Source organism: Fusarium tjaetaba (genome assembly GCF_013396195.1).
Source record: "Fusarium tjaetaba strain NRRL 66243 chromosome Unknown NRRL66243_c0000347, whole genome shotgun sequence".
Lineage (NCBI taxonomy): Eukaryota > Fungi > Ascomycota > Sordariomycetes > Hypocreales > Nectriaceae > Fusarium > Fusarium tjaetaba.
In genome coordinates this window covers 1-68,111 of record NW_023501543.1, presented here as the reverse complement: position 1 = coordinate 68,111, position 68,111 = coordinate 1, and the positions used below count along the sequence as shown (strand labels likewise).

Sequence of the window (68,111 nt, the reverse complement as noted above, 5' to 3'; positions counted from 1 at the left end):
GGAGCTTGGAGGGCAGCCGAGGGACGGGGCAGAGGATCCAGGCAAATAATGCACTGCTCCGCTTCAGACATGATGTCGAAATTGATAACACAGATCGTATCTTGATGAAAACATGTAAAATAAGATCGAGTGAATTAAAGTCGATTCGAGCCGTCGATTCGAGTAGGCGGTGATGGTGGTAAAAGGGAATGGGATGGGATGGGTGGATGGAGAGGTCCCGTCGTGATCGATTAGGCGGGATGGCTCGTTTTTGGGGGGGCAAAGTACCGCTGTAACTTAGCAGGCTGGCTTAGGTTGACACCCGAATGGTGATGCATTAGTGGACAGGAGCCCTGCAGGCAAAGGTAGAGGAAAATAAGAGAAAGAGATCCAGCTCTAGTGGAATGGGTGTTTTCAAGGAACCTAGAAGCCTGGCAGGGACGTGATCGGGGCCAATGAGCGCTCTCCCGTCTTGGATCAGCGCCACGCCTGGAAGAAATAAATGTTATGTTATGTGCCTGCAGAGCAAAAACAAATGCACGGTGGGGAGACCCTGATGACGGATGACTCTTGTTCGCGTCAGGCTTGATCACCGGTACCGTGCCTCAAGGTAGCCATTTTGAACACAGGCGCGTTAGAACGCACAAGGTTTATCAGGGAGTAGGAGGTAGGTAGACAATTCTTAGTACTTTCTGTGAAGGCCTTTTTATCCTATTCCTGCGCCGTGTAGAAGAACATCACGCCTTCTAATCTTCGACTTCGCCTCATCTGTTTCCCGAGTCCCGGACTCGATACCGTCCGTCCTTGGTCATTCGGCGCAGCAAATGGTGTCGGGTCTTTTTTACTACAAGCTGGCGCGACCGACTGTGGGCGCATGGCCTAAGTTAGATAGATAGTCTAGGGGAGGAAAGAAAACTCAGGACTTTGACCCTAAGTGATGAAAATATTAGGTAAATCTAGCCTAAGCTTAGGGTACTCTTTGCTAAGTTTATTTTGATACCTTGTATCGAGGTTCGGTGTTTTCTTGCCCCCTCAGGATAGTCAATGGTTCTACTTACATGGGACAGGGGTAGGTATGCACAAGATCATAGGTAGCCAGCATCCTCTATCAGATATATTATTTTGAAACGTTAATATTGAAGAAGGCAGCTCATAAATATCAAGAAGAAGAAAAAAGGGCAAGAAGTGCTTTAATTGCAGCTAAGTATAGCAACCGAGCGACACTGTGTTTCTGCTTGAAGTTGAATTTGAACGCCTGCTAAAATACAACGTAGCTTGAGTCAATATATTAAGAGTGGAAGAACTGACGTGAATTTGTCGACGATGTACCCCGTAGAAGCTGAACTTAATCGAGAGAGAACGGATTTCAGGAAGGAGCCAAACTGTTCGATACAGACCTACCAGAGGAGAACTTGCCGTGCCCCTCCTGGGACGCGGGTAAATACAGAATAGTGCTTTAGCCCAGGGAGATTCACGAGTGACAGCACAACAGCACAACACGTTTAATGAGCGAAAGATACATATCCATAGATATTGTCAAGGACGACAGTATCCTGAGTCACAACTGAAGGCTATCACTGGTACGGCACGCACCCAAATTTAGTGCAATACAGAAACCTAGAAAGCCATGATGCAAACTTGCCATAACCTACGAAGTCAGAACCCATCTCACAAGCCAAACTTGACCGTCAGATCTCGTGGTAACATACTGTCCATGTTGAGTATTTACGACTTCCGCTTATCATACTGCACCCCACAATACGTTTTGCTAAGCTGCTTCGAAAATGTCACAGTGAATTAACCAGACGTGTTTTATCGTCGAAAACCGCGTATCATATTTGCCCGTAACAACATGTGTCTTTTGCCAACCATGTCTCGTTGAGATTTGAGAAGTTCATACTACAGAAAATAATGGGCCCAATCAAGGTCGTACGAGGTTTAAGGGGGTTTAAATAACTAGGTAGGTAGATTCGAGGCGGGAAGAGACCTCACAGCTCATGTCCCTCGAGGTAAATCGGATCGGGCATAAATGTATGTTGTCGAAATCGGCTCTGATTACTTCATCAGAGAGAATATTCTACCACACTCGTGAGCCCCACTGTACACAGTCGAGAGTGACGAAGGACCTGCTGCGGCGTAAGATAGGGTCCTGGCATGGAACTCATGACTTGGACATTTGAGGGCTGGCCAAGAAGAACGTTAGTGTATTGGCATAGGACCTGTTCGTATCGTCCGGACCAGTTCCTGGAGACAGTAGAATCCTGCGATGGCTGAAAGATGACAATAGTTCTGTTAATTTATAATTGCACGGGGCGGGAGAGTTGTTGAATGGGTCTGAAGCCTGCAATTCTTTTTTGTTCATTGCTAATCGATCGGCTTCTATGTGATCGAATATCGGGTGTTGACGTCCAGATCGTCAACTCGTAGTGTAGGCACGAAATCCATATCCCCCGTACACCATACCGAAAAGCAAAGCCGTTTTCTTCTTCCGCTAGAGTCCATCCTTAAACCTCAGCAATCTCTCGGAGACGTCGCAGAGTCGATCGCATGGCGGCGGCAGCAGGTGTGCTATTCTTGGTTAGTGGTCCATCCTGATATGCATCATTCGAAAGAGTTGGGAGAACGAACGCAACGGTGTAAGCACCACCAGCAACGGTGCGCTTGCAAGACTTGCAATCCCAGATGCCGGTAGCCTGTCGCTTGACGGTGACCTTTCCGCAGAAAGTGCAGGTGTACTTGGCGTGCTGGGTGACTTCCATCTTCTTGACCTGCTTTCGCAGGGAAGCACCGTAACTAGAGACCAAGATGTTAGTATCGGTCGTATCAATATACCCAGCCGCTGCATAACCAAGGTCCCATCCTGCCTCGTGCCGCCCTTGGTCTACTCGTGGAACTTCTGGTCTGTATCTGTGGGCTAGCTTGTGCGAACCCTAGTCCACCGTCTGCCTCTGAAACAGTTGTCGGGACCATAAAGAGAGCCACAAGCAGCGGAGGAGTCGCTACAAACGAGAGCAAGGGAATCGGTGTCGACATGCTTCGGGTATGGGATTTTCGTCGTGAAACTTACCGGGTACCGTATTTACCGCTGCGAACTTGTTAGCTATCGTTGCTCTGATGCTGAGCTGAAGGATAATACATACGTAACACCGACCTTCTTTGTTCGCTTGGTCATCTTGAAGGATATGTGTCGGACGTCTTGGAAGGAATAAAGACGGCGGAGGTGAATGTTGCTCGACTGTTGGAGGCTGACACTGGATGTTGCAGAGGAAACAGAACTTGTGGTCTTTAGGGCAAGCCCATTCAGAAGCGAGTGGGTCCCACTTTCTTGAAATTTTTTGATGCTCGATCGGAAGAACCTCGGCGAAGAGAAACGTGCTTCGATTCGGCGAGACTGAGATATTGTTCGAACATGACTCGTGATCTCTTTAAAAGTTCCATGTGAAGGCCTCTGTTTATACTAGATAGGTACCTACTAAGGTATTACCAGAAACCTAGGGCCTTCAATTTTCGATGTGGAAACAAACCTTCTATAAAATTCCTTGTCAGCTAACTTGAGGAGCATATGCTTTAACAAAGGTGTGAAGCTCTTTTGCTACGCTTCCTCGCCCAAGTTCAAATTCTATCACGTCGACTTAGCCCATGTGAAGACATCATCAAATCTCATTCGTTCGGGACCAAGCTTGCTGATGAATGCCACCTTATTGAGACAAAGATCCTAATGTTAGGAGCGGAATGAACGCTCTCTCTGAGTACCTCTACAAGGGTGCCTGGTCACTGGGCGCCACCAAACTGATCGTCCCTCGGCATCATGATATCAAAGACAGTAACCCCCCAACTTGACCGTCTCGAACACAACCCTCCACAGCATCTCGTCTTTATCGACTCACATTGACTATATAAAAATTTGGTTCTCGTCTATTTCCAATCGACCTCGATATCAAGTTTCATTTAATTATTTCTCGAATTTCAATTGCCGATTGAAAATGCCCCTTGTCAAAGACCATGGCCGTCAATACGACATCGTTGTCCTTGGGGCAACTGGTGAGTTCTTATCTCCAGTTGGGCCATTGAGTAAGGCTATGGCCGAATTCTGACTGTATCCGAAGGTTACACAGGAAAATTAACGGCTGAATATATCTCGATGCATCTTGCAACTGACCTAAAATGGGCGGTGGCTGGCCGAAACAATGGCAAGTTAACGGCTGTGGTTGAAGAGTGCCAGAAGCTCAACTCTGATCGACTGCCACCAGGTACCGCCCAACAACATTCCTTGTTGATCCTTTATAGTCTACAGGCTGATGATTACAATTAGCCATTGAGGTCGTAAACCTGGTCGACGCCGACTTGAGTGTTCTAGCAAAGAAGACGTGTATTATTGTAACCACCATTGGACCATATAGCCTGTATGGTGAACATGCTTATAAGGCTTGTGCCGAGGCCGGAACCCACTACGTAGATGTCACCGGTGAAGCTGCTTGGGTTCATAAGATGATTAAGAAATATGAAGCAACTGCTAAACAGACAGGTGCTATCTTGATCCCACAAGCTGGAATTGAGTCCGCTCCCGCTGATCTCATCACATGGACGATGGCCAAGGCTATTCGTACCAATTTAGGCTCTCAGACGAGAGATGTGGTGGTTTCTCTCCACAAAATCAAGTGAGTACAGCTCTTCAACAAGAAGGCATAGTTCAAACAACTAACTGAGCCATAGCTCGGCACCATCCGGTGGCACACTCGCTACGGCCTTGAGTATCTGGGATGTCTTCTCGCTTCAGGAGATCAAGGAGGCTAGTAGCCCGTATGCCCAGTCACCTGTCAAACATAAGGATCCAACACGGCCCAAGAGCTCAATTCTCCAAATGATTTTTGGCGTTCGGACCGTACCAAATCTTGGGCTCCAGACCACGTCGGTCACGAATTCAACTGATGTTGCAGTTGTTGAACGAACTTGGGGTCTTCTCTCCAGTACGCCCTCCCGCAAAGATGAGTTTTATGGCCCCAATTTCGTTTGGGTAGAACACATGAAAGCCCGCAACTGGCTCCATGGGATCTTTATTCATTGGCTTCTTATTGTCGGCGGGGTCCTACTCGTATCAGTTGCACCGTTGAGGAGCTTTCTCAAAAAGCGTGTATATCAGCCCGGGGAAGGTGCTAAACGTGAGGACACGGCCAAAGATGAAATCGAGTATCGCGGCATCGCATATCCTGATTCGGAGAAGGCCGCAGGCAAAGCAGCTCTCTGCCGTATGTGGTATCATGGTGGCATGTACTTCTGTAAGTTTAAAATGCCGAAAGGTCATAAACTCTTACTGACAATTGTGCCCATAGTGACAGGAATGCTCCTTGCCGAGATTGCCGCAACAATTCTTGAAGACGACATTGAGCTCGATGGCGGATCTTATACACCAGCGTGCCTAGGTCAAGGTTTAGTTGACCGCTTGGACAAGTCTGGATTCAGGACAGACGTCAGGATTATTGATGCTTGAACCTGATTAGCAACGTAAAAACAAGGCGTTTGCACATGATGGGAAAGCAATGACACAACAGGGCTACATCACCTTCGCACAGACGAAGATCATTTGACCCCAAACCAATAAGGAGTATCATCTCCTAGATAAATATGTCGCCAACCGGCAGTTTCATACTCTTACGTCGCTGGCCCTTCATACATTACCTAGGCCTAGCTTGGCTTGCTCCCGACTAGGCATTCAGTGTTATTTAGTGGCAGAGGCTTCATTATATCGAAATTCGAACATCTTTTATTCTAAGAAACCCGTTTTTGGTGATTTGCCAAGCTTAATGCTACTATTGACTTCTTTGTCACTGATATTTGTGCCGTCAAAATGGCATGAAATCTTCCTCTTATATACAATGATAGAAGAAACCTTGGGGACTCGATCTGAGGCGACGAAAACACCTTCGTAGATTGAGAATTTCTCGTATAATGTTAGTGAGTTCTTTAAGCAGCTTTCCTCCTCTTGTACACAGTCAGTCTCGAGTCTTTTGACGTCCAAAAGCTCATCTTATATCAAGATAAGAAAAATATGTAATAAAGTTAGTAGTATGCTGAAAAGAGAAATGCGAGATGCCCCACAAAGAGCTTTCAAGCATGGTGGATCATTAGGTACTTACCTAGGTAGGTAGGTAGGTAGGTAGGTAGGTAGGTAGGTTGCTCTTCGCGTCAGGTCGCGGAAGTTTGGCAGACGTCATTAGCAACAGTAACATCAACTCCGGGAAAGTTCTTCACCTCAACACCCCAACCGCAATCCATCCTTCGTCGTTCAATCCGATCACGCTCTTGGTATCATTTCAATTGATCTTTACGACCCTTAGCGAACTGTGGTGCAGTAATTCACCTGCGCCCTGAAAGGTTCGAATCTACTTATCTTGCCGACTCCATTATTTCAACCTTCACTGGCTTAAACCGAAATGGATCCCCATCGCACTTCATCAGACGCTGTATCTAATGAGTCGTCGCCATTACTCCCTACCACAGAGAACAGACCCAAAGGAACACGATCAGTTACCTTCAGCGACAACCCTGTTACAAAAACCTTTGAACCTACTCGTCAAGAATTCCAACATCGAACCCCCGGGCATCATGCTGCTGGCTCCGTCAGCGGCGCCGCTGGCGGCCCTCCCATGCTCACAGCTTTGAACAATAAGCTCAGGAGACGGAATAGCCAAGGGTCGGTACCTGCAGTTGCTAATCTATCTTTTGGGCCCAAAATTGGACCTCAACGCAGCACGAAGAAGACGGAGAAGCTGAAGCTGCTTCCCAACACTGACTTGGACGACCCTGAGGATGAGGAGAGTGGTAGAGATGTCTATTCTCAGTACACACGTATCAAGGATCCTGCTGCGCGGAGAGATGCAGCGAAACTTGGAAAAGCGGATCGAGACCGACTGCCGCGTGTCACGGCATATTGCACTGCAAACCGATACGAGATGGACGCCCTGATGAGATTTCTAAAGGGAAGAGGAAAAACCCGAAGCGCAAATCCCAAGCTCATCGACGAATGCATATATACGCCGTATAACTATACCTCCAAAAACGCGCGCAGTCGCGATCCAGTTCAGAATTATGAACGCCGGCATTCAACTGGAGGTGACGCCATTGATGTCGCGCAACAGCGGATCGACTTAGCTGACTTACCTTTAGAAGAGGCCGGTTCAGAGGCTCTTGGCCACAATGGCCACGCCCATAACGATGCTAATGGTAACGGTAATGGCTCCCACATTGACAGCGCAGATCTGCTGGGCTCGGCAGTAGAAGATCACGACTCGATAAGCGAGACCAATCCCGATTTTGATACCCAGGTGCATACACCCGAGGTGTTCCTCTTTGATTATGGGGTGGTTGTCATCTGGGGAATGACCGAAGCTCAAGAAGCCCGGTTCTTGAAAGAGATCGCCAAGTTTGAGACAGAGAAGCTTGCCCCAGATGATGTCGAGACTGAGTTGTTCAACTTTTACTACACAAAGGATTATCAGGCCCGTATCTATAATGACTTTATCACTCTCCGCGACAAGAACAACTACATGACGAAATTAGCTATTTCTCATGCATTGGCACAAAGTGTTAAAGTAAGCTAACCTGCTCATAAGGGTTGTATCGGGACGATTTGCTAAGAGCTTGCAGACTTCACTCTTCGAAGAGCTGATTGCATCAACCGTTGACACATGCAAAGATATTCCTACACAAATAGCCACAACGGGGAAAATTGCACTTCGGCGATCACAGATCAACATGCAAATTGGAGAGCTTTTCATTCTTCGCATCAACATACACCTCAACGGCTCGGTACTGGATACACCTGAGCTCTTCTGGGTAGAGCCCCAACTTGAACCCGTGTATCAAGCCGTGAGGAGTTATTTAGAGATGGATCAGCGCGTTGGACTTCTGACAGAACGTCTCGATGTCATAGCAGATTTGTTGGCTGTGCTAAAAGGAGAGCTCAGCCATGGCCATGACGAGAAGCTTGAATGGATCGGTATGCTAAGCGCCGTTCTATGACATACACAGTATGCTAACCACTCACCAGTAATTGTTCTTATTGCGGCGGAAATTCTCGTTGCAGCTGTCAATATTGTAGTAGACTTATATGTCGGCGAATAAGTTCTTGTTCAACCACGGTATCTCACCCATTCCTTCATTGGAGAAGGAAGAAGGAGAAGAAGAAACAACCAATTCGGCTAATGGAGGTTCATCTTGTCAGTCTGTTTTATAGTTTGGTATAAAAACCCACAAACGAAGCGACCGGGAGTACGTGTAAAACTTGCAGATATTAGATAGACGACTCCGCGTCTGGGTCTCAGAGCGATGCGCGCGAAGAAAAAGTGCTCCTTAATCTATTGAGTCCGTTCTCGGAACTTAGTTCTTTATTGTGAAAAGCATCTAATTACTAGTACAAGGGTTGATGTCATGACACGCGAAATCGTATACCCGCCAAAACGCCTCTATGGACATTCAATGGATGTCCTCACTCCTCGACTTTCTCGCCAGCCTGTGTATCTTGATCCTCAGTGTCATCACCCATCTCTATGTCCTCGTCCTGAACGAGTTGCTTTGGCTCAGCAGGCTTATCATCCTTCTTGTCAGATGCGGGGCTTTTCTTCGACTCATCGTTCTTGGCCATCGCAAGCTCGAATTTTGCCTCGTATTCATCTTTCTCACCATCTGAGAGACCCTTCCAGACACGAGAAAGCTCATCCTCAACGTTCACAGGGATCTCGTTGTCCTTTTCCTTGCTCTCGAGGCCAGGCCGTGTTTCCAAGCAAAACAGCTCGAATGCACTGGTGGGCTTCTTAGAATCGCTCGCAGAGATACCGTTGGCATGAGCCGGCTTAGGTTGGCTTTCTGGAGGGTGTGAGAAGGTTTCGGAGGTTGGGGAGCCGGCGGTATTGGTAAAAGATGCAGCAGCTGGTGCCTTCGAGTCGGAATCAGGCATCATCGACTTTCGGTGGCCTCTCTTCGTACGCAAAGGCTTGTCTTTGGGCTTCTGGTGGTTAGCTAACTCACTTGGTATGGTGAATTGGTAGTCCTAATCCAAGCGCAAAAGCATCAACATTGAACCGGGCGCCATAAGTAGTAGAGGCGCGGCAGGCCGGTAGAGGATTGCCAGGCAAAGGGAGAAGAGGGGTGGGAAGAAAATAATAGCATACTGTAGGAGGTGGGCTTGGGCTGCCGTCTGAATCCTCAACATTTGCGCTCGTGCGCTTAGCGAGCTGTTCGAGAAGAAACGCGCGCTCTATTCGCAGCTTTTCAACCTGGCGCTTGATACGAGCAAGACGAAGTCGAGCGGCATCATTGGCGTCTTCGACCTCATTGGTGCGGTTCTTCAGCTGAACACATTTTCGACGATAGGCCTCCTCCACGGAAGGAGGGAGTGTAGAAGGAATCGCTGGTGTGCGAGGAGGTAGGTCAGCTTCTGATGCCTTGCGCTTGAGTGTTATGGGCATCCTGGGCGTTTGATCTGGAGGTGAGGTGATGATGCAGGAGCCGTGAAAACAATACAAGAACGCTCGACAATGAGAAGAGTGCGGTTGTGAAATGCAGGGCAAATGAAGATCGTGTGGTAGATGGCGTAAGGTGTGCCTTGGCCTTGATTTGAGCCGTGAGTTTGAAGGTTGGAGCAACCAACAGAACCCACCGGGCGCGATCATTGACACTGAGCGATTCTGTCACGGGCGTATGACTTACCAGGCATGGTTGGTCTAGCTAAGGTACCTAGGCAGGTATGAATCACAGCTAATAATTTTGTCTCTACGGTTGGTATGTATCTCTCTGAAAAAGGTTCAATTATGAGACGATGAAAGATAATTGCGTCGTCGACTGTCGAAGTTCGCTGTGAGTTTAGGGGTGATTGCTTGACGCGCGTGACGATTCGCTAGGTCACTGAATCACTGGTGGGCGATGTCCACTTGAATCTGTAATTGATGAACCGCTGAAACCGAACAGGCAAAAATACAAAGAAGAAGTTTCGTCACCAAGGCGAGAGAGAGGAGCTAGTACCTATGGCGCTGGTCGTGGGTATCGGAATGGAAAGGTGTTAAAAGTAAGTGTGTCAATCAGCCATCACGAGTCGCAAACCTGGACGGTGTCAGTTTGTTGTTCCCGTCACCCAAGCTTTGCGGGTGTGCTCGTTAGCCACAACGGCATGCAAGGCTGAAAGACTCTTTCGGGGGTGTGGCGGAGACCATATCTGATTGGGCAGCTAGACCCTTGAATCTGCCCCTCAAATTGAGGCTGTTATCAGCAAGAACGCTTATATGTAAGGCACCTAGGCTGCTACCTAGGTTTTCACTACCTGAGATAAAGTTGCTGATCCGGGATTCTCAAGTATAATAATACGAGGAATTCTTGGTTGCCTTCAGAACCCCAAAAACTTAGTAGTCATTCATTCGCAATCAACTGTATTCATCACTGCCCGCCCGTAAGGTACCTAGTATCTAGAGAGGTAGAGTAACGCGCTGGCAGGAGCGAGCTCCCGTCTGAGCCCAGTGCAGGTAGTCGGGTACGTACCTACCACCTCTCTTACCCACTAAATCACCCCGTGGAAGTTTTTCAGACTTGGGGTGGTGGGACATTGAAGCTAGTGGGCGAAATCTATCCATCAACAGGTATCACCTCGACTTTCAAACCAAACACATAGTTGACGACATATCTTATACAGCCACAACCAAGAACATCGCCTCCTGAGCGCTGTGGCCGTCAAAGATGTCACTCAATATCCCCAACGCCCCCAACGCGGGCTTATTCAAGCAAGGTTATAACAAGTGAGTTGCTCCCCTCCTTGTCTTGGGAGCTCCCCGCCTCTTTACTTGCCTCCTTACCAATGCCACTTTCATGATCACAACAATCAGTGAATGACTTTTTTTATGAATCCGACTAACAAATCTATCTCTTTCTCAATAGCTACGACTCCGAAGATGGTGCTGTACTTCGCAATATCGACGCCTGCAGAGCGATTGCGTCCACGGTTCAGACCTCACTTGGCCCCTATGGCCGCAACAAGATTGTCATCAACCATTTGCAAAAAATGATTCTTACATCTGACGCTGCGACCATCCTACGCGAACTCGACGTTGTCCACCCCGCTGCCAAACTCCTCGTCATGGCTAGTCAGCAACAAGAAGCCGAGATGGGCGATGCTACCAACCTTGTTATTGTCCTCGCTGGCGAGCTGCTTCGAAAGGCGGAGGATCTGCTGCGCATGGGCCTCAAGACATCGGATATCGTCATCGGCTACGAGAAGGCCCAGAAGTTTGCTCTTGAGACCCTTGAAGAGCTGGCTGTTGACAAAGTGGAGGATATGCGGGATCAGGAAGAGCTGAGCAAGGCCATCAGCACGGTTATTGCCAGCAAGCAAAACGGAAACGAGGCATTCCTTGCCGATCTTGTTGCCGAGGCTGTTCTCAATGTTCTCCCCAAGAACCCTGCCAACTTCAACGTCGACAATATCCGCGTGGTCAAGATCATGGGTGGAAGCCTGGAGCAGAGCAGGGTTGTCAAGGGCATGGTCTTCCCTAAGGAGCCTGACGGTTCGGTCAAAAAGGCCAGCCGCGCCAAGGTTGGTGTCTTCACCTGTCCGATCGACGCTGGTCAAACCGAGACCAAGGGTACTGTTCTTCTGCACAACGCCAAAGAGATGATGGATTTCACAAAGGGTGAGGAATCTCAACTTGAGACTTCCATCAAGGAACTTTACGACTCTGGCCTCCGGGTTGTTGTTTGCGGTGAACGTGTCGGCGATTTGGCGATGCACTACCTGAACCGATTCGGAATATTGTGCATCCGAATTCTGAGCAAGTTCGAACTTCGAAGAGTCTGCCGTGTTGTCGGTGCCACCCCCCTGGCGAGGTTGGGGGCTCCTATGCCCGACGAGATGGGAAGCATCGATGTTGTTGAGACCCTTGAGATCGGTGGTGACCGAGTTACAGTCTTCCGACAGGAGGATGAGGTTACTCGAACCGCCACCCTTGTGCTTCGAGGAGCAACCCAGAACCATCTTGATGATATTGAGCGCGCCGTCGATGATGGTGTCAACGTCGTCAAAGCCATTACCCGCGACCCGCGGTTGGTTCCTGGTGCCGGTGCTACAGAGGTCGAGTTGGTTGAAAGGATACAAGCTCACGGTGAGAAGACTCCCGGACTTAGCCAGTACGCGATCAAGAAGTATGGCGAGGCTTTTGAGGTTGTTCCTCGCACCATTGCTGAGAGTGCCGGACTTGACGCCACTGAGGTTCTCAGCCGCCTTTACGCTGCCCATGCCAACAGTGACGCTTGGGATATTGGCGTTGATATTGAGGTTCGTTTTGATTCATCCATGGTGGATCCGTCTCTAACCCATGCCACAGAACGATGATAACACTGGTACTATTGATGCCAAGGACGAAGGTATTCTGGATCTTCTCATCTCCAAGCAGTGGGCCATCAAACTTGCTACAGAAGCCGCGCGCACCGTCTTGTCTGTTGACCAGATCATCGTGGCACGACAAGCTGGAGGACCCAAGCCCCCCGGACCCAACCCTGTATGTTCACTTCCCCTTTCCCATAAGAAGCTTTGACTGACTCAAGCCCTACAGAACTGGGACGAGGACTAAATGGATGAAACTAAAAAGGTCAAAATGGGCAATGGATTTGATATGTGACAATCACCTGGTGTCGTGATTGATTAGATATCCTTTCAGATAACAGGGTCAAAGCATGGGCATATATTTATTCAAATTGTCCAGTATCCCGTTGTAAATCCTGCTGTGACTTGGATCACTCGGTTCTGTCTGACTCGGTACCGCGATTATGGACTTCAATTTCGATAGCCAATTCAGACGCTGTAACAAAGTTGTTAAGTATTTTTCATGCATCGACTTCGTTAAGTCCCTTCCCGCTTATGACTATCTATCTATAGGCGCAGATAATCCAGAAACGCAGTATATATAAGGCCGGAAAAGGCTGTCCAGCACATCAATAAACCCCATTATGCAGAAGGATCAGCAGAATATAGGAGCATAACAAGCTGTTTCCAAAATACTCCATAAGTAAATGCGAACCATAGAACGTCAGAATATCGCAGGACAGATAGAGCTGGATTGTACCGATTGCACTGAGTCAGAAAAGTATCTATTAATGCAAGATGATGAAGCAGGTATATACTACGAGCATAAGGTCGAATGTGCGCCAGATAGTTGGTAGATTCCAGGGGTATCGAACAATTCAGATAGGGAGCCGGAAGAGATAATGCATCCCTTCATCGACTGAAGAAAGCAAGTAGCGAGCATAAAGTAGCAATAGCAACAAATGCATGTGTAATAGCGTGGGAAGCATCTGAATGTTTTGGTCATGATCGGTCGTTAGTCAAGCTGAAAATAGAGCCAGAGCGCTATTTCAGCTATGACAGTAAATGAAAAAGAGGAAATCGGCGAAAATCATTATGAAGATCAAGATTCTTCTGTGATTCCGCCCTCACCGCCACCATCCTCACGCCATTCTCGACTCTTCTCCGTGAGCTTCTTGACGCCGCTAACGCGGCAAGCCCACAGCCCCTCGATAGGGGTGCGGTACGTGAAAGCTCGCTGGGAGCTTATTACGCCGATTGCCTGCAGGACGGCCTTTCTGCTGTCGCGACTGAAAACAGCAGGATGGTTGATCCACTCCAGACTACTCTCTAATTCAGCATCAAGGGCTGCGACAGTATTGGCATCAATTCCGGCACCAAGTCCAAGGCCATCGTTGGATCGGCTACGGCCCAATTGCGAGGAAGGGAGACCATTTGCACCAGAGATTGCCGAAGCAGGTGGTGAAGGGCTGCGTTTGCGATCGGGAGTGGTTGATTGGCCCGGCGAAGCGTCGTTCGCGGGATGGGGAGTAGAGGGAGCCGAAGGGGTCGACTTGCTTGGAGGGGGGATGGGGGGAAGTCCACCTTTTCCGAGACCCTTCAGAATTGATCGAGTCTCATTCAACAGCGTATGGGCACGGTCGTGTTGGCCGCGGCTGACCAGAGTGAGCGCACGGGTAAGCATGTCAGAAGTGAGGAGCTCCATGCGGCGCTGAACAATACTTGGGTGAGGAGGAATAGGAGGTGAGTTCTGCCATGTCTTCTTGGATCCTCCACTGACTGGAAGCATGGTGATGGCCAGAAGAGATGGCCGAGGCATATGCGTGACAGTGCCCTCGCGTAGGATATCCCCCCAGCTAAGGTCTGCTTGGATCAATGGAACCTCTTCGACAGAGAGAGTTCTTTCGTTATCGTTGTCCATGGGGCCGCCGAGTGCTTCGAGACCTGAGACAATATTATCCCAGGGATCTTGAGGAAGTTGTTCCTGGGAAGAATTGTCAGGAAGAATGACAAGTTGTACAAGAACATCACGCTTGTCCCCAAATCGAAGATCACCGAGGGATGCTTCCGCATCTCTGCCCGTAGCTCGCTTCGTAATTTGCAGGGCACCACTAATCTTGTGGAATTTGGCAGGAGAACCCTCGGGCAGCTTGAGCTTAAGCTTAACATTCTGATGAGACAGGGTCTGCATGCTCCCTAGACATCCAGCGAGGCATTCTCGAAGCATCATCCAGTCCTTAACATAAGTATAAGAAGCTTTTGTTCTTGTTGACAATTCGATCATGGTGTCCGGCTTGTGTGTCATCCCGAGGCCAAACGAGTGGATGGTGATTTTGGCAGCTTCAGCTCGAGACACGACGAAATCAACGCTATCGGCGTCTGAGGTAGACGCATCGCTTATCAACATGATAGATGCGATAGGGTTGTTGTACTTTCTTTGCATGAGCAGATCCATCGCAACATTCGCGCCCTCCACAACATCAGCGCGATGGCTCTTTTGGCCAACCGGCTTGATGGATGTTAGGATATTACTCCAGCCTGGCCAAGCCTTGGTAGTCATGCCAACGATTGGCACGCCGCCGCCGCCTGAACCAAAAGTGACCAATCCCATACGGTCACGCTCGCCAAGTGTGTTTACCATAAATTTCAAGGCATCTCGGACGAGGTTGATCTTGACGCCCTGCATAGAAGAAGAAATAGGCACCACCACGACGACATCGATGGGTACATGAACCGATTTCGCCATGGCAGGACTTCTGGGGAAATTCGTGTAGTCAGTGGGTGCTGTCGTCGTTGATCTCGCGCCACCCCAGGAGGATGCAACCGAAGAGACTCTCTGTGGGCGCGAACGTTGCCACTCAAGTTCCTCGTCAGTTTCTGACTCGCCGCGATCATATTCGGGGCTGCGTACAGGAGATGTCTCAACGGCATTAAGGTCAAGAAGAGCTTGCTGCCACAACTTCAATTGATTGCGGTTCTCGAAACGAAGATGGAATTGTGGTAATTCAGCAACGGAGAGGCTGAGCGTCAGGATATTCTCGTCGATATTTCCCGTCTCTGACACTTCATTCAGGTGCTTCTTAATAAGAATTGAGCCCTTAAGAGTGCATCGAGTTGTTTTGCGTGGAGCGCCGTTCTCATCCCACTGTTGTGCTTGGGGGATCTTCTTCTCCTTGACGCAAATAAGCATCTCAGCGAAGAGGAAACATTCCAACTCCTGCCATGAGACTTTATCCTTACCCACCCTAAGAGTACCATAGAGCCTCAATTTTCCGAATCTGTAGAAAAATTAGCCTTTTCGTTCATACTGACCATGATCGCCCACTAATGAAAGCCAAGCGCCGCTACTGACCTGCTAAAGTCGAGCCCATGCCAATTATCAACGCGGTTGCGCAGACTATCGGTCATCTCTTCCAAAACCTCCGTAGATTCGTATGGGTAGAAGCGAGGCGCACTACGAGCTGGAGATGGCGGGCGGCCATATGCCTCCTCAGCACGGTTGGTGGTAGCAGGAGGCAGAGGGGCTGCAGCACCCAAATCTTCAGGATCCGGCCTCCAGTTATTATCAGGAACCTCAACAGTAACAAGACATGTAAGTGTCTGTTGTTGTCGCGAGCGGTTCAATGTTGGGAACTCTGAGCGAACAGTGACAATCGGCGCCGGAATAGGGTTGCGTGTCATTGGTCTAGGGCTTGCAGGTGTCGTCTCCATCGCTTGGACATCGTAGTCATGGCGTCTGGCAGGTCCGCTTTGTGTTGTCTCGGGATATCCGCCGGATGAAGCAACTCCTGTGGCTTCACTGTCACTTCGAGCATGCCTCGAGGGGCCATATCGATCTGATAGTGGCGCATCTCGACTATCCCTCATACTACCCCGAGCAACGCTGTCACGGCCTCCGACGTGTTGTTGCTGCATGGGGCGTCTTTGATTACTCTCGACACTGGGAGCTCGAGCTGGCTGGTTGTCCCAAGGGGTTGCGGTTGGTGTTGGGGTCATAGCGGACCTCGAATCAGTACCGACGGAACGCACCATGTTGCTAATCTTCTCTATACACATGTCAGTATGTCGCTCTGATTATACCAGAACAGGTAGCAAACCAATATCTATAACGTTTCCTCCTCGACTTGTGTCCAAGTGGAGGGGTGCGTCACATGTCGGGCAATATTGTGACTCGAATTCGCGAATGAATTCATAGAAGCATGCCTCGTGTGAGACATGAGAGCAAGAAAATTGTAGGATGCGCTCGCCGCGTAGGGTGTGTTCAAGCGGCTCTTCACAAACTGCGCATTCGCTTCCCACAAATGTGCGCTCTCGTCGTGAGCGACTTCTATCAGCGTTGGTAGCCATGACGTTGTTGTCGATACTGCCAACTCGACGGGAAGCGTTGCTACCGCCTGACCTTACTGAGCCAGCGGAGGAGACTGAGTCTTGCCCGCGGAGAGATTTGGTTTTAACGGAATGTCCTTCAGTAAACGGTTTGGAGTCTGTGCCAGTTCGGGGTCTTCGACTGGAGGCGCGTGAGCCAACCAAGCCAAGTTCTCGAAGATTTGTGGCAATTGCCTTGTCGTCGTCCCGTCCTTGACTCGATGAAGTGTTGTGATCCTGATTTTTCCGTAGTCTGCGAAACATTTAAATAAGACACCTTTTCTTCGCGGTGTCTCTAGTTATTGTGTTATAAGACAAGCACTGTTTCGACGGTTCTGGGTGATCGAGCAATTGCTGGTCAAAGGCGCTTGAACTTAGAAGAGTAAGGGGCGGGAATCCATGCGCCGTCAAAAATTTCCAGAACGGAAGATCGAGGTTAAGACTCCGTGATCGTAAGGGGCTATGTGATATGGTCAAGCACGGTTGACTGCAAGAACAAAATCAAAACCAATGAGAAGATGGAGATAACAGGATGTCGGGGCGAAAAGGGTGAAGAGACAATTATGCGGCACCGCTTTTCTGAGGAATAAACGTTTTGACTGTGCGAGGTCGTATGCGACAGGTCGGTTGTGATGTTTCTGACTTTGCTTTTTAGCAATGCGCGATGTGATGCTGACCCTTGGTCATCACTCACTTTGGCTAAGTTGGCCCAGAATCACTTCTCCACAGGCTTAACCAAAAGTCACAATCGTCTCACAACGACTATCTTCGAACAATGCAATTGCTTTTGCTTTCTAGGCGCTCGTAAGCTGGAGAATTTCGTTGAATGAAGAAACAACCAATTCGGCGGGTGGTATCCTGGGTCGTTGAGGCGATAAGGCTCGTCTATCTTGCGCTCGCTCGCTGATAGGCAGATTCGTTTCTTTTTATTACGATAGACGATCCCACTGTCTGTGTGCTTCTAGGAGGTTGACTCCTGATAGATGAAAGGAGAGGAAAGGGCAAGATTTGAGACGAGAAAAGAAAAGAAATTACTAAAGCATCAAGAGCAAGAGCTAAAGTGGAAGGAAGTAACTTAAGATATGGGCGTGGTGGGCTATATGAGAAAGAAATGGAAAAGAGAAATGGATGGATGGATGTTTGATTTGCACCGTACGACCAGGCCATTAACCTTGAGTGGCACCAAATCCAATCCAATCCAGGACTCCTGTGCTTGGTACTAAGATGCTTGGTGCCAGGTACCGCCTATTAAGAGACGGAGGACCTCCCTTTCAGAGCTTGGCCTGTTCTTTAGGACCTTCTTGCAGGGGGCGCCTTGAATGACTTTGCACGGGTCACTAGGTACGCTACCAACCGTCAACTTCCACTCTGTACCCCTTCTCCCGGGACTAGGGTTGCTGATTTTTAGTTTGTCGCTCTCGCGGTGGCCGGACAAGACAGTGGATCTCCCATTGAGCGTGCAGGGGACCTCCCCTGCTCAACCACAAAAAAGGCCCGGGCTTCTGACAGGGGTCCCCAGGGCTCAGAGCCTGGGCTGCGCTCAGAGCCGAACAGTCACCACCACCACAAAGCATGGATGTATCAAGCCAAGCTGGGGGCTTGTATCGATTCCCTGGTGGCCTCCCTCAGGCACCTACCCGGCATTTCATCTCTAACGCTTTCCTGCCCCTGGCTTTTCCAGCTTTCAGGTCCCAGGTCCCATACATACGAAGAAAATAGAGGCTGGGTCTTTTTCGGCACCCAGCTGCCCGGCCTCGAGAAAGGATGGGGGGAAGCCTGCCGATGAGTCGGGCTAGCCATAACTGCTATACAATATGTCCAAGGGTCAAAATTCGTGGAACTGTGAGCTTCAAGGAAAGAAACGAGCTTCCCTTACAGGTCAACTCCACTCGTAGGGTCTCTTGACTCGAGCCTTCAGAGAATTTCGACTCGGTCGGTATCGTATTCCAAAAATCAAGGGCCATCCTCAAAACCGTGAGGGGATGGGATCTGTCGGGGCCTGAGCTCCATCCAAGCGTTTGGTTACCCAGGCTAGCGAGCGACTTGCCCCATCTAGGGAAGCCACCTTCCTATGGGAGCGGAGATCACTGATGTGCCTATCCGCGCTGCTCGACTCTAGCCTGGTGCCACCGCGCAGTCAGTGCACTCTCTGAATCTCTCTGTCTGCCCATACCTGATGGCGTTGGATAGAGCCCCTTTAGGTAGGGACATCAATCGCATCCAGATCTGAAGACACCTTCCACCAGAGCTACCAGGGGCACAACTCAGGGGCCCTGAAAATCAACTCGGGCGGTACTTGATTCACGTGGCTTGGTCAAGCTGATGATCGCCGTTAAACTCACATTCGAATCAGCAAATCTCCAAGTGCAACATCATGGTGTAAGTCAGGAGGGCACGCGCACGAGCATCGGGTCTCTTTGCCAGACCCTAACGTTAGGTCATATGCTGTCTCACTTGCTTCTCCACATGCGAATGTCTTCATCCACAACGTACTGCCATAGACAGGAGATTTACGTGCAGTCAACATCGAGAGCCAGCGTTTACCTCACTGTATCTACATGCACTTGCGTTCACTTCACCGAGGCCGTGTGAGCCGGGATGCAGGTAGCATGGCCTAGCAATATCAGTCTGATTGGCAAGCCAAGCTAGCATGGTCAAATAGGTACAGCATCGCGAAATCACACAGGGCATTCATATGTCAAAATTCTTCGAGTCTGCAGGTATTCGGCCCCGATAGGACATAAGGTAGTCACTCGGCATACAATAATCCATCTGGAACTCAATTTAACACCGGAAACTGGAGTCTCCGCAGCATATGCTGACTCAAGTGAGAGGTTGACAACTGATTCCATGTAGAATGGCAGGGCAGCATGAAACAATTTACTGACAATTTGCGATGAATATAGCATGGCAAACGAACAACACTTGAAACAAACGAGCGACGTGAAACTGGTGAACTACTATGTAGGTTGGCCAAGTTTGGAGAATAAAATACTGAGCAAAGAGTCTGAGAGTCTGCATCAATGGGTATAACTTCGAGGAGACGGGTTCAAGACCAGGGACGTACGTCTGTAGGAAGAGAAACAAATTGATAATCACAATGCACACTGTATGGTAGTCAGTCAAGCAAGGGTATTCGAGAATCATCACAAACCCCTCAGGTTCGTTGAACTTGCACCCCTGCGGGGTTTCGCCAGATTATTCGACTAATTCGGAATGTAGCCACAAGCGATACAGTTTATGACTTGTGTATGTACAATGTATCAAAGACAAGGTAGACGGGAAATTGACTGACGAAATCCGAGTTGGTGCATGTCTACTGAAACAGTCGCACACAACTGCAAGATGGGGCAAACATGACAGAACAAAACGAGGTCATGCCCTGTGTGTTTCAGAATGCCACCATTTCTTGGGAACGGAGAAGTTCGTTTCTATTATGAAACGCACGTATTCCGAGACACACAGGAAACGATCCTCAGCTCTGTTGGTGGCTGCTGGCTGGGCTTCTAGAAGGCCTTGAGCTTCAAACCAGGCCTGCTGGGGCTGTTACATCACCACCACGACGTCACGGAGATAGGCTGAAAGGGACGAAGAAGAGTTTCTTTAGGTTATGTAGGAGATTGCTGCCAGCTGTACGGAGTAAGGTGTTACCATCGTGGCGTTGACGTTGTGGGTTGGAGACAGCGTCCTTCTGTTAACCTTGATAACGTTGTCTTGCATCCCTTGAATGTTGCTTGTCAGGGTTACCCATGCTGGGTCTCAATACAGCCGTTTGATTGGATGGGGATCCCCCGGCAGCTATCCGTGACGGATAAGTGCCTGCAGCATTCTTTCGAGGAATCTCAATCCTGGTGTTGAAGAAAGGCCTAAAACATAGTACAGTATCAGTGAGGGGGTTTGGAATCGTAGGCCTCTGGCCAAGGCGCATTGCATACTACACATGACAAGATGCTACGAGTGCAGAAGCCTCAACATCGACACTCAACCACCTCCTGAATATGGAGTAACGAGTAATAATAGGACAGTAATGCTGCAATGACCGAAAGACAGTGACTGTAGCCCAGTCTCAGAGAAAACGCAATGATGGAAATCCCTTGCTCAAAATACACCAGAACTAAGTTAATAACCCCTACTAACTTTGATCCGCAAAGGGACATGGCGCCATCAATGACAATCCTCCCCGAAAATCTAGATAGGGGAAAGCTTCACTCGACGCTGCGGTCCCTCGTACCTTATCTAGGAAATGCTTCAATAGTGATGATGATATGGCCTTGTTCACCCTGATCATCATCTCGCCTTTATTCAGTGCTGTTTTCCCACGGCTTTGGCTTTAGATCCTACGAGACGCGAGACGTAAATGCGGATTCTTTCCTCAGCTGCCAAGTTTGTGATACCCGGTACGGTTTGATCTCGCCTAACTTAGGTACCCTCTGAGGGCAGATGATCCACAGCATGGGGTTGGCCGCAGGAATATATACATAGTATGTACGGAAATTGATTTTTGTGTTGCTGATCATGCCAACCGCGAAGTCGTCGATTTAGAAACATGTACTGAATGGTTAGGTTATGTACCAAATTACAATGGCGGTCAGGCATGAGATCACAGCATCATATCATACCGTATTAGCTTGCATATAGATGTATCTACAGGTTAGCGCGCTTCGATGGTGCTTCCACCCAATGTTCTATCCGCTAATAAGCTACCTACATACGGAGTAAGGTAAGTTAATTGATGGTGATGGTGGGTTTGCTGGCTGCTGGGATGGGGCGAACCGGTCGGTGCGACAGCCAACTGGAACATGCAGACACGAGCTAATAATTTAGTGAACAAGGACAAGCAGCTTGTCTAGCTTGTCACAGGAAACTTCTGAGGGGTGAGGTAGAAGGGAGGGGATGGGCTGGACCCTGGGGTTGACACATCCCTTACAGAGGACTCCGGCTCAAAGTAACGGTGGATGCTTTTTCAGACAACCGCGATTCAGCTGATTCATTGTGAGATCATCAGCGGCAGCCCGTGTTCCAAGGCCAAGGATGAGTTGCCCTCTTTCATCCCCCATACAGAAGGGCTCATCGTGCAGCCTTCTTCAGCTGGATGAAATACTACAAGCAAATAACAGAAGCCATTCGTGACTCTGCGCACAGGACGAGGCAGTTCATCAACAAAGCCCGTTGAATTATGCGAGCCTAGAATCTGGCGTAAATGGCAATAATTAGCTCACCGTTGATAATGAGATGGATTTCAGGTATCGTGGGTCATCAATGCTCTTATGACGGTAACATATCCATTGTAATATCAACGCAACACAACACAACGGAACCAACTCCGACCTTTCCTAAATGTCTGTACAGTTGCTCACGACAGAAGCCCCTTGCAGAAAATCATCATTCTCGAAGTTTACAAGTCGGGCAACCATATCGCCTGGACCCAACTAAAACGCCACACAGCCCTTCAGATCGTTTTCCAACCTTTAGATAGGTGCTTGGCATTGGTATTGATTTTGGCACGGACCCCTTGCACCTGCGCCCATAGCGGCCTGCCTGCTTGTGGCTTGGTTAGCTCGCAGAGGAACAAATCGCAAATCGTGCTCGGAATGCCCTACAGCTCCCGGCTCCTCTTTCAGCCTGGCATGCTATCTCGTCTGTAGATTCGATTCGCGGGAAGCGTTTGCTTTTGCCGTCACGTACATACATGTACTGTATCCAGTCAAGGGCAACAATGAGGACTTCTCTACTCCGTAAGGACGGCTGATGTCTTCATTCCCCCCCTTTCAACCTGACTTCTTGTTCTGTTATATTTTCCATATCTCTCTCAATTCTACCAATACTCATATGTTTGAACTTGGCCGCTATTATGAATGGTAACTCTCCGTATCAAACCTACCTGCATGTGGGCACCGTAGTCTTCCTACTTACCTACCTACTCCGTATGTACATGACAGTTGCTGTCACGTTTCTCCCACGTGGCCAACTGCCTGCTGTGCTCCCGGTCTGGGGTTAGTCCAGAAACAAACTAGCCAAGATCAGTTGAGCCCTTGACTGGTCGAAGTCCTCTTCCATGGATTTTTGAACTTGACCAACTGGTGTGAAAATGTGCAAATTGCTGGATTTCTGAAGACATGACTCAGGACGCTGAAATAATTCGCGTCGATCTCCCGAACCCAGTCAGCATTTGGTGTCTTGTCAGACCGACCTACTACACGAGAGAACGGGTAGGTAAATCAAGGTCGATGATTTACAGTACATAAAATATTAGCTGCGAATCACTCCTCAGTTTATGCACGACCACAGGGTAAATCCATGCTGGGAAAGCATCACAATCGTATCAAACTTTAATTATGTTCACAATCCTAGCGAGAATCACAAAATATTATGTTTGATGACCCGCCCTGTTTTCACTCGCCTAAGAGGCGAAGGTCACTGTTCTGCGTTGTATTGCAGTCGTCAACGTCGCTTCGTCCAGAACAAGGTGTTGGGGTTAGTCGTGCTGAATGAAGAGGCTATATGTGTCGTATTATGTGATTTAAGTGCAGGGACATTGAAACTATTGCCTCGAACCCATCAGGTGTTTCTTCCACAGCGCACAGTACTCCGTACATCCCCAAGGTTCCTTTGGAAGCGAGTGACCACGTGTAGGACCTGGAGGAGCTGTGATGGGCAACCGGCGAGAAGCAGACATATATGATGCCATATCGCGCAACTTGAAGGTCACTGATTCATATTTCATGTTGTATCGCCTGCGCTCTTTCTCTGCGGTAGCTCATCCTCCCATCATCGCTATCGAAACTCAACGCCTGCATTTACCGCATGTTTCTGACCTTCAACGTTTCATCCCTTCTTCCCCGGTAGGGACGCTACTTGAGCATATCTCCCAATTCCGAAGGAGCAGACATGGACCAGGGCCTTTAAACAAAGTGCCTCGAGCGCTTCGCCGGATGTAGCGTTTCCACTGAAGATGTGCCATTTCACTCCACTCTCGTGCGGAGAGTCAACTCATTTGGACCGCCTGGCTGAGACTTGCTGGACTTGATCGAATCGTCCCCTTCCGTGTCTGCGATGCAGCCCACTCGCCAGGTACTGGGTTCGGATGACAGGACAAGATGCTAAGCTGATTTGTCGAAAGATTCCGATATCGCCCCAATCTGCTTCGGAATGGTCAGTGTCTCAATGCAATCGGCGTGCCTGTATTGAGTTAGTGTCAACGGCACTGCGGCGGGTGCTATAGTTCTTCTCTGTTATACCTTCGTCGAAGGTGTGTTCTATTCAGTGCCGACACCAATGTACCAGTCGTATTGGGTGTCACAAATGTCGCGTACCTCGCATACCCAAAATCTCGCTTGCCGATCCAAATACTTCAGGCAAATCGGGCAGTAACAACTGTGGGTAACTGAGCACGAGCATGCTTAGATATCTCCAACTTAGGTACTCCGTAGGTATGTCGATCTAAACAATACGCCGTTGTCCAGATGTATGTACTTATATTCTGACTGTACATATTAAGCATAGACCTCTTGACCTTGTCGGCCAAGTTCATCAAGTGTCCACATGTTGGTTAGTTACAGTTTAATGAAATATATTACTTCGATGCAGCCCTGGCTTTGTCTTGCAGGTCTCGTATTGGAATTCACACTATGGCCATGGTCCAGGCATTAAGCATTTCGAGGCAAATGGTATCAGACGATGTATGGGGCTCGCCTTGTTACAATGACTGTTAGCGATAGTACGGATACCTGTTTCGCCGAGCAAAGTGATCTTCGAATACATGTAAAACTGTAGATCTCGATGGTATGGCAATCAAAGTCAACAATTCGTTTCAAAACTATGCTTTATGTTATTGATGGACGTGTCGTGACTACTGCCGGTAGAGAACAACTAAACGAATTGCTAGTTCTGAAATAGACAATTGTAGTGTTTTGAGCAGAATGACTCCTGGCTGTGGTATTATGGTATTGAGCTGACGTGACAAAGACTGATACCTGGTTATTCCTCTACCGGACGAAGAAACCAGACCGTTGCTTTGTGACGCTTCTGTTTCTCTTCAGGAGAATATCTTTAGAGCTCTTTGCATGCTTCTTCAACTTAGGTGCCATCCTCTCATCCGTCTTTTTAGCAACGCGGTAGACAGTTGAACCTACCCGCTCATCCCTAGGTCCCCTTTCCTGGCGGGCCAGGCTTCTTTCGACAGTGGCAACACGACGTTTCCTTGGACGTTCCTCTGGTTGATCGTCAATCTCATCGGCCTCATCCTCGCTGGAATCTGCCAAAAACTCGGGGGGTAACAGGTTCACCGCGTTCTCTGCTTTGCTGCGTTGTATGAGTGACTGCGCCGGCCCCTCTTCAACGGACGCTTCTTCATTTGACCCGGCCTTCTCTTGCTCCTCCAGCTTTTTGCGCTCTTCAGCTTGTTGCTTGAATAAATCATCCCGTTCCCGACGCTTGCGCTTCTGTGCAGCAGCTTCCCTGGGCGCAGGTTAGAAAGTCCAGAACATGAAATAATAAGACCGGCGAAACTCACTCATGTGCTGCTTTCTGAGCTGCTTGGTTGGATTTCTTGATATCAGACGCCATTTTAGAAGTTGATACGGCCTCAGGCGCTTCATCGTCACTATCATCTTCCTCATCTTCCTCTACCTGCGCAGCAGGTTTAGGGACTACCACAGGGGGAGGCGCCGGGTTGTCATTGTCGTTATCTCCAAAGACCACCTTGGTACCCTTTGATTCCGTTAAAGTTGGCATTGCAACGTCACTGGAATCACCGTCTTTGGCTCTTACAGGCAGCTTGCGCTTTTCTTCCGGTGTCGGTTTCTCCACAGATGTATCTTTCGTTGTGTTCTGGTTGTAGTTTCTCTTGCGCGTTTGAGGTGCCATCTTCGAGTATTTGTAGCTGACGAACAGCTTGTGGCAAATGCGAAGAAATGTGATTTGGGATGCTGATGCTCTTCAGCTGCAGGAAAATAAAATGTCAAAAATCAAGACAATACGGTATTATGATACTTCAGGCTTTTCAGTCAGAGTATGAAATTAGCACCCTACGCTGAATTTGCTTGTGAAATGTTGTTGATTGAGCTCTTCAAGATGTATGAAAAATTCAGTTCGAGATGGGTTTTTTGACGGGCATTTCACCAATGTAAGATATGATTGGACACTCGCGCCCCACACATCAAGTAGTGGCAGAATCTCACTTCACCTCACCTACTACATGCGACTACTGGCGAAAAGGGTTCTTTTGGTATAATGGGTAGCCAGATTGTCTCTTATTTATTGAGTAACTGACCCAAAACATGTCGACTGCAAAGCTTCATATAAAACCTAGTAATGTCTACCCATTGCTACGTGGTGACTTTACATTACCAGGTGGACTTGTCGCACAGTCATCTCATCATGCTGCCCTGAGCGCCTCGAGCAATTTCATTAGGTATCAGACTCGCTCATATGCTACTCCTAGAGGCGCAAGGAAACCTCTTCGTCCACCCCCTCGGGCGCCCAAGCTTGTTAAAGTTCAGCCAAGCTCCAGCAATCAGACTGATTTTGACCTCAGTCAAATTTCACCTATGGACTTCGAACTGGCTATGCGAGCGTCCGAGAATCAAGTTGGTACTCTCAGACCAGACGAATATTACGAGTATGCATCAAGGTTTTCAAATGCCATAAGAAACGGAGCACTTCCTTCTAGTGCCAACCTCTCTGGCAAGTCCCCCTCGGAAGAGCGTCTAAGGGCCCACTAACAACGTGCAGAGAATCAGATCCCAGTCGAGGTTGCACATGAGATGGCATGCTTATTATGGTTGCTCCGGAGAACGAAAGCCCACAGTTCATTCTCGATGGCATTGTGGGCTTCGGCTTCAGAACTCAACTATACTCCTGCGGTCGTCTCCCTGGCGAGCCAGCTTTTCGCCAGTGGATCTTGGCGGAAAACAACTGCATTCGCAGATGCTGAGAATCGGTTCATGAAGCTTGTAGCTGAAGCGAAGAACTGCAATGCTCTTACAGTCTATGGCGAATACCTGTTCCAAGATGGAAAATATAATCAAGCAGTTGCGATGTTAACCCAGGCCCTCAACGTTGACGATGGAGTCTTTGAGTGGAAGCGGAAGTGTCTGATATGTCTCGCAAAGACTTATGCCAAGCTTGGGAGAGCGCACGAGGCAAAGAAAACACTTGAGTTGCTAGGAGACCCAGAAGCAGACGCTGAGCTTGACCAGTTGCTTCGATCAAGCGATGCTGAGATGACACGTCAACGATTGTACACAGATGCTGTCAAGGGCAAGCATGATTTGTTCTCACAGCTGGCCGAAGTAGAATTTGAGAGAGAAGCCAAGGAGACGGATGTCGAACTGAAGAAGAACCACCATCTATTGGGTTTGGAGTGGTCGAGACTGGCAGACCCAGGTGCAAAGTTTTAATGTCATGGCGTGACTGGAAATACATTAAGGTAAGACACGGAGGTTGCCCCAAGCCTCGTAAATTTCACTATGTTATATTGGAATAACAATTTGAGCGCCCTCTGTAGTGTATGTAAAGGAACTGACGTTACGGTCTCGAACAACCCCCTTCTGTCTTATATAACCTAGACAGTATCGACGCTCATGTCTTCTGCCTTTTTGTGGTATTCTCGATGCTGCGCCGTCTACTGCTCCGTTTACTCATTGCTCGATCCCCATTTTCGATAGACTTTATTCCTTCGCCTTCCTCCTTCGCCTCATTATCTTCACGACCCCCTTCATCGTCTCCATAACCAGCGTGCTCGCTACCATCGCTCTCAATATCGCCTTGAATCTCCCCACGGTCGGTAGGAAATAGTTTGCGCCAGGTTCCATCAAGCGCCTGGCCATCATTCCCATGAAGGCCAACCTGATATGCAGTCTTCACAGCAGAGATGCACACATCACGTCTTTTTGCAAAGTCAAACATTGGTTTTGGATATGTTCCCTCCTCAATACTGTTCAATCCATCGCCTTTTATGCGGACACCTGCCTTCTTCTGATCCGGGAGGGGGGCTTTCCACGGTTCATAGATGTACTTGGAGTCCATATTTTTGAGCTCTGGCACATAACGACGGATGAAATTTCCTTCCTTGTCCCACTTCTGGCCAAAGGCTATCGGGCTATAGCAGCGGAAGTACTGTGAAAAGAAGGCCGTACAAGACAACCACTGCCAGTTGCCAGCATTGCAAGCCGGCTCATGGTCTATGAGCCATTCCTCGAAGACCTCGCAGCCTCGCTCCCAGTCAATATAGCAACCGCCCCTTGTCAGAAAGCAGGCAACCGCATGCCGTCCCAGGTGATGGATCCAGCCTTCGTCTTTTAGCTGTCTCATTAAAGCATCTATCCAGGGGAACCCGGTCATTCCAACTCTCCATCTTCTGAACCAGATATCTGCCTCCTCGGAGTCAATGTGATACTCTCCAGTAATAAGTCCCGTTTCTGAATCTCTCTTGGAGGGCAAGTGCCAGGGAATGAAACGACAATACGGATTGTTCGCCGTCTGCGAGAAGACATAACCCAAAGCAGCTTGAGCGGCGAAGTACATGTCTCTGAAGAGTAGTTGGCCAAGGAGGCTTTCTGGGGGGTTTGAAGCGCCCTTTCCATACGAATCGACGATTTCCCTTACTCGCCAATAGAACAAACGCACAGAAAGCGCCCCGAAGTGCAAATATGGCGAGAGGAGAGTGGTAGCTTGTGGCTCGAATTGAGCTGGATTCGTTTTGGGTTTCTGGAAAGTTGCAGTGTATTTCTCATCTGCAATCAACTTGTTTAGTTCTTTCAACGCCAGTGTTTCTCCTCCACGATGCGGGGTGGTCGCTGGTGGGAAGCCCAATTCCTCCATTGTTTCAATGGCAAAGTCATCGTTTGGCCCTGCTATCCTGGTATAAGATTTATCTCCTTCGGTCCGAAATCCTGCATTGAAATCTGGTTTGGTATTCGGTTCGTCCTGCTCAAAGTTGACAGGCATGTCTCCCGGATCTGGAAGATGTTTGGGAGCAGGAATGGGTTTCCGGATCTCACCAAGCTTGCTCCCGGCGGTTTGAAGCTGCGTGATAGACATTGTTGGCTTTCCGCCATGCTTCTCGACTATCTGGTCACTATCCCATAACGTCCTGCCTGAACGGACAAGGACTTCGACACCGGCATCTTTAGCCGCCTGAACGACAACGCTATCTCTCTCGCGACCATAACTGTCTGTGTCTTTTTCGAAAACCAAGTGGGTGACCTTCCATGCCTTGAAGAGTTTTGGAAACAGAGTCTGTGGTGCTTCTCTGAGAACAAAGAGTTTTGACTTGGGGTTCACCTGTGAAATAGATTGGGAGAGGTCATTCTGGCAATCCAGGCTTTACTTCGTCAGAATAACTTCAAATCAAGGAGCAACTTTTCTCTCTCTCTCTCTCTTTCTTACAGAAACTGCCATCTATTGAGGCCTCCTCTTGCTCGGTATACGTAATGAGGATCCCACGTAAAGATGGGCCAAAGAACAGCTGGATCAAGGTCTAGAGCCGCTTTGAGAGCAGGTGAATCGTGAAGTCGCAAATCTGTTCGGAACCAATAAATCACACGAGGTTTTGCCATCTTCAAAATTTGATGCAATACTGTCGCAATAGGAAGCCGAGATCATTGAGAAGTTTGGCATATCACTTTCAGATGTACTTCTTAGTCGAAAAGTCATGATGTCAACACTTGTCAGACCCCAGCCACCAGCTTTATGGCCAGTCAGGACACTCAGCTGACTGACCTAGTGTTTGGGATAATCAGAAACAGCACATTGATTAGCTACGCATTATGGCAACATTTTCCATCCATGTGTTTAGTTTGCTTACTAACGCAAGTTGTTGTGCTTTATGAACTCCTTCAAAGCAGACACATGTTCCAAATAGAGTCAAATAACTTTGCTGCTCTTGCAGTAACTTAAAAAGGTACGGAGTAATGAGACCAAAGATCAAGAATAAGACATACGTACTCAGGTGAGTTTTGACATGAACCCATGCAGCTTCACGTTAAATGGAAAAACTTTTAATTGCCTACCTGTTTATTGTTTAGCTACTCAAGGGAGAGATCTTCAGCTGTTTTGCCTGCCATTCAATACCCCCTATATTAAGTCTAATGTCTATGCTAAGATTTTAACTGAATTGGCTACGGCAGAGGTTATTGTTTGATTGCATCTTGTCAACCAGGCAGTAATGGAATTGGTAAACAATATCCCGGAATCAGACAACGAGCACATGCAACATCGGCCACTTCACCATTAAACTTAGCATTGGGTAAAGCGCAGTGACTACATAGGCATGATCGGAAAAATGAGACCATGAGACGTACTCTGTACACGGTGAGACATTAGCCAGACCTACAATGACCTTTCCAGTGCAAAGAGTTCGGTTTATCAATAGTCTCGCCAATAGTCTTCCTTCGGTGAGTCCCAAGACCATTCTAGGCGGACAGGGCAAAACATACATTCAGAGATCGTGGCTCTGTAGTAGTCCATTCGCTGAAGAACGAGCCCATCCCTTCTCAAGGGAGTGGTCACGGCAGCCATAATACAGCACGTGGGCGATGTTGTTCTAGTGCTGTTATTGTTCAGTTGCTCCTGTTAAGGAGCTTTCAACTGTAGCTGAGACACAAGTGTCTTATCCCTAAGCCCCAAATCTCACATATGCCGTGTCTCACCTGCAGCACAATCGCCTGAGCATTCGCGTGGCCCAAGTTTCCATTGTTTTCTTCGTTGACAAGTTCAACTCAAGACGACTATGTAATTACACTATTGGCACGTAGCATCTTGATCAGCTGAGTTAGCAACGGATCTAGGAGTGTACCGTATTTACTACATAATATTCATCACGGCTAGCTTAACGGCTAAGCTGTCATAGGTAAGGTAACGTAGCTAATTGAGCAAAACTAAGGCTAATAAATTAAGATAGATAAAGATGCGCTGAAAAGCCTCCTTCTACCTCTATAAAGATTATACGTCTATACAGTATCGTTCTACTGTATCTAAGTGTAAGGCTTGCAGTAGCTTGTAAAAAAGCCAAGCTAGCCGTGATGAATTTTAACAGTAGATACGGTACATCTGCGGGTCTTACACATGCAGTTAATATTTGAATTAGCATTCATTTCCCATAACAGCAAGTATTAGCCCAGTACTGAGTGCTGATGCGGCTCAAGTTCTATGGTATTGGCGTGTCTAAAGAGTGCCCCGTCGACTATTGAGAACGGCGGCAATGGACAATGCAGCCACATGTAAGCGGCATCATTTGCATCCACATGAAAGTCATAGTTCTGTCAAAATGCATGCTGATCATATAAGTCAACTGCAAGTCTCCCCGCAGGTTGAAGGTGGAGACCAAAGTAAACAACAAACCAAACAAACCAAACAAACAATTACAAAAAAAACAAGTAAACACGAGTCCCTGAGCCCTTTTACAGCACACGCCAGTCTAACGTTAAGATCTGCTAATGTTAGTATAGGTCATTGATTCTCCTCGACATCAATACGATTTCCACTGAAGAGAAGACTGTGACGACTCTTTCCTTGAATCAATAAGACTGAAAGAGTTGTGGTTCAATCATCAATGTACTTCGGAGAGCCCATTATTATACGGAATAGGACATGATCAGATTATTCATTCTATTGACAAGAAGCTCTCCATTGGATCCCATCCGACGAATAGTATTAGCAGGTAGGCAGACAGCAGATAAATCTGGTCGAGTTGCAGCCAGTCAACGATGACGTCTACGGAGACAAGACGGGCGCTGCTGTCCTCGTGCCCGACGCCGAGGTATATTGGTGACCTTGGCGAATCATGGCACTGTTCGCGGTTCGGGATGGAAGATTGTGACTGCAAGGACAACGGAAGCATGCCCTGTCAAGTCTAGGAGTATGCTCGGCGGATCCAATCGAAACCCGTGTCGTTTTCCACATTGTGAGAGTATATGACTGTATACGTGTACGATGCTAAAAAGGGCCCGAGACAGTCCAGTTCAATTATACAGATTTAGTACTGATACAATAGACACCCGAGAGGACGCGATGCGGTTATTTGTAAGCCACCACCGGAGCCTACAAACTGACTAACACAAGTCCAGGACAGACGGCTAACCTGGCTTGAATTCATTATAGTCTGCGGGCGTAGTAGTCCAGACCACAATAACAGTTGGAGATGTGGGTGTGGGCGCGGAATCATAAAGCAATATGGGTGGTGATCAAATTTACCTTCGATTCAAGCACTCTGAACAAGAAACAGAAGACAATCTTTTGTTACATAAAATTGGTTTGTGAGGCAAGATGCTTCACTCCCTTACTCCCCTCTCCCCTACCCGAATGAGCGAGTGTGCAAGAGGTTGACGGTACCCTATTATTAGAACTTTTGAATCTCAAATGCAATGCGGGGCTGGAGCAAGCGAGCGAGTGATCGACGACCAGTTACCAGGCCTGCATCATCCATGAACTGGTCTCCATGATGGCTTAGATGCAGAATGAAGGGTTCCCGTATAGGACATCTGGCTGTTATTACTGTTACATTCACAAACTTTAGAATTACATCACAGGACACAGTTCACCGGTAGAAATGGGAAACTCTGATGAACGAATGCCCTGGATGAAAAGAAGAAACAGAATGATCCGCGATCGCCAATCATACATGGCTTTGGCCCTGTTGAGATTTCCCCGGAAATACCGCGACGAGGGTCACCCTGCATCCAGGTTTTCGTCGTACCAGAAACACACCTTGCTTGCGAAATAGTTTGTTCGGTGCACAGATGAAGGGCCATCATGCTAACTAGAGTAACTAGTCGAAAAGACCCAGACACTGAAAATGGCCTTAGCGAAAAGGCTCGGTAAACCCGGAAGATCCTCTAGAAGCAAATTAAGGCTGAGTAACTCACAGTCAAACAAGTCTATGAATGTGTCGCCCAGCAGCTTGGAAAAGCAAGGGCCAGGGATTCAATTTCATCGGCAGTCAGACACGGGTCAGATGGAGATGGGCTATCTGAAGAAAAAAGAAAGAATTAATAAATATGTTCCGAGTGATTTGTATTGAGCGGTTTGATGTTGCAGATAAGCAGGTGAGGTAGTATGACTATGAGCATGGGGACAATAGGTAAGGCTAGGAAAAGTAACATGCCCGACGCGAACTCGAAACTAAGACAAGGGCAGTATTAACACTTAGAAAAAACAGTCTCGTACGGAGTTGTATGAGATGTCTTTCAGCAAACTACCTTAGTGAGGAGGGCCAATGCCAAACAACAAACAATGGGCAGGAGAACAAAGGCATTTTCGTTGAAAAGAGTGTGTGATGACCTCAGCGGGGCATTTCTCAGGGTCTGGTCTATCAGAGACAAAGCAAGGAACCTCTGGAAGCAAGGGAGATAAGAGCATGGAGGTCAAAGTGTCTCATGAGGCGGTTGCGATATAGCAACCAGAGCGAAACGAGCAGAATAATCAGGGCCGCAGCTGGTGATTCCGAGTCACTGAACAGGCCCGTGCTGGGTTCCAACTCTGAGCTTCAATGCCATTTCTTTGTTTTTCCTGCATCACCTTTCAAAACCAAGGCGTCATTTGCTTGTGCTGACATGTATGTATTGCTGTGCATGAGGGAGCCAGCCACAGATGGAGGTAGGGGTCTGTCACTTTGAGATCCATACCTTGGTACTTTACCTGACGTCGAAAAAAAAGAAGGGTGCCGGCAGCGCACCTTAAAGTTACATGTATCTTGACTTCCATATCCTCTGAAATCTCGGTGTAGAAGCCTCACAACTAACAATGAGTGCCAACTTTGTCTGCCACGTTTGTCCCTCCCATGTCGTCGGGGACGAAGAGGGATTTCCCAAATGGTTGACTCAAAAATGTATGGGGAACCAGGATTTAAGCGGAAAGATGAAACAGTAACCGGGATCTGGGATGCTCGTGCTTTCGTGGCATGGGTCCATTGTCGGTATTTGCTGCGAATTCCAAAATATTCAGCTGCTTACTGACCTCCTTCATTTTTAGCCCAGACAGCCAATCTAATTATTGCCATGCTGTCCTGGTCGGTTTGTCAGACTTGGAGAGTCATTCCTTAACCTCAGGACCTATCCCCTGTCTGAGTACGCTTTCATCGATCATGAGTGACCGCTCTGACAAAATTTCACAGTTTACGTTGAGAACACCAGCGTGAATGATTCACCGTTGCTATTTACTCTCGTCAATGCCGACTCTCCACTACAACCTCATGTCAACAAACAACAAACTTGGTCTCACAACTCAAAATTTATCATCTTGGATTAGATCGATGAATCTAACGCCAATAAGGTTAGAGTCAGGTACCCGATCCCAGTGTCCAATGAAGGCGTCAGCAGTTAGATTAAAAGAGGGCTTCTCGGCTCTTAATGGCACCCGCTTTACAGTGTGGTTGCGTGGAGGCAGCGGGGAAGACAGAGGCTTCATTGGCATGACTAGGCCTCAATCATACTAGCCAGAAGAAATAGGGCTTGAGGGCTTGAGTTTTTTGTCCTATGGGCTGGGCGATCGATGCCTATTTGGGAGTTGAGTTTTGGAAACCGTTGGACTTTGCTGGTAGTGGAAGCTGGGAGAAAGACCAGGACATGCCAGAACTACGCAGTACAAGTAAGCTTGTGAGAGTAAGTAGCTAAGGTGATGAAATCACAATGTCATCTCCTTGTGTGTATGGCTCTGGTGAAACACTCTCAGCAAAGGGCACAGCCAAATAATGCTGGTATTGACTTATGTCTGCCAACATACTACCTAGTATTTAGAATAATGCGAGAATTGAAAACTCATCCAGACATCCAACTCCTACAGTATTAACAAAACCAGCTGTTTAACCCACTTTGACCAGCTTCTCCACCCGTCACTCCATCACTAGGCCCAGGGCATTAGATTCGGAGATACTTGGAGTAAAGAAGAAGTGAAAGGAATAATGGGCTTACTGTACAAGGTCAAGGCTGGCTCCATGACTTGCATAAGAGAAGTCAGCCACGTTAGCCAACCTGCGAGCCTCTTCCTCATAATCTCAATCTCACACAGCCTTCGGGCATCGAATCGTGGAGGGGAAGGGTTCCTAGTCAAACTGCCCCCTCCCTCAGGTAAACCTGACCAACGAACATCCAAACAGGGCTCGAAAACGAAAGGTTGTGCGGTGCGATGCTATTCTTGCGGGTGCGCCGTGTCTGAGAGTCGCCAGCTTGTAAGAGAGTTGACGGGGGCTATGGGGGTATGTATAAGACACCCCTGTCTAGGGCCGGCCACTTGCTAACGACACGGAACACAGCCTGTGGTCAGTTAGTAACGTGAATCCACTCAGAGGATCATTCCCGGCTTGCTTTTTCACCAAGTCTCCATCGTGTGAGTGAATGCAGTGCCTCTTCTTAGCGGTGTCCTGTGCTGCTGGCCTGCACTCTCTTCGACTCAGACGGGTCTGCCACACCAGACCAGTCAACGTCGGCATCCACAAGTTCGTTTTACTTTTACTTTTACTTTTATCCTTGGCCTCTGCTCGTTTCTCTTCATTACTTCTTTCCCACCTTCAGGTCTTCACCCGCTCGTTTCAATATCGTCCATCCTTGACTTATACCGACCGAAGCCTCGTGATTGTTGCTTCAATACTCAGGCTAATAATTGCAAAACAAGACAGACTGCAATATATTACCTAGAGTAATACACTCTTTCAGACCCGGTTTTATATCACTTACATTCTTTCACCAACCCGTGGTGTTGGTTCGGTTTACTCGCTTGGGTCGATTCATACCGAGCAAGCTTGGATATCAGCAACGAAATATCCCATAACGAACAAGCACTTACCGAAGTGACTTCGACGCTCCTCTCTCTGGTTCGAAAATTGGTGCCATTCATTATATATACCGCCATCTCTCATCGTTTATCAACAACCATATCATAGTCGCACTGTCGAACCAAGGCGGAAGAAGCATAGCCAAACCAGACTATGCAGTGCCACTCAAAGTTGCGAGCATTCCGAGAAACAAGATTAATCTTCAACAAACTACGGGAAGCAAAGAACGCTTGCTTAGTTCGAGGTTAGCCACCTACCAGCTGTCGTACTAGGGCTTTGCAACTACGCAACATCGTCTTCGCCAACTTTCAGAAACAATGCGGCGCACCCTATCAATCGTTCTGGGCTCATTGGCCCTACTCGTCACAGTGGCCGTGATAGCAGTCCTTATTGTTCTCACTATTCATACACCCAAAGAATCAAGTGGCCGAACACTCTCGAGGGTATCTGTTGCCCTCGAGGTTGTGACTCTTGTTATTCTCTGTTGGTTCGCTTCCACATATCTTTCAACTTCCTTCCGACGATGGTCAACACGATGCCTGGGTGTTGACTTTGGCGCTTGTCTTTTGTCAATACTATTTGCTACTGTTGCAACAGTGGCTACTCTTATTCAATTCAGCAAGTCTAAATTCGAAAATGAGGATGGGTTCACAGGCTTGAGTAAGAGCAGTCTTCTCGTGGGCCTGTCTGCTAGTCTTGGGGTGTGCTTCTTCCTTCAAGCCGGCTTCTTATCTGCTCATTTCTTCCTTACGCGGCAAAGCGACCAGAAGGCATTTTCACTCCACACTCTAGAGGAGGACCGAGGCCTGCCATCATTTCGATCCAAGACGTCTCTGAAGTCGATCCCCTATAGTCACACAGCTTCAGATCATGAGACAGCCCCCAGGATGATGAACTCGATGGACTCTCAAACACCCACCTCATCCATACGCGGACGTTCCAGGTCCGGTACTTCAACTTCAATCAAGGTTCAACTTTCAAATGCCATTCGGTCTGCGACTGTCAGAAGTCACGTGTCGTCAAGTGAGTTTCGACGACCTATATCGACCGACTCGACAATATATCAGTCGAGTGAAGATGTTTTTGACACCTGGGACACATCGTCTGTTGATACAAACAACCGCCAAGTGGTTATGGAAGCTGCAACTCCTCCTCAGCAAACCCAAGGCCATTTTCTCGAGACAATTCCTGGTAGCCCTTCACCAAGCAGAACGTCCACACCGAACAACGATATGCCTCTGGAGCCGCCGAGGATCCGCATGCGAAGCCGAAGCTTCAGTCCAGTAACTATAACACGTGAGCAAATGAGCCCTCAAACGTCGACGATCGATCTCCCTGAGCCGTCCCTGAGTGAATCTCATATCCACCCGCTCTTCCGATCCGACTCGCCTACGCCGCCCCCAATGGCTACGCCTGGCACGGTTGTCTTGGCCTCACCCAATGCTGGACAAGTCATCACGCACCGTCAGAGTGTACGGTCTCTGCGGTCTGCCTCTGTAACAGTGGGCCCAAGCCCTCTCAGCCATCGGGATGAGCATGAGAGCATTAGAGAGGAGCAAGAGTCCGAGACGGACTCCCTGACGACAATTGACCGGCCACTCACCCCTCCAATCCCCGAGTGGGTTATGGGTGCTGGCGCTCGATCAAGTTTGTCGGACTAAACCGCAAGTCAAAAATTGACAATGAAGATGATGGAGAAAGTAAGAAGCAGGAGAAGAACTAACGATGTCACTCTGACTGAGTGACAGTATAATGATAAAATGAGCAGGGGCATGTGAAAACAGCGGGCACTATGATATGGACAGACTCCATTTTCTTATCTTTTTTTATCCTTCCAGACGCCACCGGATGGTGAACTCAAGAGTTCCGTACAGACCTGGTGGAACAGACTGAGAAGGATTAGTTGTATATCAATGAAAATAGCGAGGCGCTTTTATGACTTGACCAATTGCGCTAGAGGCGCCAGGATGGACGACAGAGATGCATTGTAAGGTAGAACAAAAGCTACAAAGCTTAGAAGCAATATCAAACACTTGTTAAAAGACCCAGAGGATATTCATCTTGGATAATGTGAGGAATCCTTCCATGCAGGTATTGGAGTCAAGAGGCAGAGGCAGAACTCTCATAAAGGCTCCAAGCTTTGTTCTTCAAGCCTTTTAAAGCATAACAGGTTTTTACATCTCGAATCACTGGGATGTAGTGCAAGACTGTCTCAAAGAAAATCCCGGTGTTCCTCCACGTGGCGAGGTTATTTGTGTGGGATATCTAATAGAATTCTCCTGTTACGTGTTACAATCTTCCATCACTGGCTCGGTCCCCGAGAAAGCTTTTCCTATAGCAAGGCCTAGACATTAAGTTGGGTGATGTCAAACCCAGAGCATGCACGATAGGTGTATTTCAGGGATGGCCATGTTTTTGACTCTCATGAACAGAATGGCGTTCCAACCTAACTTCAAAATGAAGAACTCTAGGCGTATTTTTGCATACGGGTGTTCCCAGCAGAAACACTCTGCTTCTGTGCCTAGTACTGGCTCTCTCTCTCTCTCTCTCTTTTGCTCACAGTCTACTGACCAACACAGCCCTGGAGCCTCTGATAAATGTAGCTCTTGTTCTCAGGCAGCAGGACGCGCGCCTTCTAGCCATTTCGTAGCCTGGAGTGGCTGACAAAGGTACACTAGGCTGCTTTTGGTGGTGGCTGGCTTGAAAGTAACCCTTCCAACTCAGAGACTCATGCCCCACCTTTTCCCTCAGCCAAACGTCAACTTCGTCCAGGCTGTGAACCACTAAGCTTTCCTCCAACACACTTCTATATCTACGTCGACGATTTTATTTTCTCCTACCCGACCTCTCTCCCACATATTCTCCCCCTCAGAAACAAATCTTCGATCTTGACTCATCGACTCGACTCTACTGCCGCTGCTGCACCGAGCGAGACGACTCTATCTAAATCACCAAGTCGCACTTTGCCTCCCACCTCCCCACCTCAAAGCGACAGAGTCTTCGCCCATCATGAAGGTCACCTTCAAGGTACGTCATGATTCATGCGCCTCTGAATCTGCGTCAATGAGCTCCATTTCTTGTGCTTGTTTTCATTCTCTTGGAAGTTGACTAAAGGTGTTTCAGGATCTCAAGCAACAAAAGTTTACACTCGACGTCGAGCCTTCTGAGCTGGTATGCCTGCCCCGCGTTGGCGCTTGTAGCTATATGCGCAAATCATTCAGCCAGCTGATACACCCGATAGATTTCTGCCGTTAAAGAAAAGATCTCAGCTGAGAAAGGATGGGAGCCCAAGTTGCAGAAGCTGATCTACTCTGGTACTTTGTTACCTCTTCTGTCGCACTACATGGTCGCTGACGTTATGCCAAGGCAAGATTCTGAAGGACGAAGAGACTGTTGGCTCCTACAACATTGAGGAGAAGGGCTTCGTGGTCTGCATGGTGAATAAGGTATGGAATAATGACTCCTTGGTAGGAGCTTACTGACAGCTCGCAATAGCCTAAGCCCAAACCCGAACCCAAGGCGGCCGAATCCAGTGCTCCTCCTGCCACACCCGCACAAGCTGTTGCCAACACACCTGCGGCCCCTGCGGCACCTGCGCAATCTTCGTCTCATCAGGCTGCTGTCCCCGCGACACCTACTCCTCAGCGCTCTGCGGATGCTGGAACTGGTGCTCAAGCTGAGGAGCCTTCTGGCCTTGCTATGGGATCCCAACGCACCGAGGCGATCGCAAACATGGAGGCCATGGGCTTTGAAAGAAGCCAGATCGAAGCGGCCATGCGCGCTGCCTTCAACAACCCTGACCGTGCTGTCGAGTATCTTCTTAATGTTCGTCTTGAATATTCCGGGCTGTCGTGAGCGACGATTGCTTACTTGGTTTATATTAGGGCATTCCCGACAATATCCGACAAGAGCAGCAGCAGCGCGAGGCTGCTTCTGCTGCTCCTGCTTCACAACCAGCTCAACCCGCTGCTTCCGCCCAAGGTGCCTCTGATGAGGGTGGCGTGAATTTGTTCGATCTTGCTGCTCAACGTGGAGGTTCTGGTGGCCGAGGAGGAAGTGGAGGGCACCAGGCGGCGGCTGCCGCAGCGGCTGCAGCAGCAGCTGGACAAGGTGGCGATTTGGGTAACCTCGACTTTCTGCGACACAATGCTCAATTCCAGCAACTCCGCCAAGTTGTTCAGCAACAACCGCAGATGCTCGAGCCAATTCTCCAGCAGCTCGGAGCCGGCAATCCTCAATTGGCCGAGTTGATTGCTACAAATCCAGACCAATTTCTCCAGCTTCTCGGTGAATATGCTGATGATGACACTCCCCTACCCCCTGGGGCTCAGGCCATTTCGGTGACAGAGGAGGAACGAGATGCTATCGAGAGGGTGAGTTTTTTATTTCGATACGGCCCTGAAACTGAATCACTGACATACATTAGTTGTGCCGCCTAGGATTCGATAGAGATCAGGCCATCCAGGCCTATTTTGCCTGCGACAAGAACGAAGAACTGGCTGCTAACTTCCTCTTTGACCAACCGGAGGACGATGAGCCTGCCCCTAACAACAACAACTAAGAGCAGATGAGCGGTGCAGAACAATACGCGTTACGATTATGAACCGAAGGAGAGGGCACAAAACCAGGCATTCTCTGTGGAATAATCATCTGGCGACGGCGACGGCGACGGACCAGGGATAGGACAACAGAAGAGGATCATGAAAAGAATGCAGCCATTGGTCCTAGCTAATAGAGCCGGCATAAGTGGTGGTTTTGATCTTAGAAAGCTCCCATTTTATTACATTGTGAAAATCAACACCTGATGTGAGGTGGGTAGGTAACTGAGGATTGTTCAGCTATCTCTTTCCTTACCGTATCGTGTTTCAGTGATTACCTATGAAATTACCTTGATTGAATAGTATGATGGGACGTCAAACTCAGAGAATACGAATTATGCTGAATCTTACTGCTGTTCATAAGATAGCAACTCAAGCTTCATAGCCTAAATACCAGAATAATTCGAGCCTCTGCACCAAGAGGGGGAGGGATAAATTAGGCCCGGTGATCAAAGGGTATCCTAAGTTTGTTCTATAAGCCTAAAAATATTTTTAAGCATTGATTGGATATCTTTCCAAAACTCAAACCTCAAGTACCTGTCCAGCTATCGTTTCTGAAATGGCACAACTCACAGGCTGTATCACTCATTTCCGTCAAACATTCAAACAATCCGATGAGTGTCAGATGGTATTCCATATCTTGAGTATTGTTGGGGGTAGTTTTATGCACTTGGTACTATAGCATGAGTGATGCGCTCTGGAGCCGCCGTTGCGCAGTCAGTCATCGACATCTAGTCCCAGGCACTAGGAACTCTCATGTCTCTGGCCACACAAGAAGATTCTTTCTCCTTCTTCTGTTTACTTTCTGTGCTTTCCAGCCTTTTAGTTTGCCGTCTAGGTTGCCCTTGTACAGAGATAATCACGAGACTCATTGGCCTCGTACGATCCATGGCCAGAAGTATCTGGCCCCCCTTAGTATTAGTTATTAACATGACTATACCCCTAATCCCGCTAGTCAAGCTCATACATCTTGCTGAAAGAGTCCTGCTGAGATTTTTTATATCCAGTCACTGATCATCCCTTGGAAGTCTGATCACTACTCCTGTTTTCGAATCCCGCAAGTCTGCATATAATTGCCAGTACTCTTGGTGACCCTGCTACCCCTATTTTTGGATCGCCAGCTTTGACTTGACACGACCCACGGTCCTATGTTTACGACCGTTGAAGGTACGAAGCTCCAATCTGTTGAGACGAGAGACAGGCGTCACTTATCATGATGGTATATTTATTAAGCAGGTTTAAGATTTCACATTGTGTACCTTGCCCTAGGAGAATTATTGTTCTGTAGAGACTGCTCTCGAAGCTGATTCCGTGCAACCCTTTCTTTCATTCGTGAGCAAATAAAAAACCCTATGGGTATCATGCCTGTCCCCGTTACGCCGCCCGAATCATGTCCCCGATTTTGGACGTACTCTTGATCCTGATTTCGGCCTGATTTATGTCCTCTCCCAGCTCAAGCCTCTTGAGCAATGGGTTCACCGTTTAGCCCGTAGGTTACTGCCTGCTTCTTTTTCCTCTTCTTTTTCTTCGCGTCACCTTCGTCGTCGTCCTTGAACAGCTCCTCACGTCTCTTGCGCATGATCTCGGCCTGCTCGTCAGCTCGGCGTTTCTCCTCGGCCTCATATTCTTCCTGGATCTTGCGTTGTTCAGCCTCGATGTCTGCCACTGGCTCAAACTCACTACCGGTGAAAGCCTTATACTCTTCGAGATCGATCTTTACCGTCTTCTCGCCGATGAGAGCAGCGTTGACGCGTTGTGGGCAGTGGCGCTCCTCACGATTGAATTTGAGTTTGACATGACGCCGCTGCTTGCCCGGGAACATTTTGGAAATCATTTCAAAGTCCGTACCGAGCATACGCAGACCGCGATAGAAGAGTTCTGTCTCTGCGTCGGTCCAGATATTGGGACCCTTAAGTTTGGAGGTGTTCATGAATGAGTTACTGGTGATGAGGCGCGTGAAGTCGTTTTCTTCGACTGTTTCCATGTCTCCAGCTGCAGCGGCTGCTCGAGCATGTCTGTCCACAGCCAACGAGCTTTGGTCGATCACGATCTGCCCATCAACAATACGGAATTGAGGTCCTGAAGGTGCAACCGGAGCTGAAACTGAAGGAGCTGGCGAGGATGCAGCGGGGCTTCCAAGCTTCCCTCCTTGGCCACCGTCTTCGGGGGTTGCTGAGCTATCACGTTCGCCGTCAACTCCGAGTTTGATCTTCATTCTCGCCCGCCTCTCTCGTTCTCGTAGCTCATCATGTCTGCTGAATTTCTTTCCAATGTGAAGATCCTTGGTTAAATCAGCCATCTTAAGCTTCTGTAAGTCCACCAGTTGAGATTCTGAATCTTCTGGCGTAACTGAGCGCGCACGTCTGTTTTTAGGTGTACTTGTACCGCTCTGTGTTGTCCTGCGTTTTCTGGGCTGTCTGGATGCCGTGCCTTGTTCATCGGTTTTCCTCTGACGTTTCTTCGTTTTGGAGCCTCCCTCTTTCTCAGCCTCATCCAGGGGTGCCTGGTTAACCTGCTTCCTGGTTCGTGGTCTACGCGTTGATTTGGGTACATTCTGCGGTTCTCCTGAGGTCTCTTCGGGTGTATCATTCAAGTCAGTAGCGGGTAGAGATGGTGTATTTGAATTATCAGTTCCACTTGGGCCTTCCGAGTCATCTGGAGTTGGTGTTTGCAAAACAGGAGACGGAACATCATCGGTAATACTTGAGTGAATCTCATTATACTGCGCAGGAGGCTGTTGACTTTGTTCTTGCTCGCTCGAGGTTGTCGCTTGGGCAGCCGTGGTGGGCACTCCGATTGTTTCAGGGTTGCGCTCGGTATTTTGGTTCGAAAGTTCAATTTGCTTTTCTTCTGGAGACTTTTCTTGGGCAGACCCTTCAGTTGCAGCATGTTCGTCCGGCTTTGCAGGCTCTTGGATTGTCGATGGTGGGGTAGAAGATTGGCGACCAAGTTCACGAGAATCTTGCATCTGCGATTCAATCGGTGATCTCACGGGTTCCTTCGCCGATGGTGTTTCTAAAGATTGACGGGGCACATCCTGGGCTTCTGAATCCGTTAAGTTGGGTGGAAGAGAAGCAGTCGGTGGTGCTTTGAGAGGTTGAGAGGGTACTGGTGCCGCGGGGCGTCGAGCGGCGGGGATCTTGGGTTTGAAGGCAGGCCCTCCTTTCTTTTTGAAAATGGAACTCATTGCGCAAGCGTCTAATCATGCATGTAATGTATGCGATATCCGATATTTAATCTGTGTTGACATTTCCGAACGAATTGCGACAAGAGAACGATTCAGAAACTAAAAAGTACTCGTAGCAAGCAGCCTAGAAAAAGGCAGAGAAAATAAAATGCGGGATGGTGGAGATGCAGTGGGCGAGAATTATCCGCCCATGCAAATCGATAAGAAGAGCTCCACTTTCCGAACCAAGTTAGACTGATACTAATCCCCTTTGAGGTGGAGACGCCGCGCTTCTTGCTCTGCGACTACTCAACTTCGAAATTTCAAACTCCTTACCCGAAGAAACGTTCCATCATCATAACACACTTCCCCGCGCCATCACTTGATGATCGCTCGCACGCCTTTGCTCGCCACGGGAATTGGCTTGAAAGCGCTCGCACGACCGACCCGTCGCTTTTCTTTGGGAACGCGTCCGCCTTTTTGCCCTATGCCACGCGACTTCTGATGCCTCTCACAACCACGCCCTCTGCTTCCCCTCGCCCATCCACTGTCTCAAAGATGGAGGATAGGAAACGGCCTGCTATTAGCAGTGCCGATGAAATAGCCCCTCCGAGCAAGCGAGTTGCTGTCAATGGCTCCAAGGCTAAAGATGACTCTTCCGACATGAAGGAGGAGAGTTGGATTGAGGTAAGTCACACGACGACATCTCCTATTGCCAACGCTTGAGTATTCGACCATATGTTCCCCCCCGCACTTTGCCTATCATGCAGACTTCTGTTTCCGGCTTCGTGCCATTCTGTTGGGATGGTCCTGGACGGCATTGCTCACCAAGCCAGTGATGATGCTCGCCTGCTTCTTGCGACAGCGCAACAGTCGGCTCGGAAGTGCATTCGTCATGCACCCCAATGAGAAGCGCCTCCGCACAACCCAAGAAAACATCACGCAACTTGCTCGACGTATGGAGGTGGAAATGTCGCTGACCCAATCATCAGGCCTACACAAAGGGCGCCATCTACCGGCAGATGCAAGAATATAGTCGAAAGGCTTCTACGTACGAGTCGCGCCTCGAGGAACTTCACAAAAGATCTGTCCATCACGACGACCACTTGAGACTTATCGATGCTTGGTGGCGACAGGTTTGTCCCACCCTTCTCCAGTCCCCACTATCTGTGGTATAGCTAAACAAAGAAACAGGTGCTTGAGGAAATGGAGCTTCTTTCAGACTCGGAGATCACTTCTACAACACCATCCGGTATGAGGTCCTTTGTTCTATTTTGTCAGCCGTGCTTTTTCTAACCCTATTCGCAGATCCTCCATATCTGAGTGGCGTGACTTTCAAGGATCTTCATGAATTCCAGAAACATCTATCCGACAAAGGCAAAACGATCAAATCCAGAGCCGAGGCACTCCTCGGACGATTGGCCTCTTCGCGAGGCAAGATTGACCCCGACGCTGCTGTGCTGGAGAATAAGGTTGCAAGTCTGCTGGCAACTCAAAAGGAATACTTGTTCAAATTGGACCGTTTGAAGAGTGAAAAGGACCAGCTCTCTGAACAACTGAATGCTGCGACTTTGCGGTACTTCAAAGCGGAGAAGAAACTAGACCGTGCCAAAAGCTTTCAGGTGCAGAAGCTCGAACAACAAGCATTTGCTAATGCCACCCGCCCTTCTGCATCTGGCGATGGGAGTGCTGAGGCCGATGAAACAAATGGCAATGCGGGTGAACTGTTGCTCAAGTATGAAGAGGCAACTGCAGCTGCTACCAAGCAAAAGGAACAACTCGATGTCATTTTGGCTGAAATCAAGACCCTTCAGGACGAGAACTCGACTCTTAAAGCGAAGAGAGAGACCTTAACCGATGAAGACTTCATTCGGACCGACGTTTTCAAACAGTTCAAAAACCAGAACGAGGATCTCATCAAACGTATCAACACCCTCGAAGCTACAAACAAACAGCTACGGGAAGAAGCCGAAAAACTACAAGCAGAGCGATCGATGTTCAGAACCCAGCTTGAAGCAGACGCGAATCAGGTGACACAAGAACTTGAAGCGGAGATCATTTCCAGAGATCAAGATCTTGCCCGAGTGCGATCGGCGCGCGATGAATTGCTGGCGGAAACTACGCAGCATAAGGCAAGATTAGAACAGGACCGGGCATCAATCGATCAAGTCAAGGCTCTGGCGTCTGCCAAAGAGGACAGAATTACGGCTTTGGAAGCAAAACTTTCACGCCTTCAACCAAGCGAGGACCAGCAAGCTATTCGCCCGGATATCGAGGCATTGACAATTGATGAACTTCGTCTGCAATACACAAAATTGGAGCGAGATTTCAACTCTATCAACACTGAATTCCCGGCTATGGAAAAGGCATACAAGAAAATAATTCAAATTGCTCAAAAGAAAGCGATGGATACCAGTGCTGTAGAGGAACGCATGGCAATACTAATTGCAGAGAAGAGTAAAGCTGACCAGAAATACTTTGCCGCGCGAAAGGATGCAGACACTCGCAACAACGAGATTCGATCATTACGGCACCAGAACAGCAAGAGCTCGGAAATCATCGCCCAGCTGAAGGACCTCGAATCGCAGAACCGGACCCTCCTGGGTAATTTGGATAAACAGTTGACGGATTTCAAACAAGCAAATGCAGCCCTGATGACAGAGAACAAGAAGATGGAAACAGCAAGCCTCGATGCTCTCCGCCGTACTGAGTCTCTGAACAAGCAAGTTGCTGATCTGACAAACCTGGTCAAGTCTAAAGATGCGGCTTCTGCTGTGGTTCGTGAGCGCAATACTATGCAAGAGACTGAGGTGGAGAAGATGAAGGTACGCCTCGAGCATACACAGAAAGATCGCGACAACTGGAAGAATAAGGCATTGAGCAATGCGTCTGAAGAAGAGGAAATGTTACGGGTGAGTGATCCAAGAAAAGGAGCCTGTTGTTTTGAACTAACCTAACGCGCTTTCAGACGTTCGCTCTATGCACTATTTGTCGTATCAATTTCAAGAATACGGCGTTGAAGACGTGTGGCCATTTATTCTGCAACCAATGTGTGGATGATCGCATCAGCAACCGCATGCGAAAATGTCCTACATGTTCCCGAGCATTTGACAAGATGGACGTTATGCCCGTCCATCATTGAACGAACGCACCGAGAGCGCAATGGAAACAACCTATCTTGCATCTTACTTCTGTTTCTTATATATGCGATACCTCTTTTTCTACTTCTTTAATTGCTTACGTCAAGCATTGAGCATCCATCCTATACCTTCAACCATTTGGGGGTGGCTGTTTATGTCCACATTCACCGGACTATGTTGGGCCACTATGATCTGGACAGCGCATCTTGACGGTTTCCTTCTCTGGGCTAGATGGCTACTCTTGGAAAGTCATCCATGTATTTCTAAACCACTCAGCGGAACACTTGACGAGCCGCTGCATGCATGTATATACTCTTTGTAAAGAAAGGAGGGGGTCGGGGGTTGGGGAGATTCTGAGTCAGTGTATGGAATAGCAGGATAAATGGAATGCGTCAAAATTTGTAACTCTGTTACATGTCTCTAGTGGGATAGTTATCTATCGACGACTGGTAGAACCGAAACCAGTGCTCTCATGACGATTTGAATTGTTGGATCCAGATGACGATCCAGAACGACCACCCCATCCAGAACCTCCACGTCCGATGCTGCCATACCCATCGTTGTGGTGATTATGATGGTTTTGCTGATTACGGCTACCAGCCCAATATCCTGCTGCGGCTCCTCCTGCGGCACCACTCCAGAACCCAGGTCTCCAGGTGTCAGATTGCGAAGAAGGCTTAGAACCGGGATATGGAGGTGGAGGGTCATCGCCGTCGGGACCCCATCCCGGGCCCCATCCTCCAGGTGACCATCCGTCGCGACGGCGTCGTGGTCGGTTGGAGTTGCTGCCAGCCTCTTGTGCTCTGTAACACGCTGAGACAAGGATCCAGCCGAGAATAGAGAAAAAAAGAATCGTGAAGAGTAGAGCCCCCCAGTCAGTACCACCTCTGCCGTCATTAAACCATCCTCCGTTGGCGATATTTGGATAACGGCGTTCGCCCTTCCTTGTCAAGGCGACTCTGTATTCGACGCCGCAACTACCCTTTAGAACATAGGGGTCGTCGGGAGAGTTGTAACCCTCACAGATTACTTCCGTAGTGACAAGCTTGAGCTCTTCTGGAAGTGAAGCAGTACAGCTCCATTGGATATCCTCATCACCCCAGCCGGAGCCTTCATTGGTGCAGCGCATCACATCAACGTCGTAAAGTTCACAGAGCGCCTTCTTGGAGACACAGCGCAACTGGGGGATGGCGCCAACACGGCGATGATTCGTCATGGCTCCATTACCGCGGAGGGTGAGAGATCGCACATCGGAAAGCTTGATGGCATCCTTGGGGCGGGCGGCTAGCGCAAAGGCCGGCAGTGCAAGTAGCCAGGCGAGAGAGCCAGGTATCATGGTGTTTTGGGGGCTATGACACTAAAGAATCGAATATGTGCCCGTATGCTTCTCGTGAGATTCTGATATGGAGACGATGGTGAGGTTTTGGAAGTGATAGGAGTTTAGTTTTGATCTTGGACAGGAAGTAGACGTGTTAAGTTGAACACGTGCCGTGGCGATAAGAAGTCTAAAGCTGGGCTTGAATGGGATGATGTGGCGACCTGCAGTAAGCTCTGATGATTTGTTCAGAGTCTGTGGTAGCATCCAATGAAAAGACGTGTAGACGATTGTTGCCTAAGGCTTGAAGTAGCAGTCATGAGGGCAAAGATGGCAAGATTTGTTGTTGACAGCCGTAGAGAGCCCTGGCCGCCCGTCATACCAATACAGCTTCGTTTTCGCGAGTTCAGTGTACTCGGTCATTTCGCTAACTATGAAATTCCAAGGTCGCCATCATGACATCCAATTTGTCATAGAGCAAAGCCTCACGTTAGCCTTTCGTTCGAGCGACTTCGGATATAGCAACATAAAAGTAGTGTCGAGTAAAATAGCAGAACTAGTAGTAATGCGTTTTCTATTGCGTTCTACGTAGTAATAAAGCACAAAATCCATACCTCTCCTTACCTAAAAAGTCACCCATATCGTGATGCTGTTCTGTGTTCGTAACCACGGTCTATATAATGTAAATTTCAAACCTCAACAGATATGTATTAAGATAATTGTTCAAGTTTTACAGCATTATGACCTCAGTTTTGTATCTTGTTTTAAAAATCTTAGAATTAAATCATTATTTACTCCTTTACTGTAACAGCTTCGCCGAACTAATGTATACTCCTAGTATATAGCGCTCTTTAAGAAACTACTTTACATATAGTCAGCTCCAGGGCCTCCAGGGTAGATGCGATCCTAACAGGGAGCATCCTCGTTTATCGCCCCATGACCATGAAACGATCCTTTAATGCGAAACTGTAGAACCTTAACTGAACTTACCTATGTAGGCGTTCTCAGGCGTTACAAAAAATATTATTCATATGCCCTGGGAAGCCAGAAAACCTCAGATCTTAAGCTTAGATATAGAGGATGCCCAAGATAAACTTACCAAAGGCTCCCCTAACTCTACGATATTTTACCTAAATATTCTTCTTATTTAGGGTTGAAGCCTTTAATTTTCTTGTTTCATCTACGGAGTACAGTTGTGATCAACCTGACAGTTATAGCGCAATACATGGAAGCATGTCATGCTTTGTCCCACATGAGTACCCCTCAAGATACTCGATAGAACGCTATGGGGCCAATTCGAATGCACCCGTCATTGTGTTCAAGTCAATCCGAAACATTCATTAATTAAAGTCAAGTTTAGAAATAGCTCAACTGACAAAAGTGGCAGCAGGGTGTATCGTGCTGGCATAAGCCCCCGAGTAAGGATGCTGATAGCACATGGCCTAGAGTACAAGATCCTTCGCTCTAATGTTAGCCTTGCGCGCGACGTGGAGGTTTTAAATACCCTCGTGCAAAATAATTATTAACAACTCGGCCTCCTAGATGATCAGCATTGAGGAGTGACATTACAAAAACCGACAATGATTTGGTGACTTGGGAATTTACTTTAAAGAATAAGGGGACTGCCCGAGCAGCTTCCCACGTTCCACAGTATCTGTTCTTTCAACAGGAGGTTATTCTATAGATGATGAGCAATACCGAGTTGCAGCCACTCATCTTTGCGAATGCGAGAATTGCGAAGCTGTTGGTCATGCCCCGTCATCATAACCAGCCACGCAATCTAGAATTTATCGGATTTAGCAAGGATTCGGACTCGGGAGCTCCCGATTACCTCCTAGCCCTCATTCTATGCTGACAGTCGGGAACCGGCATCAATAACTCACCGACCCCCGATGATCATCATTCTGCAATGTTGTAACTTTACCCGACGCTTCTGAAGACCACAATCGCTATTAAACGTGATTGTTACTGCTCTTCTCATTATTATTGTGCAGCATAGATCCATCTGTGTACCAAAGTGCTACCATACTCGAACCTCAATACCTCATCGAGGTGACATGAATCTGATGCACAACGGCTTGTGCATTGCAATGCTTGCCCCCTGTAATACGGCGCTGGGACATTCAAGATAACTCTGGAACCTGTTGCTCGTGCTCACTGACTACCTACTTATGTATGGCAACCTGAAGCTCGCTTGTGGGACTATTGTTGGATAACATATGCAATAACATTTGCCTAATAATTGTGACTACGAGGCGTGCCGAAGTCCCGTGCTTATTATTTACCCGGCTCCGGTTCTCAACTGTCCCTTATAATAAAAGCTCCGAAGACTGCAGGTAATAAAAGTGAACCGATAGTGGCAGATTGAAGCGAGCCCGGCGCTGTCCGAAAGCAGCAACCGTTTCGACGGCGCAGAAACGCTCCACAGAAGCTCGGCCGCCTAACCGCTCTCTGTAACGAATAATCTGATATGAATGTGGGGTCGAGAGTTATGTACAGTACCTAACTCAGATAGACGACGAAGTATGTTTGTTTAGATATTTTATAGAACAATAATCGAGTCAAAAATAAGGCATTCCTTGCTTTGGAAATATCCATCAAAAGAATCAGAACGTAGAGCAATATACAGTTCATATAATTATAGTTATTATTCCCATACTGATAGCTTCCAGATGCGAAAGACCTAATCCCTTGTCATTCCTTTTCAACCTAACCGAGTTGAAGAAGACCTTGAGTAAGGTAAGCATTGGATGCATTTTCGCTCCGTAGGATTACCCACCACGGGTTGTCGGACTACTGCGGGAGTCCGAGGGCAGATCCAATGATTCCAAGATGGTCAGAGACAGGCAACCAGAGACAAGATACGCGGTGAGATGACTCAAACCATCGGTACATATGCAGCTTTTTGACCGGGAGGATTGTACAGTCTCCATCGCAACGGGGTTCTCTGACTCCCAAGACATTGGATGCTGAGATCACACACAGATCAGAGATCCCTGTACTGGACCGGCTTACGGGGTCCTGAATACGCCTGAGCATGAGTGACAAGTGACAATGGAACATTCTTCACCCAAGGATGCTCTCCCCCCCAGGCCCCAATCTGCAAGAACCCCATACTGGAGTCGCCAATGAATGGTTAGCGGATCAGACATTCGTTAAGCTGAAAAGGGAAACGAAGCGTAATCATCGATCTCCGGGACACAAAAAAGTCGCCTGGTCCAGAGGTACGCTAAGCCAGTCCAACAGATGGAGCGAGGGGTGTGTGGATGTGTTGCCCAAGCTCAGTTATTTAAATAAATTGTCCATTCATCCATCTCGAGTCGCATTTTCTTGTGTTCTCGATCGAGAAATAAACCAGACCCTTCGCACACTGTTTATCACCAACCCAGTCCGTACTGACAAGGAGACTGCTCACCTGGGGCCTCATCGTTGCCCGTGCTGCAGCGCATTCGACTTCGACTCTCTATACGAAAATAGATGAACGCTCAATACGCATGATTCGCTAATCTCGACGACAACCATATCAACTCAACACCCACTGGTGTTTCCTTTTCATCCAAGGGTGTTTTTTTCACCCCGCCAATAACTTGCTGTACACCTATTCTTCTTGACCACTGTTACGGTCTGGTTCTTCAATAACCACATCATCGCCATGACCGAAATTTCGGAGAAAGCAGCCGCTGCAACGAGCAGCAGCAATCCCTCGCGACCATCGTCGTCAAGCCACAGCGGGAGTGGTTCAACCGACAAAGATGCAGTTCGCCCACACATGAAATCTTCGAGCGACCCCAGCAACGAAAAGTTGGACTTGACAAAGGCCGATTCTGCAGTCATTGTGCCTCCCAAAGCAGAGAATATCGAGGATCACTATCGACACTTGCCACCTGACGAAGCCGAGGTGTTGCGACGCCAAGTCGTGAGCCCCACAGTCAAGCAGGGCGTAGCTGTACTATACAGATATGCCTCCCGCAACGACATATTAATTATTCTGATCTCAGCTCTATGCTCGATTGCTGGTGGCGCCGCGCTTCCTCTTATGACGGTTGTATTTGGGAACCTTCAAGGCGTTTTCCAGCAATTCTTTGTTGATCGTACCTTAACAAGCAGCGCCTTCAACGACAAATTGGTGGAATTCGTCTTGTACTTTGTCTATTTAGGCATTGGCGAATTCATTGTCGTATACATATCGACTGTTGGGTTTATCTATACTGGAGAGCATCTGGCCGCAAAGATTCGTGAGCATTACCTTGAAAGCTGTTTGAGACAAAATATCGGTTTCTTCGATCAAATTGGCGCTGGCGAAGTGGTCACAAGAATTACATCCGACACGAATCTCATTCAAGATGGCATTTCGGAGAAGGTGTCTCTCACTCTTGCAGCTGTGGCTACGTTCGTCTCGGCCTTCATCATCGGTTTCATCAAGTATTGGAAACTGACTCTGATCCTTTTTTCTACCGTTGTTGCTCTCCTGATCAACATGGGTGGTGGCTCGACCTTCATATTAAAGTACAATCGACAAAGTCTTGAAGCCTATGCCCATGGAGGAAGTCTCGCAGACGAGGTCATCAGTTCAATTCGAAATGCTGTCGCATTCGGGACGCAGGAACGCCTAGCCAGGCAATACGATGCCCATCTCAAGAATGCCGAATATTTTGGGTTTCGTGTCAAAGGCGCTGTCGCTTGTATGATTGCAGGTATGTGTTTCTCCAGGGTGTTAAAGATGCATGCGAATGGCTTCAACCACAACCCACCCATCTTCCACCAACCCTCTGCCACAGCCCATCTATCTTCCACCAACTACTCGAATTTCCAATTACCTTGTATAGAATGATTTTCTGATCAATTCAGGTATGATGATGGTCCTATACCTCAACTATGGTCTGGCCTTTTGGCAAGGTAGCAAGATGCTTGTAGATGGCGAAACTTCAGTTTCCAACATCCTTACTATCCTTATGGCAGTAATGATAGGCGCCTTCAACTTGGGTAACGTGGCTCCTAATATTCAGGTATGTTAATTCTAGTTTCTCCTAGCCGGGACCTGGCTCTTGTTTGCGGCTTTTCCTGTCGTCAGATTGCGTCTTTGAACATATACCGCGTATGCACTATTTAGAAGCTAATCTTGTTCACAGGCTTTTACGAATGCAGTTGCTGCTGCTGCCAAGATTTTCAATACAATCGATCGTGTTTCTCCCCTCGATTCCTCTAGCAATGAGGGCGAGAAGCTAGAGAATATCCAAGGCTCCATCCGGCTCTCAAAAATTAAACACATCTACCCTTCTCGCCCGGAAGTCACAGTTATGGATGATGTGAGTCTCGAAATTCCGGCCGGTAAGGTGACGGCTCTCGTTGGGGCATCAGGCTCAGGCAAATCCACGATTGTGGGCTTGGTTGAACGATTCTACGATCCTGTGCAAGGCACAGTTTACCTGGATGGACATGATATTTCTAAGCTTAATCTCCGGTGGCTACGACAGCAAATGGCTCTTGTCAGCCAAGAACCTACGCTCTTTGGCACCACTATCTTCAACAACATTCGTCACGGTTTGATCGGCACCAAGTATGAAGATGCGAGCGAGGAAAAGCAGCGTGAGTTGGTTATCGAAGCTGCCAAGAAGGCCAACGCGCACGACTTTGTTTCTTCTCTTCCCGAGAAATACGAAACCAACGTTGGAGAACGAGGATTTCTCCTTTCAGGTGGCCAGAAGCAGCGTATTGCCATCGCTCGCGCCATCGTTTCCGATCCTAAGAGTAAGTCGACTGATTATAAAAACACGAGATCTTTGACCAAAGTTCAAGAGACTCTTGGAGTTTGTCCTAAGATACTCTAGTCTTGCCTAAGTTGAGAAAAACCTAAACTTGACACTTAGGGCAGTTTATGGTATCTTAGGATGAATCTGAAGCCTTTTTATATCCCAGAACCACCGCCCCCCTCTCCCTGGCGTAGTCGGTATTCTCTGAACTAACATGATTCTAGTTCTCCTCCTTGACGAAGCAACGAGCGCTCTCGATACCAAGTCAGAAGGTGTTGTGCAGGCTGCCCTTGAGAACGCCTCTGAAGGTCGTACAACTATTACCATTGCTCATCGTCTCTCAACTATTAGAGATGCCCACAACATCGTTGTGATGTCTGATGGACGAATCGTCGAACAAGGGACTCATAACGAACTCCTAGAGAACAAGGGTCCATATTCGAAGCTCGTTTCGGCACAGAAAATTGCCGCTGCTGAGACAATGAGCCCTGAGGAGCAAGCTGCCATTGATGAGGAAGAGGTATCACTTATGCGGAAGATGACGAGCGAGAAACAGGCTGCAAATATTGCTGACCCTAACGACGATATCGCGGCCAGGCTAGACCGCACGAGCACCACAAAATCCGCATCGAGTCTGGCTCTTCAAGGTCGCAAAGACGAGGCCGAACAAAAGTATGGCTTGTGGACACTTATCAAACTCATCGCGTCTTTCAACAAGAAGGAATTGGGATTCATGCTTGTGGGACTGGTATTCTCTGCTATTTGCGGCGGAGGAAATCCTACGCAAGCTGGTAAGCTGCTAGATATTCCTTTCAAGTAATCCGTCGTGACTAACTCTGTTCCAGTTTTCTTTGCCAAGCAGATCACAACTTTATCAGCGCCCGTGACGGATCAAACCAAGCACCAGATCAAGAAAGATTCTGATTTCTGGAGCGCCATGTATCTCATGCTCGCCTTTGTTCAGCTGTTCGCATTCGTCATTCAAGGTATTTTGTTTGCGAAATGTTCTGAGCGGCTAGTCCACAGAGTGAGAGACCGAGCTTTCCGAGCCATGCTTCGTCAAGACGTTGCCTTCTTTGACCGCGATGAGAACACTGCAGGAGCCCTCACTTCGTTTCTCTCTACTGAAACAACTCATGTCGCTGGACTGAGCGGCGTAACTCTGGGTACGCTGTTGATGGTTGCCACGACACTCATCGCTGCCATTGCTCTATCCCTAGCAATTCAGTGGAAGCTTTCGCTGGTTTGTATTTCAATGATCCCCGTCCTCTTGGCATGTGGTTTTTTCCGCTTCTGGATCCTCGCTCAATTTCAGCGCCGCTCAAAGGTTGCCTACGATAGCTCTGCCGGGTTTGCCTCCGAGGCAATCTCCGCCATCCGCACCGTCGCCAGTTTGACCCGCGAAGAGGATGTCTTGAAGCAGTACAGAGACTCTCTGGCTATACAACAGCGGAAGAGTCTAATCTCCGTCCTGAAGTCCTCCACCCTCTACGCCGCCTCTCAGAGCCTCCTGTTCGCATGTTTCGCCTTAGGGTTCTGGTGGGGAGGGACGTTAATAGGACGTTTCGAAATGACCATGTTTCAGTTCTTTTTATGCTTTATGGCAATCATATTCGGCGCTCAGAGCAGTGGTGCGTAACAATCGAGATTTAACTCAGCTGTTGAATCTGCCCCTATATCAATTCAGCCCAGCTATCTGAGGAACCTAACATAGCTAACCAATCACAAATTAACAGGTACAATCTTCTCCTTCGCTCCTGACATGGGCAAAGCGCACCATGCTGCCGGAGAACTCAAAAAGTTATTTGATAGACAGCCCGTGGTTGACACTTGGTCAAACACTGGAGCGCGTTTGTCTCACGTTGAGGGCACACTCGAATTCCGGGACGTCCACTTCCGATATCCTACAAGACCAGAACAGCCTGTCCTCCGTGGTTTGAATTTGACTGTTCGACCGGGACAGTACATCGCTCTTGTGGGCGCTTCAGGCTGTGGAAAATCCACTACCATTGCACTCTTGGAACGTTTCTATGACCCCCTTTCCGGCGGAGTGTTCATCGATGGACACGAAATTAGCACGTTAAATGTGAATGATTATCGATCACATATCGCTCTCGTCAGTCAGGAGCCCACACTCTATCAAGGGACGATCAAGGAAAATATCCTCTTGGGTACTGCCCGCGAGGATGTCCCAGATGAGGATGTTGAGTTCGCCTGTCGCGAGGCTAACATATACGATTTTGTCATTTCACTCCCTGATGGCTTCAACACCGTTGTCGGTAGTAAGGGCACTCTGCTCTCTGGCGGGCAGAAACAACGTATTGCCATTGCAAGAGCTTTGATCAGAGATCCCAAGATCCTGCTCCTTGATGAAGCAACTTCAGCTCTAGATTCTGAGTCAGAGCATGTGGTACAGGCAGCCTTGGATAAGGCGGCCAAGGGCCGAACCACTATTGCTGTTGCACATCGCCTGAGTACTATCCAAAAGGCCGATATTATTTATGTTTTTGACCAAGGGCGTATTGTCGAGCAAGGAACACATTCAGAGCTGATGAAGAAGAATGGGCGTTACGCAGAGCTGGTCAATTTGCAGAGCCTCGAGAAGCAGAGTTAAACTCAGATGGAATTGTGAGACTTGGTGCATGGTATCGGCGTTTGGGCGGTCTGTTATTAGCAGGGACATCCCTCTCTTGAAGAAAGGAGGGCATTTTCTCATTATTGTTTGTAATATTTCTGATGTAAACCATCTGATCAACCAACTCTTTTCAAGAATTCAATTGCCATACCACAGACGTGCGTCAGAAAACAAGAAAACTCCAACACTAAATTCATCAAGGAACCCGCTAAGACTTTAGTAGTTTACCTAAGTATTTGTATAATTTAGGATCAGCATCCCATCGAGGAGCGTTCAGAAAGCCGCCACATGGCTGTCGCGTGCAACAGCACATCCAAGACAAGGAGGAGGAATTATAGGGAATGAAAAAGGGTCTCGAACATGACAGCTGGAACTATCAACTCTTGGCGGTTGAATGAACGATACTGGGAGTTCTGGAAAGACGATAATGGCTGACGGGTACAAACAGCGGATAACCGCATTGTTTACTAAGTTCTCTAACCTCATTAGCGGTAGACGCGGCCACAAATAATCAGTCAATCGTTTACGTTTTATGGCCGGCGGTAGCGGTGAATGCGGTGATGATGGGCCCCCGATTGTTTTAGACACAATTGTCTCTGCTAACTTTAGACATTGCACGGTAGCCAACGGCTGAAGGTGCGGGAATGGAAAACTCGATATGGTATTGGGTCTGACACACTTTTAGATAGAAGTCATCTTTGTAATATTTAGACAAGCTACCAATGAATCGCGTTATTCATTTTTGATAGTCGCTTGATGATCGAGACCCAACACATCTCACATCATATCAGAGGCTAGAGTTTAGCTAGGGCAGGAATTCCTTGGCAGGGGAGCAAAGCTGTTCATTGGAGAGGGTTAAGAAGCCAGGGAAATTACTTTAGGCGTTGCAGAAACCATGCAAGGTACGCGAGAAGCTATGTATCTGGTCACGGTGGAGATTGAGACGACGTTTAGAGGAATTCAACTTGGCCTCAGGGAGTAAGAAAACTTGCAACCGTTAATCAAGCAATCAGGGTGCCAAAAATAAAAATAAAACCAAGAATTCTAGTCTAAAGTACCAAGTTATACTCATCGCTCAGGGGGCCTGTCTTAGCTTTGGGCCAGAGAATCGCTGATTAAATCAACATCACCTGAGTATCCGGACGGATAGAACCATTCCGGCACTGGCCTGAAGCTGACGAGGGCCTTCTCAGTTGAAGAAACGAAACATTACGACGGAATGAAACGAAACGGTGAGAATGAATGAACAATCTTGCAAGTTTTCAGTCGTGTGCATGCATGAACTGAACTTCAACTGAGAGACCTGATCGAGAATGGATAGTCCCTCCGGAGCACCCACTCAGCGCCCACCACCCACCAATAAACCTTGGAATGAGGTGATGCCCTGAAGCGATCGTACTAGCCTAGAAATCGGTTGTAGATGCTATTTTTTGCCTTGTTGTGGCTGGATCCATGCCCCGGGGATCAAGAAAACTCAAGACTTGAAGAGAGGGTGCCAAAAATAAACTTAGTAAAGAGCCCCCTAAGCTTAGGCTAGATTTACCTAAATATTTTTTCATCTCGCGTCAAGGTCCTGAGTTTTCTTTCCTCCCCTAGCCATGGTAATGGTGGCTGGCCCGTTATGGGGAAGCGAGATTTGACCCTCCCCTTTTCTAGTCGCCTTTCCTAAGCCTTGCCATCTTTAGCTCGATGTCCGTTTCGACCTGAGAATACATGCGGGAACATGCATTTTGGCTTGCGGACAATCAATCGTGTAACCCGGAGAATATGAGAGTGTTGTATCCTTACAGTACATGTGCATGCAATACCGTTCGGAGAATGGAGGTCCCCTCTGGGATGGATGTCGGTAGTAAGCGGGCCGGCTTGAAACATAATTGAGCCCCAGTAACCTAAGAATGTGAATGCCATGGACGTGTAAGGCGCCGAAGGAGGTTTCTCTTCTACAATTGATGTTTTGTGGTTTGTCTGTATCAGGAGTGTTCTAGTTATCAGAATGGGTGGCAGTGCATACATGGAGCTGGGTGATGAATTATTGGCACACTCTTCACTATACCCTCCTGAACTGTGTCGCCGTGCAGCATTCTTTATACTTGTATTATATAAACTTCGCATTATTATCCAGTTACAGTACACACTCTACACTTTACGTGACACGGTACGGAGTACAGCACACTACTTCAGGCCCAGTCAATAAACCGTCGCGCTAACAGATACTACTGCAAGCCTCAAAGGAGGGTTTAATTATCCTTGCTATTTCCCGGGTTCAAGCCATGGGTCTCTCTGCTCTTGAATTTGATTGATTCATCAATGCCTGCTCGATCCTGGTCAAAATTGACAAGCATACAAAAGCAAGGCAGGGCCTGGGCTGGAGTCGTTTGTCTCCCCTCCGACTTGGCCCGCTAGAGTCAACTTGGCTGTCCTTGTAGGGGTTTTTGCTTTCTTGTCCGGCATCACTGATCCCATTTCCCGTGATATCCACTTAGAATTCTATGCTGGCATCTCTAATCAACTGGTGGGCGCCCTCTTCCTTTCCTTCGATCTCTTTTTGCTTGCGCAGCAGTAGTTACAGACCTCCCTCTACTTCAGGTGCTGTTAGAGCCGCCGTCGATCACTCGTTTCTCGACCCGCCATTCATTCGTTAAACTTGCATCTGTGCTCGTCAACTCCAATACTCCTTTTCGACTTACTCACGACGATCATTTTCAACCCCAGACTCAACTTCAGCTCCAACTGCAACTGCAATATACAGTCACTCGCTCTTTCTTACATCCTGTTCCTTTTGAATAAGCACTTGGCCACATCAACCGCTGCCAAATTTGTGCAAGTCTCGAGCACCCAATAGCAATTCTACGGTCATCTCATCTCCCCCCTGGCAACCAATCCCATCTCGCATCTGGTATATCACGCACCGCATTACACTCGTTCTCGACCATCGAAGCTGCAAAGGACCCCCCGCGAACGATTCTCATTTATCAATTGACTTCCCACTCATCGGAAGTGTCATCCGACTTGGAGCCTTGCAATTGCGCCATGCAACGATAACAATACAGACCCTTCACCGAGAAATTGTTAAATATTGGCTTTCAGCACCAGTCGATTGACTCACTACCGCTACAACTATCGCTTCAGCGTGTGCTTCACTATCCAATACTGACCTACCGTCGCCATTTATCGTGTCAAATTGGGCCCATCGTGGTGAAACACATTCAATCTTGTGTGATTGTTCTGTGCTGCCAATCCACTTAAAAGGTTGTACATATCGCCATAAATTCGATTGCTGCACATACTTAAGATACGATTTATTACATCTTTGGCGTCCCTCGCCTCGTCGCTCGTTACCATGGTTTCAACATCGTGGCCTCCCTCAACAACAACTTGCAGTAGGCCGAAGTCCACCAGCTACCGCGCGCCCCGCTTGCGAATAGCCTTATCATTTCTCCTACTCTTAGCATGTCTTACTTCTACGGTCCTAGCGGGTACTGAGACATCATCTTCGCTACGACATCGACGACACCATACACCTACTATCAACAGATACGAGCTGCACCGACGCAAGGATGAAGATGAGGTCAAGGAGATCGTCAACAAGGAAACCGCTTCCAAAACTGAGGGCAAATCCAAGAAGGCAACAACTGTCACCATCCAACGTGCTGCAAAGACTGCTGCTGCGACAAACACACCTTTACCCGAAGCTTTTGACGGAAATTTGTCAGCCGAACTTTCGACCACTTCAGATAGCAACTGCCCCGCGTTTCTGAATGGTATCCTTTCCGACCCTTCTTACGAGACTTGCTACCCCCTCTCTATGATGCTCCAGGTACGTTCCAGTCAAGGGATGGGCAGGCCGGTCATAAATATTGACAAAACCACAGACGTCCCGTGGCTTCTTCGAAGCCCAGAAACAGCTCTTGAGCATAGTCCGAGTACTCGATGCAACCTGTGCTGCAAACGTCACGTACTGCACTGACTTTTTCGATGCTGCAGCGCGCAACCTCACTGCATCAGAAAACTGCAAACAAGAATGGGAATCGGGCAACACTATCGTCAAGCAGTTCCTTTATGGTATGAAGGCCTACGAGATGATGTACAAGGCTACCTGTCTTCAAACACCTGAGGATGATATGTATTGTTACGCCAATGCCGTCACAAATACTACGACTGCCGCCAACGCCTACTTCTACTACCTACCGTATAACCTTACTTTGCCTGGCAGCACCAATCCTTCGTGCAGCTGGTGCATACAAGAAACTATGAACATCTTCCACGCAGCCGCTGAAGACCGTTCTCAACCTGTGGCACTCACCTATGAAAGCGCAGCTCGACAAGTGAACACTCTCTGTGGCCCAGATTTTGTCAATAGCACTTTACCACCAGAAGAGACCAACCGGGCTCATGTGTTTGCCCCGTCATGGGTTGGCTTAGTACTTGCCCTCGGCAGTGCAGCACTAGTCAATGCTGTGTTATAGAATATCGACCCTGACCAGGACCACCTCAGCTATACTTCTTTCGCTTCTCAATTTTCGACTATTACTCTTTTAATATGTTATGACTACAGATCCATATACAGGGTTTGTGTTTTCTCTTCAGATACGATGCACTTGGCATATCTTCATGACTTGATACCCTTACCAACTTCTTTTTCTTCTTATTTGTTGAACCGATTCAACCTTTCAGCCCTGCGAGGGTGGAAGCAGACCAACATGCAAAACAATGCTATAATATTATACTACGAAATTACATACATACTTTCTGCCAAAGCTGACATGGCACTTTTTTACTTGGTTTCGGGGCGGGTTGATTTGGAAAAGCGAGCACAGCCTGGAGTTTCTTCACAGCGGTATTCGGTTGGGCATGGGGTTTATGCTTTGTATTTTTTATAGGTTTCAATGGATGAGCGAGCTTGGGATATGATAGATCGGTGGACTTCAAAAGCGCGATGGACTCCAAATGGGAAATGATGGGATATAGTATCTATACATTACTTAGAGGAGCTATAAGGACTGAACACTGTACTGCTAATAGCCAGTTTTAAATACATTTTGTTCATACACGCCACTCCAACTCCACCATGTCAATAAAGTCACGTATCGCAGTCGATAAGGACAAGTACACGAACCTTACGTCGCCATCAGAGGCGTTATCATACAGTAGTTTTTACGAGCACCGCCCTCCGCTGATACGCAACAGCAGAACGCGTATAGGACGCAGGCTTCGGAAACGTGGCTGGACCTATCGACACCGCCGGTGGTTTATGACGACCTCTGATAGCAAAGGAAGCGCATTTAGGGTTGATATCGCAGACGACTCATCAAGGACGAAGCCGGTTAAAACATTATCAATATTTGGGGACGAGATCTATAATGAAGCAAAGCAAAGCGAACTGCGAATGACTGATTCAAAAACTCCCTTGGTCCTAGGCCACTAGGCACTACCATCAAGCTTCATGCTTTAACTAAGGTAGGAGACGTTTTATCATCGATGCCTTCCTGGCTTCTATATGGGATCATCACCACGTTTACCTCAGGTGTCAGAATACGGCTGACGCGGGATCCCACGTTTCCCATGAAATCAGGTCCACGCCCGATGTTTTTTAACACCATACTCTTCTCCCTTCTCCCCCGAGTCAAGGCGCTGCGCTCCGGTATATATTGAGACATGGGAAGAGAAGGAGGACAAGACGGAGGAGGGCCAGCTTGTCACCGGTCCCTACGATCGCTCTTTACCTTATATCACTAACACTATTCACGCTATTATGCCGCCGCTACGATAGATCTCATTAACAGTTTATTCAACCTGACCTTTATTAAATAGGTTAAGACTACTAAAACGGCCCTGGCCGAGGCCCAGATGAAGAAGGGTCAGCTTATTACCGATCCCTACGATCGCCCCTCCATCACCGACACTGTTCACGCAACCACGCCGCCGCCACGATGGATATCGTCGACGGTTCATTCAATCCGACCTTTATCACATGGGTCAAGACTACCGAAACGGCCCTGGCCGTGGCCCAGATGAATAAGTGCTAGCTTATTCCCCATCACCCTGCCAATGATACCGTCAACCAAATCTTCATAATCCGAGCACTCAGCAAAGAGTTTAGGGTTAGTGGTGCCTCTGTGTGGGATACTTGCTGTGACAAAGCTGCCCCAATCCAGTGACAGTTGATAATGATCTCAGCCTTAGTTGGCTGGACAATAGCAAGCATAACGAACGAGAGATTGACAGCGGTATATATCGTCAAGCTCTGATAACAAAGATAATGACTTCAAATCCGAATGGAGGGGAGAGCCATCAGATGCGAAAGTAAACCATATTATCAGAGGATTCTGCATACGCAAGACAAAGGCCAACGAACCGTAACAAATAGAAATAATAGTGGTACAAATGATGTCGAGACTTTGACACGAGAGTGCCTCGCGCAAAACTTCCAACACCCTTGTCACATCAAAGAATAAGATACCTGCAATGTTCCCTGTACTTAAACCCCACAACTCCAGTATCATATAACATGCCCATCTGCCAGACGCCAATATAAACCCAATTGTCCTTTCCTCAAAACCTCATTTCATGTCTCCCATCCCCGAACCGCGTGACCCCAATTGCTATATGAGATCTCTGTGTCTCCCCAGATTACAGAGTACCCAGTTATCCTTTCATCATAGCCACGCCTCGCATCTTTATTGAAATGATATTTGATAGCGCTCATGCGATCAGTGTGCCAAGATGTAAGCATTTGGCAAAGCCATAAACCCTAAGCAGTGTGTATTGAGGAACTTAGAGGTATGAAAACAAACATACCGCAGGTAACACAGAGTGGGATATGTGTGAGATACGTCGGACAGAGACAATGCCGGGTTGTTGCTTTTTGGGCAATGTCGAATAGTATACTTGTACGGTGTATGTTGCAATCACAGTCGCGTACTCAATCGTTCAATATAAGTGCGAGTGAGCTCACAGTTGTATCCGCGTGCTCTCGGCAGTGGTACGAGGCATGTGGAGACGGCATAGAAAGGGTAATCCTGACCGTATAATCAACAGTGCTGCTGCTGGCGATATATAAGAGACTGGTGATAAAACATCTTTTATGCGAGAAAGCGGCGGACTCTTGGCGGTAATCGTAAGCTGTGTATGATATGAGAGACGACTGTGAGAACAGACCTGCGTCATGCCGTCAAGATAGAATATACGTCACCCTAGCATTCCAGCGAATATGTGGTTATTGAGACCATATCGAGTTGATGGCAATGGTGAACTAAGCGTTCGGATGGCACGGAATCTGTAAACATTTGTTGTCATATGCTTGTGGCTGACGAAGTTCCTTAATGCCCGGGGTTTCTTATGTATCCCGGTAGGGAGGACTCTGCATGTGTTGACAGTGACGGCCAAAGTTAAAGCGGCTGGTATAGGACTGGCGTTCTGCTGGAAGGATATAGTATACGTGATGAGTGTCTGCTCGTGGGTAAAAAACCGAGGCGTTCGGCAGGTCGTCAAACAGGATAAACCGAGGGATCTATGTAGTTTTGATCCGAGCATATTGAGGATGAAATGGGGAATCTGTGTGGTTTTGATGACCAAGTCCATCGAATAGGGTTTTGATGAACTGCGGGATCTGTGTGGGTTTGATGAACCAAGCTCGTCGAACAGGATGAATTGTGGTATTTGAGTGGACTTGATCCAAGCTTGCCCAACAGGATAAATTGCGGTACCTTGGTGGGTTTGCCAGAGCCTGTTCACCAGGCACGGAAATCACATGTAGCAATTAGTGTATTCTCCTTGATGTGAAGATTGTAGCTACTTGGTGTCAATGGTAAAGATCGGAAAGCTCTTGTCGCTTTGCTGAGGCTGGAAGCCTCCGGCAGATACAGAGTGACTGAAGATATCTTCTGCTATGAAGATCATTTCGCGTTGTAGGTGGCTGCGCCGTCTTCAAGACGGATTGCATCCTCTGCAGTTGTATTACGAAACAGCTTGTGGCCTATGGTAGTTCGAAATGCTAGGTAGCTAGATAAGTCGCAATATAAATAATACTTATATTATAGAGTAAGCTATAGATAAAAGAAGTTACTCTATAGGATACATTTCTTATACTACTATAGAGTTTAATGCTATACTTTTTAAGATTAAAAGATATAGCTAGTAATAAACTTTTTAATAAGATACTTATATTTCTAAATATAAAGATAGAAATCTAGATATTAGATAGGGTATAAAAAGTTTTTAGTTAAAGATAATAGATCTTAATAGGATACTCTTAGCTAGATAGAGGGAAATAGCTACCTTAATTAAAGTAGTTTAGGAATATACTTACATTTAGGGTAGCAGATATAATAACTATCTTTAGATTAGGGAAGAGTGTAGGCGCAGTTGGGAGTAAGAAGTTCTTGGTGGGAGATAACGGATCTTGACAGGATGTCCTCGGCCGGATAGAGGAGATGACTGCCTTGACCGGAGATCAGGTAAGAGTGATGGCGTAGTTAGGGGTGAGAAGTTTCTGGTTGGAGATAGCGGATCTCGACAGGATGTTCTCGGCCGGACAGAGGAGATGACTGCCTTGACCGAAGTAGTTCGGGAAAACATCGATGTTTGCAGCGGATAGTTATGATAACAAGCTTCGGATCAGGGGAATGTGGTAAGGCATACTCCGTACTCCAATTGTGCCAGAAGCAGATCAGTCGGGATGATGCGCTTATGGGCCTCTTCAATAGGAAGCAGTTCAGGAAAACATCCACCTTCGGGGTGGCGGATGTGATGACTATCTTCAGACCAGGAAAGAGTGGTAGGGCACGCTTCAATAGTGCCAGTCGGGATGGTGCGCCTTGGGGCGGATATGATGACTATCTTCAGACCAGGGAAGAGTGGTAGGGCACCCTTCAATAGTGCTAGGAGGAGATCAGTCGGGATAGTGCGCTCATAAGCCTCATTAACAGGAAGCAGTTCAGGAAAATATCCACGTTCGGGGTGGCGGATATGATAATCTTCAGGGAAGAGTGGTAAGGCACTCTTTAATAGTGCTAGGAGGAGATCAGTCGGGATGGTGCGCTTCCGAGCCTTATCAATAGGTTTTGGTGAAGAGGTTTTGACTGAGGGGGGAAAGGAGGAGAATGGATGACTTGTTCGGAAGCCTTCAATGCAAAGGAGTACAGCTGCCCCGCTTATGCTTATTTCGGTAGGAGGCAGGGAATGTTCCAATTTGTCTGGTCTGATCGCTCTGCCAAGAAAGCAGTGAGATGTATATTGTTTGGTATGCCCCGTGGCCCTAGGAATCGCTGCTCAACCGCGCCTATACGTGAGAGCTCCAGATTGTGTGAATTTGAATGAGCTGTCATATGCCTTGGGTACGCTGCAGCAGATCATTGATGCTTGGCGGCAGTGTGCGTGCTTCCTTGGAGGCGTTAAAGTGAGTTGTTGGTGCTTGGTAAAAGCGCAACCTCGATATACTGCAGCAAGTTGACATTGCGAAGGCGTGTTCCCATTGTGTTGCTGGGCGTCTGCTTGATACTGGCAGGACGGATGATGCTGCCCTCCACATAGCATTGCTTTGTAGACTGACTGGAGGCCAAGCGCTGCCATTCTTTGATTCATTGACGCACGTATGATAGAGGCAATGTATTTGGCTGGATCAGGTATTGCTTGCAGACTTGGGTTTTCTGATAAAGGCTGGGGTACTTGGAGCTGACGAGAACCTCTGATCCCTAATGGTGAGTTTCGAGACGCATCTCGTAGATGCTGATCAGCCTGTCCTTCTCCGGGATGGTGCGGGGTGGATAAGGCGCTTCAACAGTGGTGATAGGGAGAGTAGACCTTTGATCCCTAATGGTGAGTTTCGAGACGCATCTCGTAGATGCTGATCAGCCTGTCCTTCTCCGGGATGGTGCGGGGTGGATAAGGCGCTTCAACAGTGGTGATAGGGAGAACTCTTAGAGTTCGGGAGAGGATAGTTGCTTCTGTTGGCTATTTGGATAAATCTGCTAGCAAGGGATAAGCCAGGCGTGATTATGGCCATGCTAAGTGCTTGGATTATGAAGATTTGGTTGACGGTATCCTTGGCAGGATGATTGTTGGGGCTTCTCCGGGTCTCGCGTTGGCGATTTGCCTCTGAGGGTAACTGATCATTGGGGAATTGGGATTGGCCAGTCTGGCTGCTTCTTCTGGACTTCCATTGAATCGAGCCTTTCGAACTTTGGTGGAGTTTGCTTTGCTTGATGGTTCATTGTTGCGGAAGGCTTCAATGGCGCATGTGGGAAGGGTATTGCGACTGCCTTAGGGTAAAGGTATTTCGAGTTCTTTGAGTGTTTCTTATAAGGTGAGTAAAGTGTGTTTTGTATACGGGACCTTGCGGTTTCTGCCGTATATATGCTTGTAATAGATGACTTGCTTTGCTTTTGCGTGGTTTGTGTGGAGGAAAGGTCTTGGACCTGCGATTTGCTCCTCTGGCGCTCAGAGATCGTAAGGCCAGATGTCCGCCTCTGTACCGGATATCCTGAATGACTTGAGACATATAATTTCGAGGATGTCCCTGAATATTTGTAGTGAAGGCCTGCCAGCTGGTGAAGGTTCGAGTCTTGTTTCTTGGGGAGGTTCCTCATTTGTGGTGCAAGAATAGGCCTGGCTTCTTGGTGGATAAGACGTTTGAATGGGGGAAGTTGAATGGGTGCTTGATTTGAGGTTACTGCATGCAATTGACGGCGCTGATCCTTTGAGATGGGAGGAGTCGCCGATAGTTGTTGGGTATCCATGTGGCGTGTGGTATGAATCCTCATCAAGACAGTTATCGCTTGAAGGGAATCCTTTCGTTGTTGATGCAGTTGGTCTTTGGGTGTTGTGATCCTTTATCCTGCTCCATAGAGGAAGGGCTTGCCTGCGACAGTTCGAGGAACTCGGCACCGTGGAGAGGGTTGGCGAGACACTGCCATCATACAAGAATAACTGATACAACGCCAGACACCAGACACCAAGCGCCATACAAGAACAACCCCATTAACGCCAAACGCCAACCAAAAAAGGAAACAAGAAAACAAAAAGAAAACAAAAAAAAAAAAGAAATAAAAAGGGGAAGAGGTCTTCCTGCCTGACTAAAGACCAGAGGTCCTCCTGATGCTTGGTGACTAAAGACCGACCTACCTGGGCTGCGCGATGTGCTGCGAAATGATGCCCGAATATGTGTCTCTTGTGTTTCGTAACAACTTCGTGAATATTGCCATCAGCTGTCATCCTGGCATGGTCGTTCATCACCGTTCCACTCGAAGTAGTGATGGCAACGCGAGCATCTCCACTTTGTATCGTCTGAGGGATCTTGCCTCAATTTCATTTTCTTGCTGGGAGTGTATTACTGCAGCCTGGTGTCTGACGAGAGGATATAGCTGATAATGAACTGTTCCTGATCGCAGAGCGGAAACCCGGGCACTCAGCAGGGCGGTAGATGCCGCCTGTTCTGAAATCGGAGAGGTGGGTTTGTCGGTAAGAGGCTCCTGGTGACAGGCTTCTGACCCATGGACAGAATCGGGATGCTGGGCAGCTGGACAAGTCGCAACATAACTAACACTCGTATCATGGAGCAAGCCATAGACGAGAGAAGTTGCTCTGTAGGACGCGTTTCCGTGCCACTGCGGAGTTCGGAGCCGCGCTTTCTAAAATCAGAAGATATAGCTGCTAGTGGACTTTTTGGTGAGATGCTTCTAAGCGTGAGGACGGAAATCTGGATATTGGGCAGGGTGTGAGAGGTTTTGGTTAGATGTAATAGATCTTGATAGGATGCTCTTAGCTAAGTAGATACATAGAGATTATTACCTTAACTAAAGTAATTTAAGAATATACTTATTTTTAAAATAATAAATATAATAACTATTTTTAAATTAAAGAAAAGTAAAAAAATAAATAAAAATAAGAAGTTCTTAATTAATAATAATATATTTTAATAAAATAGTTTTAATTAAATAAAGGAAATAACTACTTTAACTAAAATAGTTTAGGAAAATACTTATATTTATAGTAGATATAATAACTAGCTTTAAACTATGAAAGTATAATAAAGTATACTTTAATAATACTTAAAGT

The 68,111-nt window shown here is 47.9% G+C and overlaps 18 protein-coding genes across 18 annotated transcripts in view; 9 read left to right on the top strand and 9 right to left on the bottom strand.

Moving 5' to 3' along the window:
• Positions 1 to 71, bottom strand: part of FTJAE_12579 (ribosomal L37ae) — a gene marked incomplete at both ends in the record, with an annotated part of 2,086 nt that extends 2,015 nt beyond the window's left edge. The window contains one exon of the mRNA XM_037345639.1: positions 1 to 71. This exon is cut by the window's left edge and continues 275 nt beyond it. Coding sequence (XP_037200391.1) covers positions 1 to 71 — 71 coding nt within the window.
• A 2,412-nt stretch (positions 72 to 2,483) lies between these two features.
• FTJAE_12578 (RPL34B) lies at positions 2,484 to 3,151 on the bottom strand (the record flags this gene model as incomplete). Its single annotated transcript, XM_037345638.1, has 3 exons — positions 2,484 to 2,880; positions 3,047 to 3,064; positions 3,120 to 3,151. 3 exons carry the CDS (start codon positions 3,149 to 3,151, stop codon positions 2,484 to 2,486), a joined length of 447 nt encoding a protein of 148 aa, XP_037200390.1.
• Positions 3,152 to 3,962: 811 nt separating this feature from the next.
• Positions 3,963 to 5,467, top strand: FTJAE_12577 (uncharacterized protein; the record flags this gene model as incomplete). The annotated part of the gene is made up of 5 exons (XM_037345637.1): positions 3,963 to 4,020; positions 4,086 to 4,229; positions 4,292 to 4,637; positions 4,693 to 5,255; positions 5,310 to 5,467. 5 exons carry the CDS (start codon positions 3,963 to 3,965, stop codon positions 5,465 to 5,467), a joined length of 1,269 nt encoding a protein of 422 aa, XP_037200389.1.
• Positions 5,468 to 6,410: 943 nt separating this feature from the next.
• FTJAE_12576 (Sad1-interacting factor 2) lies at positions 6,411 to 8,100 on the top strand (the record flags this gene model as incomplete). Its single annotated transcript, XM_037345636.1, has 3 exons — positions 6,411 to 7,568; positions 7,624 to 7,975; positions 8,027 to 8,100. The coding sequence occupies 3 exons, from the start codon at positions 6,411 to 6,413 to the stop codon at positions 8,098 to 8,100; spliced, it is 1,584 nt and encodes a 527-aa protein (XP_037200388.1).
• A 364-nt stretch (positions 8,101 to 8,464) lies between these two features.
• FTJAE_12575 (uncharacterized protein) lies at positions 8,465 to 9,443 on the bottom strand (the record flags this gene model as incomplete). Its single annotated transcript, XM_037345635.1, has 2 exons — positions 8,465 to 9,025; positions 9,147 to 9,443. The coding sequence occupies 2 exons, from the start codon at positions 9,441 to 9,443 to the stop codon at positions 8,465 to 8,467; spliced, it is 858 nt and encodes a 285-aa protein (XP_037200387.1).
• Positions 9,444 to 10,701: 1,258 nt separating this feature from the next.
• On the top strand, positions 10,702 to 12,587 carry FTJAE_12574 (t-complex 1 subunit theta; the record flags this gene model as incomplete). The annotated part of the gene is made up of 4 exons (XM_037345634.1): positions 10,702 to 10,760; positions 10,900 to 12,292; positions 12,342 to 12,515; positions 12,570 to 12,587. 4 exons carry the CDS (start codon positions 10,702 to 10,704, stop codon positions 12,585 to 12,587), a joined length of 1,644 nt encoding a protein of 547 aa, XP_037200386.1.
• An 834-nt stretch (positions 12,588 to 13,421) lies between these two features.
• On the bottom strand, positions 13,422 to 16,948 carry FTJAE_12573 (von Willebrand and RING finger domain protein; the record flags this gene model as incomplete). Its single annotated transcript, XM_037345633.1, has 3 exons — positions 13,422 to 15,597; positions 15,672 to 16,365; positions 16,417 to 16,948. The coding sequence occupies 3 exons, from the start codon at positions 16,946 to 16,948 to the stop codon at positions 13,422 to 13,424; spliced, it is 3,402 nt and encodes a 1,133-aa protein (XP_037200385.1).
• A 7,721-nt stretch (positions 16,949 to 24,669) lies between these two features.
• On the bottom strand, positions 24,670 to 25,549 carry FTJAE_12572 (u3 snorna associated; the record flags this gene model as incomplete). Its single annotated transcript, XM_037345632.1, has 2 exons — positions 24,670 to 25,141; positions 25,197 to 25,549. 2 exons carry the CDS (start codon positions 25,547 to 25,549, stop codon positions 24,670 to 24,672), a joined length of 825 nt encoding a protein of 274 aa, XP_037200384.1.
• Positions 25,550 to 26,502: 953 nt separating this feature from the next.
• On the top strand, positions 26,503 to 27,084 carry FTJAE_12571 (tetratricopeptide repeat; the record flags this gene model as incomplete). Its single annotated transcript, XM_037345631.1, has 1 exon — positions 26,503 to 27,084. One exon carries the CDS (start codon positions 26,503 to 26,505, stop codon positions 27,082 to 27,084), a length of 582 nt encoding a protein of 193 aa, XP_037200383.1.
• A 181-nt stretch (positions 27,085 to 27,265) lies between these two features.
• FTJAE_12570 (cryptochrome) lies at positions 27,266 to 29,244 on the bottom strand (the record flags this gene model as incomplete). The annotated part of the gene is made up of 2 exons (XM_037345630.1): positions 27,266 to 29,009; positions 29,075 to 29,244. 2 exons carry the CDS (start codon positions 29,242 to 29,244, stop codon positions 27,266 to 27,268), a joined length of 1,914 nt encoding a protein of 637 aa, XP_037200382.1.
• Positions 29,245 to 35,770: 6,526 nt separating this feature from the next.
• FTJAE_12569 (uncharacterized protein) lies at positions 35,771 to 37,114 on the top strand (the record flags this gene model as incomplete). Its single annotated transcript, XM_037345628.1, has 1 exon — positions 35,771 to 37,114. One exon carries the CDS (start codon positions 35,771 to 35,773, stop codon positions 37,112 to 37,114), a length of 1,344 nt encoding a protein of 447 aa, XP_037200381.1.
• A 1,348-nt stretch (positions 37,115 to 38,462) lies between these two features.
• Positions 38,463 to 40,014, top strand: FTJAE_12568 (UV excision repair Rad23; the record flags this gene model as incomplete). The annotated part of the gene is made up of 7 exons (XM_037345627.1): positions 38,463 to 38,480; positions 38,577 to 38,624; positions 38,695 to 38,767; positions 38,820 to 38,899; positions 38,949 to 39,278; positions 39,338 to 39,826; positions 39,880 to 40,014. 7 exons carry the CDS (start codon positions 38,463 to 38,465, stop codon positions 40,012 to 40,014), a joined length of 1,173 nt encoding a protein of 390 aa, XP_037200380.1.
• A 1,490-nt stretch (positions 40,015 to 41,504) lies between these two features.
• FTJAE_12567 (transcription factor TFIIIB component B) lies at positions 41,505 to 43,238 on the bottom strand (the record flags this gene model as incomplete). The annotated part of the gene is made up of 1 exon (XM_037345626.1): positions 41,505 to 43,238. The coding sequence occupies one exon, from the start codon at positions 43,236 to 43,238 to the stop codon at positions 41,505 to 41,507; it is 1,734 nt and encodes a 577-aa protein (XP_037200379.1).
• Positions 43,239 to 43,775: 537 nt separating this feature from the next.
• Positions 43,776 to 46,359, top strand: FTJAE_12566 (e3 ubiquitin ligase BRE1; the record flags this gene model as incomplete). Its single annotated transcript, XM_037345625.1, has 5 exons — positions 43,776 to 43,904; positions 44,210 to 44,353; positions 44,412 to 44,469; positions 44,526 to 46,129; positions 46,186 to 46,359. The coding sequence occupies 5 exons, from the start codon at positions 43,776 to 43,778 to the stop codon at positions 46,357 to 46,359; spliced, it is 2,109 nt and encodes a 702-aa protein (XP_037200378.1).
• Positions 46,360 to 46,793: 434 nt separating this feature from the next.
• FTJAE_12565 (transmembrane 66) lies at positions 46,794 to 47,693 on the bottom strand (the record flags this gene model as incomplete). Its single annotated transcript, XM_037345624.1, has 1 exon — positions 46,794 to 47,693. One exon carries the CDS (start codon positions 47,691 to 47,693, stop codon positions 46,794 to 46,796), a length of 900 nt encoding a protein of 299 aa, XP_037200377.1.
• A 3,631-nt stretch (positions 47,694 to 51,324) lies between these two features.
• FTJAE_12564 (ATP-binding protein cassette subfamily B (MDR TAP) member 1) lies at positions 51,325 to 56,036 on the top strand (the record flags this gene model as incomplete). The annotated part of the gene is made up of 6 exons (XM_037345623.1): positions 51,325 to 52,366; positions 52,521 to 52,678; positions 52,802 to 53,420; positions 53,647 to 54,213; positions 54,268 to 55,053; positions 55,159 to 56,036. 6 exons carry the CDS (start codon positions 51,325 to 51,327, stop codon positions 56,034 to 56,036), a joined length of 4,050 nt encoding a protein of 1,349 aa, XP_037200376.1.
• Positions 56,037 to 59,397: 3,361 nt separating this feature from the next.
• FTJAE_12563 (uncharacterized protein) lies at positions 59,398 to 60,523 on the top strand (the record flags this gene model as incomplete). The annotated part of the gene is made up of 3 exons (XM_037345622.1): positions 59,398 to 59,437; positions 59,531 to 59,874; positions 59,930 to 60,523. 3 exons carry the CDS (start codon positions 59,398 to 59,400, stop codon positions 60,521 to 60,523), a joined length of 978 nt encoding a protein of 325 aa, XP_037200375.1.
• Positions 60,524 to 64,673: 4,150 nt separating this feature from the next.
• On the bottom strand, positions 64,674 to 65,530 carry FTJAE_12562 (uncharacterized protein; the record flags this gene model as incomplete). The annotated part of the gene is made up of 2 exons (XM_037345621.1): positions 64,674 to 65,265; positions 65,496 to 65,530. The coding sequence occupies 2 exons, from the start codon at positions 65,528 to 65,530 to the stop codon at positions 64,674 to 64,676; spliced, it is 627 nt and encodes a 208-aa protein (XP_037200374.1).
• Between the last annotated feature and the right edge of the window lie 2,581 nt (positions 65,531 to 68,111).